This window comes from Amblyomma maculatum, chromosome 10, assembly GCF_055883805.1.
Source record: "Amblyomma maculatum isolate TAMU_Amacu chromosome 10, ASM5588380v1, whole genome shotgun sequence".
NCBI classification, from domain to species: Eukaryota; Metazoa; Arthropoda; class Arachnida; order Ixodida; family Ixodidae; genus Amblyomma; species Amblyomma maculatum.
Genome location: NC_139353.1, coordinates 54,354,397 through 54,407,817, shown reverse-complemented (window position 1 = coordinate 54,407,817; position 53,421 = coordinate 54,354,397). Strand labels below are relative to the sequence as shown.

Genomic DNA, 53,421 nt, shown 5'->3' with positions numbered 1-53,421 from the left:
GCTTCTTACAGATCCCAGGTGTCCCGAAATTGGATAACCATGGATGACGCGTAGAACAGATGAATAGATGCATTCAGGGACTACCAGAAGGAGCCGGAGGCCGGTGTCGGTGTATCATTCTTGTATAGAAGGCCGTCAGGTATGCAAAGCTGGCTGTACAATGTAGGATCCTGAGTAGCATTTCATATAGAATCGAAATTTCTATCGTTGTATTATATTTTAGGAAGACGCGAGTATGAGCAAATTTCGCAGATAAAGCTGCGATGTAATGGCTGAAGCTTCCGCGTCACATTTTGTTGTAGCAAGTGGTAACCTGGAAGCAGCGGCATCAGTGTGCCGCCAGCCACTCTTGTATGAAATGGTACAGTCGCATTCTTGCAAACGGAGCTCTTATGGTTACGACACCCAGACGAGTGAGGAAGGTTTAGTAACTAGCATATAGAATGATGATCAATTATGACTACAAAAGGCTGTCTGGAAAAGTAGCGAAGGAACAGCTGCACCGTGGAAATAACCTTGAAATACTCCTGCTTGGTAATGTCGCAATTGCGTTCTCTCGCTGAGAGGCTGACTAGAGTACGAAATCACTGTTAGGAGGAACGTCTGTTGTCGGAAATATTGAAAGACGAGTCGCATACAGTTGTCCACCGGAATGGGTATAGTTATGAAGAAAACGTGCCAGCGGGCAGGCGACGTCTGAAAAACAAGGGACGAAGCATCGAAAGTATGAGCTGGGCTCGAATAAGCTGGATCTCCTTAAATGTTTAAGGTTGTTGAAATGTCGAAACTGCTGCATTCTTGCGAGAAAGAGGCCGGAATAACATCGACGAGGAGACCAAGCATCAACTGCTGACGCTCATCAAAATGGCACTTCTTTAAATTGAAAATGAGGCCAGCTTGTCACAAGCAGTTCTGAAGCAGTTTAGACAGCGTCACTCGATATGGTTTTTGGCGAATTGTATGTGCATATCCGGTATCAGTGCGATGAGTGGTGCGTGAAACGGGAAATTGGCGTGAACCGGTGGTTTTGTAAAAGTCATAGAGGGAAAAATACTTCGACAAAAGGTATACCAAAGCATTACAACCTACTAAATTAGGTGTTAGTCATTGTGAAGAGTTTCACAGTCAATGGTGCGCCTGCAGAATTCCCCTGTGGTACATGATTGAGCAAGGTCAAAGATATTGGCACGGCACGGCTTCACTGGAACAGCCAAGCTTTGTTCCAGCTGATAAAAAAACTGTCTGCATGGAGCAATAATGGTGTACACTCGTGAGCAGCCTGGGTTACCGACAGGAAACAAATAGAGACCAGAAAAAGATTTATTGGCGCAGCTAGAATAGTTAGGCGTCACGGTAGCGTAATACACGTCATTCGCATGACGAGAATATGAAACCGAAACACACAGCATAGACATCGCATGCAAACGATATCGTTGCACATGCAATGCCAATCAATAGAAAGAAGCAAAACACAAAGATGAGCTTCCCCGAAAAGTTCCGGCGGAAGGCTGCCTTCAAGGCTGACTTCAACTGTATACAGCTGTCAACGATAATCCAACATGTCCGCTTAGAATCAATATAAAGAGTTATATCATGTGTGGAGAAGGACAAAACGGTGAGTTAGACCGAGAACACGGTTCCGAAAAGGCACACCTTGACACTACACAATACAAAAGGATAGGAGTCACCGTTCGCAGTATGAAAATTTGCATTTCTAACCCAACTAAACATAACTTAGCGTTCTAGGAAATTTTTAAACCAGAAACGCACAAACGGAAAGATTGCAGCCGCGTCCACTGACGCCATTCTTGAAATACCGGCTACAAACTAATTTTGTTTGTGAGCATAATGAGGAAGGAACATAATAAGGGAAATTGGAAAAAACGCGAATACTATCAGAGAGCCCAGCGGCAAAATGACTAGCGATCAAAGCAATCTAAGCAGCTGGGGGTCAACAACTTCCGCTCGCGTCTTAAGGCATGCGAATTGAAATGTGACAGCGCTGCGCCTTGGCGATCGTTTCAAGTTCTAAGCGCGTGCTGATTGATCTGCTCACCACATTCAGACTTACGAAGACTGCAGAGCCTCCAATACCAAAGCAAAGCGCAAGCTTATTACCCTGCTAGACTTCATGCCGGTGTATGGCACCTTCAACCTCGCCTAACCCACCCCTTTCCCCTCTAGGCCTCATGTCATCCTCATGAATAAAAGTTTATGAATGAATGAATGAATGAATGAATGAATGAATGAATGAATGAATGAATGAATGAATGAATGAATGAATGAATGAATGAATGAATGCGGTGCAACATGTTGCATTATTTGCGTTTTTGGAATGAACGCCCAGACGGCTGTTAGTGGTGCCTCATCATTTCGCAGCCGCTACGCGCGCAAATCTATTTCCGTGCTCACCCACAACCCGATCAAGCGGGTGTGTTTAAGACATACACGCCTCTCCGGCTGCGTTATTACTGACGGGACATATATAGTTTCGTACTGAAGTACATTCGCTCATGCCTCCCCGGTCATGGCCGCAAACTATCTCCTGAACGCTCTGGTGGAGAGTTGCTGCCGTTAACCTGACCACCTTAACCTTTCGACCGCGTCGGCACCGAATTGCACGGGTCACTTCCCTACGCTGCATCCGGAAATTGCTGGGGCTTCTTAGCAGTTGATCATAAAACAAGGTATGCAGACACCAGCGCCCTTTCATCTACCACAGCGTCACAAGTGGCTTCATTCATTTTGCAGCGATTCGAGCTTTGCCACGGAGCACTTCGAGAGCTGCTCAGTGACAGATGAGTTCTTTTTGGGTGACGTCAAAGCTCTCATCACCATGAGCAACACAATTATACAACAACCTCCGCCTATCAACCCCAAATTGTCTCGCTAAATTCTTAAACCCTACACTTGGCAACATGCTCTCGTGAGCAAAAGTGGTATACTGCACGCGCAGCGAGAAAACTGCCCGCCTGATTTTTCCGACAGAGAAGTGGTTATTTCTGAGATAGGCATAACGTACCCTCGTTGATATACTTCCCATCTTGTGCAAGCAATTTTGTGTGTCACATTTGTTTTTATACTGAAAAATATGCAATCGTTTAGGTTGGCTTGGAGTGTACCACTTTTTCTCACGGGTGTACGTCGCCAACAAAAACTCGAACTGAGACCTCGCCCTTCAGTATGTCATTTACGCTTACGATATAGCAACTCACTTTACAACTGGCTTTTCTCCTCTTTCCCCTTTACGGCCTTCATGCCTCTGCTACAATCGACACCATACACCCTTATCAACCTGACATATCCGACTACACTTTATCCTTCTTCTCACGCCGTCGAACATGCGGGCGCTCCTCAACAAATCGACCTCGCACTCACGACTAACACATCAATACTGCCTCAACTACCACCTGCAAACCAACTCGCGGCACCTTACTTCTCGTCGAGCACTCCTGTGTGGCTGTGGATACCCTCCAATACTCCTACACTATCGTCGAATTTTCTTTCCACATATAATGGCCTATGCCTTGTTTTGGAGTGAAACCATCCTGTACGTCTGGCACTCTTGTGTGGCTGTGGATACCCTCCAATACTCCTACACTGTCATCGAAGTTTTTCCCAAACATGATGGCCCATACCGTGTTTTGGAATGCAACCTCTTACGTCATCTGATGATCTCCGCCGGCGCGGACGCGAAACTGTTCACGATGAGCTCCTCAAGCTCTATTACAATCCTGCCATTTTTCTTACGTGGTAAGTCGCCAGGATGGCTGCTCTTCCTCCCGCGGGCAATTCTGAAGAGAAAAAGTGCATGTGGAACTTTAGTTGGTGATATCGCTATTGCTGCGCGCGTTTGACCTGACTGTCTACTAGCTGTGTTCGCCGTTGCTCTTCGGGTTTCAGTACCTTAGAGTAAACCACCGTCCTACATAGCAAATAAATGAAAAACTCAAGATATAAATGGAATAAAGAACAAGTAGCCGCGACTTCCGGCATTATAGAGCAGTTTCTATGGACGCTGGTGAAATTTCTTTTTTGGGCTCGCATTGCATTGCCGCTTATAGTTTGTTACGTCTTGCTTTGGAGAACACTGTCAACTGAACGCACATGAGGAAAATAATAAATCGTTGAAACAAAAACCTTCTCTCTTGGTGTCGCGAAGAGCCAATCAAGAATGAGGCGTGAGATATGCTATTTATTCAACAGAAAACGTGAAGTTAAGCGATGAAGTGGGCATTTGAACTTGGCCCTGTGCCTGTAGCGACGCTCGCTGACCCATTATCATTTCTCGTAGTAATTCTTGTACGTGGCGTAGGCGCAATGGAAGGAGTGTACGCCTCCCGTCATGAGGCCCACCACCTGCAAACAGCATTCGGTACGTCGATAAGGTGTATAGTACTAAGACTCTCAGGCACATTACAATAAATGTGGCCAACGGTGTAAAATACAGCAATTGTTGTTGTTTGCTCATTTTTGCACCTTGCAGAATGCAATAGACATGCAGAGTACTTGGTTCGACTCGTTCTATACATTTAAGGTGAGCTGATACACTTAAAAATGCCATCTGGCTAAATATATTTTTGAGTATTATCTGAAAGATGTCAAAATACATAGGATACAATGTTCTGAGCCCATTGCTTATCCACAAGCTGTTATTGGCGGTAACGGTGGCATATGGAACAACAGCGAATTCCTTACCGGAGGCCCGCCCACTTCTTTAGAATCTCGGACGATCATAATGCAGGTGAATATGTACATCATGGCAGCTGTCCCGTGGAAAAGGACGTACTGCAATGAAGAAAACAAGTGCATGAGAACAAAGGCGAAGAAATTAACACTCAGTTATTGTAAAACAATTATATGGATTATGTGCAAAAAAGCTTAGCCTGTACATTGCACCCCATTCTAGACAACTGCTTTCAATGGCCTCGCCCGCTGGCCATGAGATTCATAATAAAGGTGTGAGGTCTTTTAGACTGGCATGTTGCATTCATTAGCCCCACTCTGCTGTCAAGCCGGCATGGGACGCAAGCATTGTTGGTAATGCTACGAAGCGCCCCGTAAGAGTGAAGGAGTCGTATCTTTATTTATTGCCTGATGGTGCAGGCATTCTGATGTCACCCTCCCATAGGAGAGACCCGAATTGGCCGCTCTCTGCCAAACGTAACATCAGGCAATCCTATGGCCAATCTGCTCGCAGCCGTATCAGCTGTCAGCTGGCACCATGCCTACTAGCACCACACTCTTGTTTTTTGCTCACAATATCAAGGCCAGACACCGATGCCGGGTTTGCGGTGAACGAAGCTTTTAAGGCTATCATGTTAAAGTTCGCGAAATGAAAAGGCAGTGTTTAAGGCTCAAGGAGAAGCATGAGCGTACTCAATTTTTCCCAGCTCCTCATGTAAATAATCCCATGTGAACAACTTGATGGAGCGTGCGTGCGGGGTTATTATGTACCCCAATGACATCGACGGAAGAGACGCTTTGCCAGATAGGGGTGCTAACAACTTTATATAAACAAGAAGGAAGGGATGCTGCCCGCACGGCCAAAACGCAATTGCTAGCGAAGACCTATAATCATTCGCACACCACCGAAACGGCTGTCACTTGAGGCCTCTAAAATCAGGCACGGGTCACTCGCTGCATCAGCATAAGTCTATGGCATTTTCGGCCCAACCGATGACAATGCTGAACTTTGGCTAATTCACTACCAACTGGTTTGCAAATATCACCGCTTGGACCGGGCCATATTGTTCACCAACAAGCTATTTGGGCCAGAAGAATGCTACGCTTAGAGAAACAAGAGGAGGCCCTTTCCACGGGGGATAATTTCGTGGACAAGGTAAACTAAGTGGTTTTGGAGACTTCAGATTCTCGTAATGGACGGCGGGACAGACTCTTTCTCAAAGAGCTCAGTTGCCTAGGGAAATGGGCATGAAAGGCCAGGGACGTAGCCACACTGAATTTGCGCATGTCCGAAGGTGGCAAGGTTGGTCGTTTTAAACCCAGTTTGCTGAAGATGTTTAGCACTTTCTAGTCACCAGGAACAGCCTCTCTCATGCCGTGGCTGATATTCAGCCCTGTCGCATATAAGGAGTTAAAATGCGGATGAAGGCATCCAAATTGGGACGCATTTCAAATGTTCCAATATTCGCCAGATTTGACGCCACAATTCATGACGATCTTGAGCACTGGTGCGCAATGGTGTGATTGAAGAGCTGACCACGGCCTTTCAAGGTGACAGCGCATCACACATTTTCTTCGAATGCGCTAAAAAGCTAGCGCATGCTGAACCCTCGAACCTCGCGGCCCTGGGAGCCAAAACATCCGTGGCGCTCCCAGTGTTATATTTGCGTCTCTACACTGACCACCTACTTTTCACCACACCAGGACGTGCAATGTGAGCCTCTCTCCGGCTATCGACCACTGTTTGCCTCCTCCAACAATTATAGGCTCTTTCTGACTCCGGCTTGCTGAAACAGCGGCTGTCAGTGACACATCATGTGGGTTTGTCAAAGCCAGCGAGAGTGGGCCAGATAGTGTTAGCCCCGATCATAGCCGAGTTTCCGGGACAACGTTCTATGAATCATCTTCTCCATCTTGTCCTGACAGCTTTCGGAGTGTGTTTGCTTCTTCTAGTGAACGCTTCACACCATCACCCCCGCAAAGTGGCGATGATGTATATGAGCAACAAAGACGTCCCATCATTGAAGCTCTTGTTACGTCGGGAAGAACAAATTAGCAATGAGACCTAATTATTTTTCATTCAACAACTTTGCAATAATGTAAACGAGCTTGTAACCCACCGAAAAGCTGCATGGCTATCCTTATTTGTTTTAGTCTTTCGACCAGCAAGGAATTAGCTCCACAACCAAAGTCTTTGAAAAGTCCAGCAAATCTGCATCTATCTGTACAAGTTATCTTTGGCCAGAACAGTGATAAGTTTGAGATAATAGCTGTACCTTTGTTGATATATTGTCAGAAATGGTTCTTAAATATTACAAAGAATTTGACCAATTGAGAATAGTTGATACAATGTGGGCTACTAGGTGTTGGATCCTGTTATATCGCGTGCTCGCTAACCCTTAAGACCGGTCATATCAAGCTTTTAACTTTTCGCCAGAGATAATGTGTGGCAATGTCATGACCCTACATAATTTTTAAACTGAAACTGAAAATGGGGGTCTTTTAAAGTGCTGCGAAGATGGAAAGAAGTTATCTCGTAGTACCGTTTAAGAAAATTATTCGTAACAAGGTCGGCTGTTTGGCTTTTCTTATTTTTAGTTTCCTCAAAGGCAGAGTATGCCTTCGGCGGTTATGTAAACTCCTTCTAGGACAAGATGAAAACGAATCGGCATGAAAACTGTAGTTGGCTTAACGCATTTTTGTGAGTACTGCTCGAAAAATTATTCAGTTCAGTACCGATGTACATAAAGTTTGAATGAACTTCACCATTCAATTTAGCTGATCGATAGGATGGGTTCAAAAGCTATCAGGAGAATATTTTATGAAAGTAGCAAGCGTGACTTCACAGAACATGTGGCATAATTTTTGCACTTTAGCAAATACAGTAGCTCATCTCTAGGAGGAGACTTATTGACCTTTAATTTTGCCCTAATTGTTATAGGCTAATAAAGGTCGATAATATCCCATTCGGTCCGTGCATTTTGATGCATCGCTACTCTATGCACGCCATGACCACAATCAATCTATTCCAAAGGTATGGGAAGTCCCCTCGGTATCCGAAGTATGTAAAATTAAAATGCATCGTGTAAAACACTAGTTCCCGATCTGCAGACAAAAATTCATGATTTGTTTCAAAGACATCGGACGTTTGCTGCCAAGAACGCTTGCAGTTATGTCCACTGTCATATGCGGCATAGTTGAATGTTCATAGTGTGTACATTATTTGTTTTATAAAGGCGGTTAGCAACCTTTCCTCCTTTGCCCGTTTTCTCTTCACACTCTCGAGTACTGTACTGTCACTTTCCGCACAACCCGATGGTGTTCTGATGCAAAGCGCGTGCGAGGCTAATTCTGGGAACCGTCATAACATTTCTACTTTTAGGCATTCAATATGCCTGCTTTGGTGCCGGAGAACGATGTCTCAAAAGCTGTGTTAACAAGCAAAGAGCTCTTGCAACCGCCTTGGGCAGAAAAGGTGAAGAAAATAGGGTGGCAAATCGGCCTTCGAAGTAACAAAGCATGGCATTAATCTCAGTCCTAAAAACATTTATACACAACATTCCTTTTTATCTAGCCAGAAGGCATAGCTTGCAGTCTGTTCGGTCACAGGTTTGATGGAGACTGAAACTGAATTGTGTGCTAGTGTGTTTGTGCGCGCGAGTATAATATAGGAATTTTACTGCATCCTTTTTATACTTGAGAGAGTGAGTGCACAACTCGCTGTGCCGAAAAGCCAAAGCCGCCCCCCCCCCCCTCCCCGTTCCAGTTTCGGCTCCGGGTTTGTCGCATCTTTTTTTCAGACGTGTTCGAAATGGGGTAAAAAAATGGAGGCCTATAGATCAGATGATGTCCCTTCTCTTACTACGCGGTACACATGTTCACTGAGAAGTTGGCAGATACAGCTTTTTCATTTCCCCGGAATCCAGCATAAGCAACAAATATAAAGATTTGGCCAAATAAAAGGCAGTGTTCAAAAGTCTCAAGCTTCGCCTGCCCTGGAGAAAAGACTTAAGCGTCCTTCTAATTTATTTCGCTTCTTTATCCCTTTCATCAGTAGTACCATGTCTGGATCACTATCAGGCAAATATCTCCTACATTTGTTAAAAACCCCTCTCACCACATATTTTGACTGGCCAATGCTTGTGCTCGCCTCCCTACCATAATATGGGCGCAAGGACATGCAGGTGTTTTATTAGTCGAGCACTGCCGTTCGACAGGAGATATTACCACAAAGCGGCGGAGCTACGTGCCCCTTTTCTTTCTTTGTCCGATTGTTCTTCCTACCCAGAGATGTGGAGGTAAGCATGTACTTACGTAGAAGGTGCCCGTTAGGTAGTAGGCGGAGGTGGCGCTCAGGAAGCTTGAGAAAATCACTAAAAGGCCGTTGAAGGAATATGTGTACGCTGTGCCTCCCAGAAAGCGCTGCGAAGTGGTCTCGGGATTTCCCAGCATGAAGTACAGCATCCAGCCTCCACACTGCGGTGACAAGTGTTTTTGCTTGGAGCCATCAATTATTGCCAGATGAGCCTTCCCTTTATTATCCAATGAAACTTGCAAACGCAACTTAGTGTCAGTTTCTTTTACTCGATCCGCTTTGCACGTGTGGGGTATTCCTGACATATTCAGACTTTCTTCTACCACAATATATTCAACTCAAGGTAAAATATTTGCAAGGTTTCCTGGAAGTGTTTTAGTTGTAAATGCACACCTGCCATATGCACAGTATTCGTTGAGTACACTGTCCGTTATCGCCAGTGTCATTTTTCCAATATAGACTGGATTGGATTGCTAAACATCTGACTCAAATTTCATATTAGCAATAAGAAATTACCTGGCAGCTGAAATTATTGTTTGTACAGGCGGACACTCTGCAGAAGCATCGGCACATTATCTACGTGATGCGTCATGAACCAGAGGACCATCTATGCTACGAAATGGAAATCTGTTGTGTACATGCTCGGTGCAATGAGCCATACAGCAAATAAAGAGGAAGCTAATTATTTCTGTGCATTAGATAATTTGTGCAATCACAGCTCTTTATCGAGAAATCAGTATATACAAGCAATAAAGGTAGCTGAAACGGATTTAGAAATCAACTAATTTAAATGAGTCGAATCAGCAAAGACTGATGGTAAATCACGCCAAGTAGTATTGTGCAAGCATTTAAATTAACCACATTATCGTTATTTAAACAAAGCTGTTTAATCATTCACCGTTCTCCGCAGCCCATGGTGGGCAGTCGTCACGTTGATGATGATGTTATCTGCAGATGTGATGCATTTCAAAACCATAAACATATACTGAGTAGCCCCGCTACGGTGGTGCAGTGGTTAAGATTCGCGACTACTGTGCCTGAGTGTCCCGGTTTGAATCCAACTGTGAACGACTGCGTTTTGAAGGAGGCTAAACTAAGAGGCATCTGTATGCTGTGCAATGTCAGTGCACGTCAGATTCCGTGGTGGTCTGAATACACCATAGCCCTCGACTAGGGCACTTTGCTTTTCGAATTTAATTCCCGGCTTAAGCCCCGCCGAGGTGGTGCAGTGGTTACGGCGCTCGACTACTGTGCCCAAGGACGCGGGATCGAATCCCGGCCTCAGCGGCCGCTTTTCGATGGTGGCGAAAAGCAAGGTGCCCGTGTGCTGTGCGATGTCAGTGCACGTTAAAGAACCCCAGGCGGTCGAAATTTACGGAGTCCTCCACTACGGCGTCTCTCATAGCCTGAGTCGCTTTGGGACGTTAAACCCCACAAACCAAACCAAACCAAAATCATCTTCCCTTACGGCGCGGTCAGGTGTCCACAGACGAAGTGTGAGAGATACTGCTTCTTTTACGTTGCGTGAGCCAATGCTGACAAAGAAAACCGAAGCTAACGAAGGTAAATGCCGTGAGTCGCTGCTTGGTGGCATCGGGCGACTCAGGAGAGGAACAGGATGAGAGCAGGGTAAACTGGAAATGTCTCCGACAATGATGCCATCGTTATGGTTCTCCGCATTGCTTCGCTGCTGTGAGAAGAAGCCTAAGTTGTCGCGACAGTAATAATTATTAATGAGTAAACATTGTTTGGTTATGTAGACGGGTGTCGCGTGGGCATGACTCTCGGATTTATAAAAGATGAACTACTTGTATATCGGAAAAGAATGGTATCATCGCATAGAGTGTTAATGAGAGATTTGCAATTGGCAAAATTGTTAATGTGGGCTAATTAGGTAAGTAATTAGAGCCAATTCAATCAGTCAGACGTCGAAATAGGCGGAAGGGGCAATGTCGACGTCCAAAGGCGCTGACGTGGTACTTGACTTCCACTGATGTTGGCTTGACTTCCGGTGGCGAGAAATTTGAAATGTTTGAATGTGAACGAGCGGGAAGGGCGTGACTTGCACGCACAAATGGGTGGGAATGTGTGAGGTGAGGTAATAAACGAACTGCTGCTGCCCACGGTACATCGCATGCTCCTTGTCGAATACAGTCAGCACTGTTGAACGAGTCAGTGTTCACCGGTTATATTAATAATAATATTAATCATTATAATAATAATAATAATAATAATAATAATAATAATAATAATAATAATTGGTTGACAGGAAGGGAAAGGCGAAGTATCTGTCACACTTGTTTCTGCGGACATTGGTCCGCGCTGTAGGAGAGGAAGGTTGGAGTGAAAGTGAAAAGATAGAATGAGCAACCGAAGTGGAGGAATGGAGTAATTTCGACCACCTGGGGACCTTTAACCTGCGCTGACATCGCGCAGCACACGGATGTCTCTTCGTTTCGCCTCCATCGAAACGCAGCCGCCGCGGACGGGATCAAACCCGTGTACTCCACCGGCACAGTAGTCGGGCGTCTTACCACTGCACCACCCCTAAATTGTTTTTAAGAAAGGGAAGCCGCAGTATCTGTCACTCGCGGAATCTCGCTGATAAATCTCGAGGACAACACAGCACGCTCAGGCTTATGCATTTCTTCAGGGCAGATTTTGCAGTGATCTCGGAAGAGCTTATGCATGATGTCTAAAAAAGAGCAGCGCAAAACCACTTCGGGAGCTTAATCCTCAAGTTTCATACATTCTAATGCATGCATCTCTTAAAATGTTCTAAACGCTTTTTTTCAGCTTCGCTTTAAGGCCAGCTCCCTTATAAGTTTGCTTTGGTTATATGTGAGTACAGTGCAAAAAATTAGAGGGTCTCTTAGATGTCTCTTAAGAGGAGAATGGCGAAAGCCTACCCTTTCTATCCTATAATTTGCCTCGCATAGTTCTTATCGGGATTCGTTGCAGTGCTACATATAATTATAATTGGTTCACAGGAAAGGGAAGGCGGAGTATCTACCACACTTTCTCCGGCAAGTCTGTTTGGATGGTACACCATCGCTCCTGTCGCGTAGCCTTCCTTGGCGCGCTTTCAAGTGTGGTTGTTGTTGTTGTGGCTGTAAGAAGAAGGAAAAGAAAATGCACGGGCCTGGTATTGGCTCTGTAGCTGAGCCACCTCCGCTGCCTCGTGCAGACAGAAGAGAAAATAGAGAACAGAGAAAAGAAAGAGGGAGAGAAAGACGCGCACCGCAACAACGACCGTCGACCAGCATCACCGAAGCGGTGGCGGGTGCAATGACGGCCTACAACAGATCAAAATTCGGTGGCTGGCTAGCCCCCGCCGCGAGCGGCGTTGACCCACCGTTCCAACCCCGTAGGGCCAGGAACTGCCACAAGGACCTGCATTTGCAGACGGCAGGGACGCAACCCGCCTCGGCCAATCAGGACAACGCAAAAGCAGGAGAGACTTTGTCCACGACAGCATGAGCCATTAAAGGCTTTCGCCTTAATAAATCCATGTAATCAGGGTTGTTATTAGGGCGAAAACCATTAATGGCTCATGCTGTCGTAGACAAAGTGTGTCCCGCTTTTGCAGCGATCTGATTGGCCGAGGCGAGATGCGTCCCTTCCATCTGCAATGTTACACTTGAACGCGCGCCAAGGAGCGCCACGCGACAGGAGCGATTGTACCGTCCAAGTGTGATAGATACAACGTCATTCCTTTCCTTCACGGTGTACTTTCCTTTAAACCAATTATATTTGTATGTAGCGCTGCAACGAATGCCGACAAGAGGCTAACGATGGAAGGCAAATTATGGGATAGGAAAGGTAGGTTTTCGACATTCTCCTCTTAAGAGGCATCTAAGAGACCCTCTAATTTTTTCATTTCACAATTCTTTACCCCTGAAACGCTTCATTTACGTTTGTTTTGTAAGGTCTCAATAATATGTTAATGAACACCAGCAAGGAAAAGGGTGCAAAAGTCACGTCATTCAAAGCCAAAACATGGGCGAACGGTAAGGTCACCATATTCTCACGAAATATTACCAAGGTATAATTTGCCTTTATAAATTTTTCTTTTCTTGCTCTTTTATTGACTCAATTGGCCAACGATTTATTATTGCAAAAGCAGTACTACGCTCATGAACGGCCTTTCGCGTAGCGGCGGCCGGTAGTCCCGTTTGATCTTTAGAACGACCTCTGACGTCATACTAGGGTAAGAGACGGGCTACCAAGTCGAGTAGTCCCGTAGCGACGGCCGGTAGCCATGGCGCGCCACCCTCCTCCCGCTAGAGGCGCTGCGCGCTAGGCCTCTGACGTCATACCAGGAGCGAGAGACGGGCTAGCAAGTCGAGTCGTCGCATAGCGGCGGCCGGTAGCCACGTGTAAGCACGCGGCGCATTGCGTTCCTTCTGTTGGAGGCGCTGTGCTCGCTTTGACGTCACAATAAAGAGATAGGTGGCGGAGCCGTGTTTATATACTCGCGTTCACCGAAGTCAGTGGTAGAGGTGGTAATGGGTGGCTGTTCCTGGCCCTGCGGGGCTGGGACGGTAGATCAACGCCACTTGTGGTGGGGGCTAGTGAGCCGCCAAATTATCTGTTGTAGGCCGTCATTGCACCCGCCACCGCTAAGGTGGTGGACGACGGCTGTTGCGGCGCGCGTCTTTCTTTTCCCTTCTAGAAACTGATGCTAACACACAGATGATATTTGCCGAGTATGGCTCCCTTAGTGGCCTGGTCAGAGCAATATGATTTGAGTGACGACCTGTGCAAACAATGAAGATTCTGTCTACTCCCCTTTACCCCAGTTCATGGCCATGAGCCTTCCCACTTTTTTCTACTTTCTCCTGTCTGCACGAGGCAGCGGAGGTGGCTCAGCTACAGAGCCAGTAGCAGGCCCATGCATTTTCTTTTCCTTCTTCCTACAACCACAACAACAACAAGTTAGTCGCCATTCCTCGGCAAGAGAAGATGCGTCGCCTCGCTGCTGCTAGGCGAGATGAACAACATCTCGCTCGACGGCGTGCTCAAGATGCAGCTAGGCGGACGCGTTTATCTTCTCGTGAATCCTGCTCATCTGACGATAATCCAGACTGAAGCATGATGGATGCTTTGAACTGCGAAGCTGACTCTGTATCCACGTGTTCATTCGCCAGTGAAGAGCCACAAACCGTGCTAAGGCACTGCCAATATGTATTGCTTTCGCAACCTACCAGGCTTAACCAAAGCTAAGCCCAAGCCAATTTATTTTTGTTTTCAGCTTCACATAAGAAAGCAACTTCTTGACTCCACTGCTCTCGAGTTGAGACCACTGATTATCAGTGGAGGAGAGAGACTGCAGCAGTGTGTTCCTACGAGCCGTAGTAAGCCTTCTAGGTCTTCCAGAGGCATTGCTTTGTGCTTGGCATTATGTATAATCAAAGCACAAACCCCTACTGCGATGGCTTAGTGGTTAGAGGTTTGACCGCTGAACCCATCGAACGCGCGAGAGACCGCGGCAGCCTCTAGCGATGAAAGCGAAACCACCATAACATATGCTGTCCCTTATAACCATAGTAGATTTGGGTGTTAAACCTCCTACCTATATCAAATCAAATGAAATAGAAAAAGAGCGGAAACTCCAAGAAAGTCACCGGATCGGCGCCTTTCCCACGACTTTCTATTCAATGTGCTCAATGCTTTTTGCCGAGAGAGAGAGAATAAATTTTATTTATAAAAAGTAATTACGCGGGTTGTTCAGCCAGGTCCGGGACACCTTTGGCGAATATAGCCATCCAGACCTGACCGATCAGCTGGCGTTGAAGGGGGAGCTCTGTGTGAGCCAGCTTCGCCTCCCACTGCTCATGGCTAAGTTTCTGTAAACCGTACCGTATGATTTGCGTTGATCCGCGCAAAAAAAAAGTCAAGATTGACGCTGATGTACATGGTACAGGAGATAACTTGCAAATCGTTTTCCGAAAAAAAAAACGCATGTTCTCTCTGCATTTGTGCTTCTGTGTCGATTCGGCAATATGGGTTATAAAGCTAATTACAACTACTCCAAACCCAAACCGGGATTCTATGTGGTGAAATAATGTCAAGTCGACTTATCAACTTGGCCGCAGCCAGTAATTGTTCTTCCAAACAAACGCCATTTCAGAACTCACTCTATGCAAGTATAGGCTAAAATGGTTTCCTGCCTGCTGGCTGCAACTAAAGCACGCTAAGTGATGAAACAATAGGTTCTGCAGAGAAAGCCTTACCAGTTCAAGGAAATTGAAGAGACCATTGATTGTCCCGATGTAGTCGTCGAAGGATATCTGGAAGATGGGACGGCGCCTATCGAACACTCCGAATGCCTCTGCGACGTGATACATCCTTGAACAAGAGAGCGGTAGACCGGAGTGCAGGTAGAAGCTGATATGGTAGAGCTCGTCGTCCTAGCGAGGAACGGGAGGAGTAAAGGCTGTAAAAGAAATACGCTGCATTTTAAGGAACTCAAAGAGCGGGAAATTAGCGTGGAAGATGTGCGTATCTCGCAGGAGTCACAATGCGGGTTCTCCATCATTATCTTGGCCTTATACACCGCGCATGGGCTCAGTTCTCACTGCTGCCAGATTGATAATCCCACTTTGATACCAGGTTTCGCTGGTTGCGAAACGCAAAAGTCGCACCTGTGCAGCACAATGTCACTTCTCGTTATAAAATGATCTGTCCAGTCGGAATTATTATGCAGCCATATGCCCGCCGGCAACTTTATCCTTTTCCAGCTTTTACTCCCCCTTTCGTCCCTTTTGCTGACAGCATGACTGAGATGCCCGCAGAAAGTTAGGCAGTGGCTGGGCCTTTCTAAGTCCCACCAATGAACTCAAAATCAATCACTGCCGTGCTGTAACAAAAGAGCCGGTTGAATAGAATGTCAGGTTTGATGCTGTGCTAAGTCATTTAGCTCTTCCAAATATTTTGGTGCATAGTTGTTAAGAAAAAGTTTTCGCCATATTCTAACCTGTTTCATAATAATAATAGTTGGTTCGCAGGAAAGGAAAGGTGCACTATCTGCCACACTTGTTCTGCGGATTATAATAATAATAATAATTGGTTCATAGGAAGGGAAAGGCGCAGTATCTGTCACACTTGCTATGTGGACACCTGAACCGCGCCGTAAGGGAAGGGATGAAGGTGGGACTGAAAGTGGAAAGAGAGAAAGGGGAGCCGTAGTGGAGGGCTACGGAGTAATTTCGACCACCTGGGGATCTTTAACGTGCGCTGACATCGCACAGCACACGGACGCCTCTTCGTTTCGCCTCTATCGAAACGCAGCCGCCGAGGTCGGGTTCGTACCCGGGTAACTTGTTCTGCGGACACCTGAACAGCACCATAAGGAAAAAGAGGAAGGTGAGAGTGAAAGACAAAAGAGAGAAAGAGGCGCCAGAGTGGAGGGCTCCGGAGTAATTTCGACCACCTGGAGATCTTTAGCATGCACCTACATCGCACAGCACACGGGCGCCACTTTGTTTCGCCTCCATTAAACGCAGCCACCGGTGGTCGGGATCTAACCCGGGTACTTCGGCACGCACTGCACCCCCGCGGGTGGGCCCTAACCGGTTCCATACACTTTACGAATGCGGGTGAGGAGAGAAAATTAGCACTACTGTGGGCATCGTACAAAGCGGTGTTTGTAGAATGGCAAAGTGGGAGTCGTAGGACCGGCACTATTTTCACTCCTTTCTATTAGAACATGCAGCGAGGATTCAGAATGTTTTCCGCCACAGTCGTCTAATTAAATGAAATACCAAAGGTGTTCGTGAGTGCTTGTGTGAGTACGAGGCCTTTAGCAGCAATTTACTGAAGGCACATAGGACGACGCGCTTTCGGTGTCAGCCTTGTTGTGAGCAAAATTGTTACCACAAAATATGCACCTAATACCCAAATAACAAGTGTTAATTGTCCACCACGTGGTTTTAAGTATCGGCATGCCTGCTAATATAATTTGGTGCTCTTCGTCGTAGTTCATCATCGCCGTTGTTACGATGTGTTCGGCAAACGAGATGCACGACGATAAGCTGTGAGGGGGTTCTGCAGGCACTGTCGGATGCTAAGAAAAGCGTTGGTTATCGCTCTAACAGCTGCCATCGTAGTCGACAAAACGTTACATATGTATCGTTGAGGAACGCAGACAGGACATGGCAGGCCGTGAGCAAGGGAAACAACCAGACGCAGGTTTATTCATTAATCGCTTATGTACCGCAACTGGGAGAGGGTGTGCTTCCTGTACGTGGAACGCACCTTGTTGACGTCACTCGCTTTATCGACGTGTGGATCGTGCCACATCATCCCTTGTTTACTAAAGAAATCACACACATCACACTGTAGAAGAGACCGCAGGCTATGGCCCTTGTTCAAAGTTCCGGTTATAAGTCAACCTCTGTTGCGGCCCTCGATGACCTTCTTGGAGAAGGTGAAGGTTGATTATGCTGGGGGACGCTGACGGGAACGTTGTGTGTGGTATGTCTGTTTTCAGGAGTTGTCGGATGCTCTGCGTCATTGTAGCTGCATGGTGCTGAAGTGGAACTTTGATCACCTTCCTGGCTGGCATCGGAACCGATGTCCCAAGAGCTTCTTCGAAAAAACTCCTTTGTTTGCAGTAGGTGCTGTCGATTGCGACGTAGGATTGTTCCGTTTTTTGCAATGACTTCGTACGATCACGGATACCTTGAAAATTTAGAGACCTGTGCTTTAGTGGCCCATGCCCCTTTCTCGACGCTAACAATGTCTCCAGGGTTGAGCGTTGGAAGTTGTCGGCTAGAACGACCTGTCTGTCGACGCTTCTGCACATTGTGAACCGGGCGCTGCCGCAAATCAGGCAATGTTGTTCGTAATCTCCTCCCTTATAGCACTTCACCAGGTGATAGCCCGAATTCCAAATATATAGACCTATATGCAAGGAGACCCAGCCAAAATTCTTGGTTCAATGCACTAGTTTTCTTTAAAATTCGTTTAAATATTTCAATCCCCGTTTCTGCCAGACCATTGGATTGGGGGTAAGTCGGACTGGAAGTGATATGGATGAAATCGTAAATGCGGGCAGAAGATGAAAAATCGTGGCTAGCAAATTGTGGGCCATTGTCCGAGCAGAGGTCAGCTGGCATACCATACCTAACAAAAATCGCATTTGTTGCTTTAATAACGGCTTTTGAGGACGTGTCCTTGAGCAACTCAACTTCCGGAAAGTTATATAAAGCATCGTAGACGCACAGGTAGGCCCATCCACCATGCTGAAAGACGTCATTACCGACACGATACCATGGGTCTTCAGGCTTTGGGCGCAACATCAAGAGTTCTGGAGGCTCTCGGTAAGCATACATCTTGCATACAGAGCATGCTTGGGCGAAAGCTTCTATGTCCGAGTTGATCCCCGGCCAGAATACGAGGCGCCTTGCCCTTTGTTTGCATTTGGTGACGCCCAGTTGTCCTTGATGAATTCTTTCCAGCATTTCTGTTCTGAAACTGTTTGGAATTATCGCTTTGGACTCCTTTAACAAGACCCCCTTCACTTGGGAAAGCTCTCCTTCAAGTGACTTCTATCGGTCTGTAAGCGCTCTTTCTGCCTCCAAGTTCGTGAGTTCTTGCTTTAGTTCACCGTTGCGGTTAGTTTCCTTGGCTAACCTCCTCCAGGTACTGTCGGTGACGAGGGAAGAAACAACTCTTACTGCCTGTACTTTAATGTCGTTGTTTACGACGTTGATTGTGCTCGACCCGGTTGTTGCCCGCGACAGCATGTCAGCCAGAAAACGTTCTTTGCCTGGAATGAATTTCAATTGTACGTCATAGCGAAGGAAGCGCAGAAAGAACCGCTGTAACTTCAGGGGCATGTCCCCAATAGCCTTCTGCGATATAGCTATCAAAGGATGATGATCCGTTTCAGCAATCACCGCACGACTGTATACCAAGTGATCGAACTTTTCACAACCATGTACCACAGCCATTGCCTCCTTATTAATTTGCGAGTAACGCTGCTCAGGTTCCGTAAGGGCACGTGAAGCGTACGCAACCGGCTTCCGTGCGTTACCGTGGCCCTGCAACAGCGCGGCGCCGATTCCATTTTGTGACGCGTCAAAAGACACTTTAGTTGCTTTTGTCGGGTCGGACACGGCTAGTAGAGGCTCTTTACTTAGACTGTCGCAAGCTGCTTCCATTCTTGTGCGTGATTTCACGTCCAGTCAAAGAGAGCATTTTGCTTGATAAGACTTCTGAGAAGCGTTGTCCTCTGCGTTAATGACGGCATAAACTTGCTGAAGTAATTGACGACGACAAGCATCATTTGAACTGCCTGCTTGTCTTCGCAATTTCTCCATCAGTCCTAAGCGAACCCGATGGCTTCAATAAGTCCATTGCAATGAAAACATCTTCGATTTACCAAGGCAGGGCGTCGACTGTGATGCCACTTCTGACACCATGTATCGTCGAGGAACGCAGACAGGACATGGCAAGCCGTGAGCAATGGGAACAACCAGACGCAGGCTTATTCATCAATCGCTATATACCGCAACTGGGAGAGGGTGTGCTTCCTGTGCGTGCAACGAACATTGTTTACGTCACGCGCTTTTTCGACGCGTGGCTCGTGCCACGTTCGATACGATACAATATATACTAGGATAGGGTACAACTGGCCGCAGAAAAGGACATGGGATTCAACGATAAAAAACGTTCTTTCTTGGCACTGTATAAACATTGCGCCAATAAACAAAAATGGGCAACCCATGCTCCGTGGCACGTCCCTGATTGGCAGGTCACGCCTAATGACAGAGCAAAGTCAAGTTTTTCGGTATTTGCGAGCCGCTTGTATGTAGATTCCAGCCTGAAGTCATCGTATATTATGGCAACGTGGAATCCACAACGTCACAAACCTAGGAATGAGCTGAGAAGCACGCCATAATGCAGGGCTCCAACAGCAGAGATATGGCTCCGCGAAGTCACCGGGGGTCTTTGCATTTGAAATCCATCAAAACGCGACAGCCGCAGGCGTTATTCAGTAGCAAGACCTTGGGGCAGCAGCCTAACACTAAGGTTAACTTGTGGCAATGTTCCAGTGGGGCCATCCATGAGATGATATTCTGTGTACAAATGTAATTAGCCTCAGCCTAAGGGTACCGGCAGCCTAGAATCTACCTAGAGTATTTCTATACCCAGTACAGCTTAACCTCGCTATGAAAAGATCGCAAACAACTCGCGTTAATATGATTTAGCGGCGGCTCAACAGCCGCTGACTTTCTCCTGTATCGCCTTCTTGAGAACTGTGGGCCCATGTTCTACGCATTAAATTTGTAAGCAGACGCCACAACAGAAAGGATCCGGTGCTCACCTCAATACTGGACCTGGACCTTCCGGAGCAGATTACACGCAGCTCGCGGTGACCGACTTCTTCCTTCTCTTCCACACAGGATTATGCGGGCAGCACAAAGACAAATCGTATTAATCTTCAAGATTTGCTTCTTTATTCGTACCTTGTAGCCAGGCAATTGCATCTAGTGTTTCCTGCAGACATCTGTAGTTAGCACATTTTTGTTTATTAGGGCAAAAGGCTTACTAAGCTTTGTCGGCAAGATTCTGTGCACAGAACATGTGTGATTGATTGAGGATTATTGGAAGATGCTGCACTCTTAAAAGAAAGGGAGTTGGACGATGGGAATCACGACAGTTTGACTATTTTCTGCCATTTTGCGACTCCTATTGGTGTAAAAGGAGTCATATAAAGAACCAGTGACTGCAACAACTTCGCTGAGAGACTGCGACCTCCACCCCCCCCTCCCCCGCTAGGAGGTTATACAGCAACTGTTGAGTGGAAGTCAATGAGCTGGGGTGGACATTTTATGGAGGCAAGAGAGAGAGCAAAAACCTTATTCGTCAGCGATTTAGATTGTTTTTGCCTTGGGCTGCATTCAGCTGCTCCAGGTGGCCGGCAGTCAAAGTCTGTCAGCGACCTCTTGCGCTCTTGCCGAGGCCAGGGACTGGACGTCTGGGTCCTGGCTGGCGAGAACAGCGTCCCAGTTTTCCAGTGAGGGAGATGGTACTAGATCTTCCGGAAGCGGATCCTCCTCGGAGTCCCAGATTATATGCTCTAAGGTGGCAGACTCGCCGCAGAGTTGGCAGTACGGGTTTACTAAGTCTAAAAAGATTTTTGCATACATCCCCGGGTGCGGCTACGACCGCGTTTGCAGTCGCCGCCATGCGGTAGTCTGTTCTCTGTTGAGCGAAGCGTGCGGAGGAGGAAGGCTAGCCCTGAGCTCTTTTTAATACGTGGTAATGGCCTGGTACGTATCCAGTGACTCACCCCGTCGGGCACCCGCGTCTGAATAGCAACAAACCTAGACGCGAACACAGCCAGGATGTGACGGTATGACAACGGTTACACTATACAATTACTGTAATCGTAATCAATTTCTGCCCTCAATGAGTGTATTTACCTTTAGGTTGCGTTCAGAGACACCTCTCAACAACAATCGCTGTTTAACTCGCTTTTAACTGTTCTAACGGAATTACGCCGCGCCGATAAATAGGTTCACCTTATTCAACGTACCAAAGATGGCACGATGGATGCCACTGATGTATTAAGCTCTTACTGTGTGTATTTTAATCCAGAAAAGTATTTTATTAAAGTGCATTCCAGTTTCTGTACTGCGCTTTATGCTCGAACAAAATTTAAGGTTGAGTTTTATATTTTAGTGACGCGACTGCAAACTTTATTGCTGGAGTTTTTGGGGAACGGCAATACGCGTTGTCAAGTACAGTGCTGCTCGCCTGGGGCGTACGGGGCGGAGCCTTCCTGGCTATCCCTGTGTGAAGACAGTCGCTAGTAGCCAGTAGCTTTCGGTCTCCGTGCCAACATCGCTTTGCCTTGTACCATGGTTGTAAATAATGTAAAAATTCACCTTTCGTTCACTTCATCCCGTGGACCCGGAGGCTTGATAGCTTGATAACGGACAGAATCTGTCTCAACCTTCGTTATTACTTTTTACTGCAACTCTTCTAACTATACAATTATCTAACTGAGCCTTTCTTATTCACATTTTTATTAGCGCAGGTCGGTAGTTAGTGACACTACGCTTAATAAGAAGCCGTCAATAATACGATGCTACAAGTCAGTTTTTAAAACCAAACTACCCGTTATTTGACAAGTTTGAAAACCTGTGTTCGTTGCTTACGTGTTGTCACTAGTGACTATAACAACTATGGCACAAAACTTCAATCTGCCTGCTCCACTGTGGGGTATCGTTTATGCAATTCATTTCATTCCGTAGCTCATAAAAATAATCCCTATGAAGATGGTAATGACTGGGCTGTTCAATGGAGCAAGCTGCGAAGCAAACTATTTTGCATTACGTGGCGCCTTATCTCTGACAAACCGGACTGGGCGCCTCAGTCACTGCAAGACGTCACCAATGAACATTGCGTCTGCAACAAATTTCCTGCAAGCCTACACTTAGTCGCGATTTTTCCAGAAAAAAAGAAACAGCCGGAATAGCATTTATCACAGGACTTTTGGAAATTACTTTCCCGTAGTTTCAATGACTAACGTGGATTCACCTTGCTCCCGTCTTCAATCTCCTTATTTGCAATAACAACCGGACTTAGTGACTTAAAAACTAACTAGCGAGTTCACGATAATTAGCCTTATGATATGGCGTTCATCGCTTCAGAGAGTTCCTGAAATATCTCTTTTGAATTCATTACTTTAGAGATTTTCGAAACTGTACAAAAAATATTCTTACACGTCGGTTCATATACTATTTGTCTTCCCTCTTTGTCTGTGGCCGGTAGGCTGCTCCGTAACCCCAGACAGTAAAAAAGCTTGGCGGATAATAGCAGCTAAATGAAAGGCGTGCTAATTGTTGCACAACGTTTGGACCTGGAAGGGAGTCTGCATTCTCATCGCCATTGTTCACTGGCACAGGTAGTTACCGACCTACTTAATTCAGCCGGGACAGTTGCGGAAGCTTTTCACGCGGAATGGTTGACTACTCTCTTCATCAGCTTGGTCGGCATGTTTCATATATCCTTGACCGTGCCTAGACATCAGGAGCTTCTGCGCCGCCCTCTTATTCTTCTTCCCATGTGGGGTGCGAAGAGCTGTGGCGCTCGGTTCTTATGATGCTTCACTTCTACGCACATATAGTACTTCATTTTTACCGCTACAAGTCCCCACCAATATACAACATTGACACACAGCCTTCCAGTCCCGTGCCTTCCTTTTCTCAACGTGACTGCCCATAGGGCTCGCATCCTGGGACTTCGCCTTTCAAAATACCATGGACACCTTCGCGTCATACAGCGTTAGCAATGGCTATAAGTATCCTCCTTTACTACTTGGAGTGTCAGTTTTGAAAGAAATCACTGAAAGATCGGTAACTGCGCGTAACCTACGCCTTAAAAATGACCTCGACACCGTCGCGTCTTTTATATCTGTATCTGTTGTGCTTGAGGTTTTCAGACATCTATGGAGTAGTCTCATGTTTTCGCGTTGTCTACTTAAATTTAGCCATAAGCTTTTGCTTAATACTTTTTTCTAAGGACCACTCATTGGAAAAGAGACGTCACATGTCCTAATCCAAATCCAAAATCCACTCAGGCGCCTCGTCATGTCCACAAGCGTAATTCTATTCTCTCAACGATAGGGTCCCATAACTTATTTATCCTCACTGGTTGTCTCTCCGTGAGTTTACGGCGGTTGTTGCTTAGAGGTGCCTCTGAACGCAACCTAAAGGTAACGTACACTCACTGAAGGCAGGAAAAGATTACCATGAAGGTAATTGCATAATGTAACCTTTGCCATACTGTCACCTCCTGGCTCTATTCACGACTGGTTTAGCGGCTATTAAAAACTTAAAAAAAAAAAAAACATAACATGATGCAGGATAAAGGGAAACACACCAAATTAAAAAATGTGATCAATCTAGTTCAGTGCTGTGAATTTAAAAAACAAGTGCATTCAGAGGATTTGAAGAGATGTTTCGCTGCTGAGATATGCAGTGTTAGTCCAATGCGCCATAGAAGCGACGGGAACTGCAGGCTTTAAATGCGCTCTTAATCATTTTGACAATGCTTCTCCAGGTGACGCTGCTCAGAGCACCCTACCGTCGAGGCAAAAGAATCACGCTTCCCCGAAGAAGAAGCAGACATCGCTGAAGAGCGGGCAAGGAGGACATTTGCGAAGATGAATCTCACGAGCGCAAGTACTATACCTATTTATGCGTTTCTCTGGAAGTCATCACGCGTGCATTCATTACAGGAACGTCAAGAAGAGCACGTTTGCGAATTTTCCGGCCTCTTCTTTTCACCCCACAACGCAGTTAGCAAAACACGCGCAATACTCATCACAGATGTAAGCCATGCGAGCAGCTAATCACTATTCTTGAACTGCCTGCCGAAGAATAACTAGTATAGGGCCCTAAACACAAAAAGAGCGAGGCGACCGCGGCTGTGTTCTGCCTACTTACAATGACGACGATAAGGAATTAGGACTACATCCTGACTGGGAAAGCAGTGATGCTCCCTGTGCGATGCATGACTCAAGTCGTTTCTAATTCTCCCAAATATGTCCCTTGGACACGGGGGGGTTGCCTTTGTCACATCGAATTTCGCCTCAGATTTTGCGAGGTCTGGCGCAGGCTCCGTGCTACTATAAAGAATAAAATGCAAAAAATCGAAAGAGAAACACTGTTTACTCACGTTTTCAGCTTTGTAGCACATGCTATGTTTAGTTGTCGGAGAGAGTGACACCACGGACCGGCCCAGCTAAGTATTGTAAATGAACTGAGGTTTACAACTGTGTCGCAGAAACATTTTCGATCCTCACTGAATTCGACCTGCATTAAGGTTTCAAGAAAGGTTGAAGTATCTGTGCTACACGGGCGTTTTCAGTGACCGCAGAAGTCTCATTTGTGTTCGTTAGGTGGGGCCAAGTGTGATGTCTAGACTATAAGAAAGCTACCTTATTATGAACAAGCGCAATGCTCATTGCTCTACCATGCCGTTTGTACATTATGTTGTAACATATGGGGCATTATTGCATTCATTGTTTTATTCTCAGAGCTCGGTGATGAGGGTATCGATGCCCACTCTGGAATGTGCTCGAACACTAAAGCGCGCTTGATGATTCGGCTTCGAGTCTAGCAGGCTGGGGCTCAGTTGCAACTACTGCCGTGTCGTGTCGTGTGACACAGTTATTATTCAGGATTCACTCTGGGTCGCTGTTACGCGGGGCGTTAGCTTTGAAGCGTTGCTATGTGAGGTGACTGCGGAGAAACGTGCGACAGGAAAAAATACGAGTTGCTGTTGTGTGTATAAGCCCATTTTTAAAGGAAATGCGTAAGGTTGCATACCTGATACCAGGTAATTTCAAGTCACAATTCGGGCTTGAATAACACCCATGTGGCTTGGATGTTCCTCTTGACCGAGTAGTATAAGGGGAGTGATGAGGTACTTGATGTGACTAGAACGACGGATATTCTGGATTCTGTTGAGTGCTTGAGTTGATCGCACTCCGTCGTCTTGGCAATATTTCGGTAGCAGAAGCTTCCCCCTTCGATGTAACATGTGAATCAGGGTTGAAAATCAAAGGCGAGTCATGGTCAACGTTGTTACTTCGGTTTCTTTACCAGTTGCGATTAATTCAGAGGCAAACAAGCGGGCAAGTGTTCCTTATGTGCAGGTTAGCATGGCTGTATTGTTTCAGCTTTTAATGCAGAAGATTCAGATGAGGATCGCTCGGAAAGCATGATTTCAAGACACATGGTAGTGTTGGTAGGAATGTACGCAGCTTTCTACCAAGCTGAAGCTCAGGTGGGGACTTTCCTCCTGGAATTAGTGGGGAGCGATTGTTGAGGCGCTTAACTGTGAGCCCTTAGCGCCCTCGGTTGCCTTCGTCACAACTGACTTGATGGTGTGTATGGATCTTTCCGCTTGACCATTGCTACGGAAGTACAAAGGAGAAGATAGCTGGTGAATCATCTTCCAATCATGGAAGAATTTTGAGCTCGCCGCTGTCAAAAGGTGCTCCTTGATCTCTCACGACTCTCGTTGGCATGCCAAGCCAGAAAATTTTTTTTTTTTCAATGCCTTCGTCAGTGAACTTTCCACGGTCGTACTCAGATGTCGGACCTCTATATACTTGGAAATGTAACCGAAAATCAGCTGGTACGTCTTTTCATTCAGACGTAAGAAGTTAATGAAGAATCGCTGGAAAGTTAGATGAGCAAAAGTTGGGCCCTGGACAGGATGGTGTGGATTGTCAATTTGATATGTTGGACATAAGTGGCAGTCCTTGAAAAAGGTCTACTTATGCCGTTTTAATGTCGGCCAGCATACACTGTGGCTTGGCGAACTCTTGCGCACAAAAAAAAAATCCACATTTTGCTTTGTGGAGGGCAAAAAGCGCATTTTCTGCCCTACGGTTGTCATAAGCAAGCGCTGGCTATAATACAGGAAGCCTTCCGTTGGCTGAAGTTATTTGATGTATTAGGCTAATTCCAGAAGCGTCGGATCTCGCGATGTCTTTGTTTCTGGTTGATTGAAGCAGACTTGAAAACATAAGTTCAGGGTCATGATCTGCTGTTTCTATTATTGTTTGCTTGTCGCGAGCTGTTAGCAAGGCATCTGGAATTGCTAGTTGCAATCTTGAACCAAGTCAGGTTCACTGTGTAGTTTTATGCGGATTCATATGAAGTCGGGTTCACATTTTTTGCAGTAATCAACCTTGACTTCACGAGCTTGACTTTTACGCGTCGGCGTGTTGCTCAGCCCAATGCAGTGGATCACCGTCTTTAGTAGCTGAGAAAGAAGGATTGTGAGTTACGAAAAGCATGCAATAAATTTCGTCAATTGGAGAACCATCCCGAAATATCTCTGCAGTTTTGGCTTCTTTGATTAACGTGGCATAATTCTGTGGCTGTCACGATTGCTGAATCTAAGGACATAGACCAGCCAAATTAGGAACGGAAAAGGGATTGAGGTTAATTCGGGATTCAGCCTTAGCTGCTGTTGCATAGGTGGCTCTAGCTGTGAACCTTTTCTAGGTGAGGTGACTCCAGAGAGATGACGGGACAGGAAGAGATGAGTTGGCATTGCGCATATACATAATAGAATTGATGTCCCTCACTGTTTACTCTCTCTGCATGATGCACCTAACGGTTAGAGAAGCTATAAACGTGCAAACAAATGCGCGTAATTAGAGGATGGTAGACAGCTAGTTGATGATGACATCTACTGTAGCTCAGGACTCACCAAGTGCCGCCGTAAATGTCCTGCACAATCATTTGTCGAGAAGACACACTGACAAATTGAAGTCTCATTTGTTGATAGATTGCACAGCCCTGATCACCGAGGTTACTGCCTCATAAATCATGGTAATGCACCTCTATGGATTCCTTGCCTTGCATAACAATATTCCCTCAAAGGCCGCTTCAGGGGCGCTTACGGACGGCCTAATTACGGCTGATCGCTGGAGATTCTATGCCAATATTCAGTGCTGTAGTTAATGCCAATTTAACTGTGTTAGGCTTGAAGAAATTATGAGAATCCCCATAAGAATGTATTGCGTTTTTCGTTTTGTTTTACTTTTCCGCAAAGGCTTCAGTACAACATAACGCAATACGCGGTGCGCTAAAGGTGCACATCAGCATGATCATAAAGCAAGATGTGACATTTGCTTATTTTACGCAGATTTAAAATCCTAATTTTCTGCATTTTACAGCGTTGTATTTTTACAACATGATACAAGTTGTGTTAGTAGTCCTTAATATCCCATCAAGTTGTGTTCAACTGCCTGCTTTTTTAACAACTTCTAGTTTTCTCTTTACTGCAGGTTACGGAGCATCAGCGGTGAATTTCAAGAGAAGGCGTCCTATCCTGGAGATAAATTTTGATGACTATGTCAGCACAGTCAACGGGTTGTTGAACTTTTTGGAAATAGTGAGTATATATAACGTGACCGTGTGCCGACTCATAGCTGTTTTCATGTCCTTCCGGACGTCGTCGTAGGTGTAGGCGCTTGGTGCTGTTACGACCAAGCATCCGCAATTGCGCGCTCTATTGTTCGCCTGTGGGCATGGATAAGTTTTGTGAATATGTGGTGATGGTCCAATGGCTCTAAGTGAGCCTGTTTCCAGGAATCCTGTTTTGTAAGCATGTTTTGCTTTGTGGACAACCTGCAAATGCCAAATTGACCCTGTCAAGAGAACGTCTGGAAAAACACAAAGAAACGTCCCCCTGCGGGAAATAGCAGGAAGTGCTTTCTTTCTTTTGTTCACCCTTCCAGTCGAGAAGTACTATCCTCCAGTGATGAATGCCTCCTATCCAAAGGAGACGACAGAGTGACATGTCCGCTGACGTGCAGGACAAGAAAGGAGCATGACTCATACGGCCATTAAGTGATTTCCCGGGAATGCAGGAAAGATTTGCAATTGTCGAAAAGGGACAATGTTGGGAGCCCTATGCGGCGCCACGTGCACTCGGGTTTCTGAGAAGTAAAACCCCTTGTCAGAACCAGCCTGTGGTTTCTTTGCTGAAGAATAGAAATGTACCTCCTCTCCTCGCCGTTCCCAAGCTTTTCCCGCCAACAAGTGATCACGCCCAACGAATGAATGCCGGACCAGTCAGTGCTTCAGACCATCAGTGCAGTGATGTGTTCGATTGGATGCCGATACCTGAGGGGCGTGCCCTGGATTTGGTTGGTCAGCATCTTCAGAGAGGGGCTGGACATAGGGGGTTTTTAAGGACGCTGCAGAGCACGAAATGTCGCTCTGAGCCCTGGGTAAACGGCTCATCCAGTCGCTTCTCGCTATGAACTCTTAACGCTTGCCATTTTGCTGATGTACCCTTCTTTTCCATGTAAATATTGTAAATAAGTTTCTCAAAGTGCCATTAAACCTGCTTGTACATATTTCACCAACTTCGAAGATTCAATCCTACTTCAACCCCGAGTCTCTGCACGCTACCAAGTGAAGGCCGGGTCGACGTAGCCCCAGCGTCACGACAACTGGTGATCAGCGGTAGGATCTGAATCTACAAGCCCCAACACTGGTGACCAGCGTTGGGATCTGCATCTACAAGCTACAACATCTGGTGATTCGAGGTGGATCAGAATCTACAAGCCACAACATCTGGTGATCGGAGGTGGCATCTCAAGCAACAAGCAGGAGCAACAATCGGCCAACAAGAGAGCAGCTCGGAACATCGATCGCATGTGTGGGTGAGTGCTTGGCTTTTCTTCTGATGTGGACCAGGTTCTAGAACAGGGTTAGATTTTAGAACTGGTAAAAAGTGTTGAAACGCCTTTAGGTTTGGTAGTTTGCACTGTTGTTTTGGAAGTAGCCGACACTCGGAGCGATCATGGACCTACAAAAGCTGCAGAAACCGGAACTGTTGCAATTGTGTGAGGAACTGGGAATTGATACAAGTGGTTTGGCACGAAAACCTTTGATTATAAAGGCAATCACAGATTTGGGAGCCGATGATGAGGAGCTCAGTGAAGCATGGAACCTCATCGCCCAAAAAAAAAGAGGAAAGGGAGCGCGAACGTCAGAGGGAAAAAGAGGAAAGGGAGCGCGAACGTCAGAGGGAAAAAGAGGAAAGGGAGCGTGAACTTGAGAGGGAAAAAGAGGAAAGGGAGCACGAACGTGAGAAGCTTGAAAGAGAAGCAAAAAAGCTGGACCAAGAAATTGAGCTCCGGAAATTAGAACTAGAGTTGAGCAAGAGGTCGGGCGATTGTCCCCAGCTAGCGGTACCTCGTCTCAACAAGGAGGCAGATTTCAAGATGTCAAAGTACATGCAGCCATATGTGATATCAGGGGATATCGGTCTGTATCTGGCTAACTTTGAGCGAACCTGCGAAAAACTGTCCTTCCAGCGAGACACTTGGTCTCAGAGATTATTGACGGTTCTGCCCAGCGAGGCAGCGGAGGTTGTCGCGCGGCTAAGCAAGGAGGACGCGGACAACTACGAGAAGGTCAAAGCTTGCCTTCTGAGAAAGTATAGGCTTAGCGCCGAGGCGTTCAGACAACGTTTTCGGAACGCTACTAAGTCCAGGGACGAGAGTTACCCTGAATTCCTGTACAATTTAAGAGTAAATTTGGGCGAGTGGCTAAAGAGCACAGATTCCTACAGTGATAGGGACGCTGTAGTCGAGCGAATTCTTTTGGAGCAGTTTTATAACTGCCTCCCAGAAAAAGAAAGAAATTGGTTACAGGACAGAGGCGAAATTAAGTCGGCAACTGAAGCTGCCGAACTTATTGAGGAGTATGCTTCGCGCCGACAATTCAGCAACCCAGCAGTGGATAGGCCCCGCAATCCCAAGTTCAGTGTGAAAAACCGTCAGGAAAGGCACTTTGCTAGAGTTGGAAACGAAGAAATGAAGGTTTCTTCAGGCAAATTCCCTAGAAAGGACGGCAGTGAGAAAAGTGGGGAAGTGACCAACGTGCAGAACACAAAGAATAAGCTTGAGGCTAGGAAGCCGCTCACATGCTTTAGGTGTAATGAGCAGGGTCACATTGCCGTCAACTGCCGGAAAGAAAAGATTGCTTTCTCGTATGTCAGGGACTGCGATGAAAATATGCAGCTTTTAGAACCCTACCTGCATGACCTAGTAGTCAACGGGAAGCCTTGCAAGGTACTGCGCGATTCGGCCGCAACGATGGATGTTGTCCATCCGGCGTATGTATCGCCCTCCGACTATACAGGACAGTGTGCATGGATCCGACAGGTAGTTGAGGAACAGAGTGTGTGCTTGCCGATCGCGAACGTGGTCATCGAGGGCCCTTTCGGCGAATTAACAACCGAGGCTGCCGTTTCAGGAAAGCTTCCTAAGTGCTATCCGTATTTGTTCTCCAACAAATCGGACATGCTACTGCGAAAGAGGGGCATCCTGTTCGGAGACAGAGTTGTGCAAGCCTTAACACGTTCAAGGGCGCGAGAACTAGCTACACTGCTCATACCAGAAAATTCCACAGCGGAAGAAACGGCAGTTAAAACAGTGGTCGATGTGGAAAATAGCGGGCCAGAAAACTTTGAGAGCGAGGCATCTCAGATAAGTCAACATGAAAGTGAGCTTGATAAGACGCGGAATGAGGACGTTCTTGAGAGTAACCTCTTGCCGCCAGTGTCTAGTAATCTCACGAGACTTTTAAGTGGAACCCGAGAGGACTTAGCTATAGAGCAAGCCAATGATCCCAAGATACAGGAGATAAGGGAGCGCCACCGCGCCACTAAGACAGCAAACAATATTTCTTTCGAGATGAGAAAGGGAGTGCTGTATCGCTTATTCAAGGATAAGCGCGGAGTAGAGCGGGACCAATTAGTTGTTCCCCAAAAGTACCGCGGAGACTTACTGCGACTTTCCCATGGCAGCTCGTGGTCATGTCACCTTGGAATAAAGAAAACAAAGCAGAGGCTGTTGCAAGAATACTATTGGCCTGGATGTTTTAAGGACACGGAAAATTTTGTACGATCATGCGACACGTGCCAGCGGGTTGGAAAGGCGCAAGATAAGTGGAAAGCTCCGATGGTGTTAGTACCAATCATTACCGAGCCGTTTCACCGGTTAGTAATAGATGTAGTTGGGCCACTTCCTGTGACAGAGTCAGGGTACCGTTATATCCTCACTATGTTATGCCCAGCCACAAAGTTTCCAGAGGCTGTTCCGCTGCGCGAGGTGACGTCCGAGAGTGTAGTGGATTCGCTGCTGTCAGTGTTTGCACGAGTTGGATTCCCTTCCGAGGTCCAAAGTGATCAGGGTAGCGTTTTCACGAGTGTCCTCACCACCTCATTTCTCGAGCGATGCGGCATTAAGGTAGTGCATAGCTCGATCCATCATCCGCAGAGCAACAGCGTAGAAAGATGGCACTCTGTTCTCAAACGAGTCCTGAGGGGACTGTGCTATGAAAACAAGCGCGAATGGGATACCTGCCTGCCTGCAGCGCTTTTCGCTTTGCGGTCAGTGCCGCACGAATCCACTGGATTTAGCCCAGCCGAGTTGGTGTACGGAAGGTCACTGCGCTCACCTTTGCGAATGGTGCGCGAAGCCTGGGAGGGGCGCGGAGAAGACCCAACAGTAGTAGAATTCATTCTGAACCTCTTGAATCGCTTACATAACACTAAGGAACTCGTTGAGGCCAGCATGAAGTCAGCCCAGGCTCGTTCCAAGGTGTACTATGATAAGACAGCCCGTCAAAGGACGTTTTGTATCGGGGACCAGGTGATGTTGCTGAGAAGTTCAAGGCAGAATAAGCTCGAAGTACAGTGGGAAGGACCGGCTGAAGTCGTTGCAAAGCTTTCTAACACTAACTACGCAGTGAAAATTCCCGGTAGGCGTAAAGAAGTGCGCATTTATCATTGCAATCTTATGAAGCCTTATGTGCAGAGGGAAGCCGTGGTAAATCTAACGTTAAACCTTCCCGAGGAGATGGGGGACAACTTGATTTGCCTCAGCGGAAAGGGAAGCACCGCTCAGGAGCTTCTCAAAAAGACGGAGCAGAGAGGAGAACTAAAGAAATCCCAGCTGTCCGATCTGGGCGAGATAATAACAGAGTTTGAGGCCTGCTTCGTGGACAGGCCAGGCAGAACTGATTTGACTGAGCACGATATTGAGCTGACTTCAGACGTGCCAGTGCGATCAAGGTGCTACCGATTTTCTCCAAGGCAAAGAGAAATTCTGGATAGGGAAGTAACTCGCATGCTGGAATTAGGAGTAATAAAACCCTCGGAAAGCGATTATGCTTCGCCTATGATCTTAGTAGAAGCTCCAGGTAAAGACCCTAGGCCTGTGGTAGACTACCGAAAGCTAAATTCTCTCACCAGGGATCAAGTGTATCCTATTCCGAATATTGAGGAGAGAGTAGAACAGGTCAGTAGAGCGGCATATGTGACTACGCTGGACCTTACTCGAGGATACTGGCAAGTACCGCTCACTGAACGCGCCAGCAGATACGCGGCTTTCGTCACTCCGACGGGCAGCTACCAGCCAACAATGATGAGTTTCGGGCTCAAAAATGCTCCATTTTGTTTTTCCCGACTCATGGATAGGGTTTTAAATGGGTGTGAAACATTCGCGGTGCCTTATTTAGATGACATTGCGGTTTTTTCCGACTCATGGGCGGACCATATGGTACATCTAAGAGCTGTACTGAGCCTTTTGCGTCAAGCTGGACTAACCGTAAAGGCCGAGAAATGTTGCCTGGCAAGGGCGACCGTGGACTACTTGGGTCACAATGTAGGTCAAGGTTTCAGGAAACCCAGCGAGATTAAGATTTCTGCGGTAGCAGACTACCCGCGGCCGAGCACGAAGACGGAAATTCGGGCATTCTTAGGTCTGACGGGATACTACAATCACTACATCCCTAACTATTCAGCTTTGGCTAGCCCTCTGACCGACGCTCTCCGCAAGACAGAACCGACAAATGTAGTCTGGGACGAACAAAAGGAAGCCTCCTTCGTAAACCTGAAGGCTGTGCTGATTAGCCGTCCGGTATTGCGAGCTCCAGACTATGGCCGAGAATTCACGGTCCAGTGTGATGCCAGTGATCGCGGGTTAGGTGCTGTTCTCTGCCAGAGAGATGACGACGGTAATGAGCACCCCGTGCTCTACTTGAGCAGAAAGCTGAGTTCTAGAGAGAGGGCTTATTGCGCGTCAGAGAAAGAGTGCGCTTGCATTGTATGGGCCATTCAAAAATTGCAGTGCTATCTTGGAGGGGCCAAATTCACCGTAGAGACGGACCATTGTCCCCTGGCTTGGCTGCAAACTGCGACATCGAAGAACAGTCGCCTTCTTAGGTGGAGCTTGATTTTACAGCAGTACAATTTTGAAATAAGATACAAAAAGGGGAAGTTAAATGGGAATGCGGACGCGCTTAGCCGCTCTTTCTAAGCGGTCCGAGATGTTCCTCACCATGTATCCAAATTGATAATCAGGTTTTTTTTTTTCGTGCGCTTGTATATGTGTGACTATGTAAAGCAGCACGTTTGGTTTTCTAGGAATACGTGGGTCCTGAACGTCTTGAGAGTGGGCTTTTCTCGAACAACAATGGCAGTTTTCTTTTGACCTGGTCTCTTCAGACGGGAGCCGAGTGCTTGCTTCGACATGTGGTTGAGTTTCAGACAGCTCGAGCAATTTGGCCTACAACAATCAAGACAACGCGACAAGCAACAGCGAGCTTCAAGCGTTCACGTGCAGGCCATTAAGTCGTCTCTTCATGCAGCAGCTGGGACTGCTGCCCTCCGAGACTCTTCTGGCGGGGGAGGAGGCTGTTACGACCAAGCATCCGCAATTGCGCGCTCTATTGTTCGCCTGTGGGCATGGATAAGTTTTGTGAATATGTGGTGATGGTCCAATGGCTCTAAGTGAGCCTGTTTCCAGGAATCCTGTTTTGTAAGCATGTTTTGCTTTGTGGACAACCTGCAAATGCCAAATTGACCCTGTCAAGAGAACGTCTGGAAAAACACAAAGAAACGTCCCCCTGCGGGAAATAGCAGGAAGTGCTTTCTTTCTTTTGTTCACCCTTCCAGTCGAGAAGTACTATCCTCCAGTGATGAATGCCTCCTATCCAAAGGAGACGACAGAGTGACATGTCCGCTGACGTGCAGGACAAGAAAGGAGCATGACTCATACGGCCATTAAGTGATTTCCCGGGAATGCAGGAAAGATTTGCAATTGTCGAAAAGGGACAATGTTGGGAGCCCTATGCGGCGCCACGTGCACTCGGGTTTCTGAGAAGTAAAACCCCTTGTCAGAACCAGCCTGTGGTTTCTTTGCTGAAGAATAGAAATGTACCTCCTCTCCTCGCCGTTCCCAAGCTTTTCCCGCCAACAAGTGATCACGCCCAACGAATGAATGCCGGACCAGTCAGTGCTTCAGACCATCAGTGCAGTGATGTGTTCGATTGGATGCCGATACCTGAGGGGCGTGCCCTGGATTTGGTTGGTCAGCATCTTCAGAGAGGGGCTGGACATAGGGGGTTTTTAAGGACGCTGCAGAGCACGAAATGTCGCTCTGAGCCCTGGGTAAACGGCTCATCCAGTCGCTTCTCGCTATGAACTCTTAACGCTTGCCATTTTGCTGATGTACCCTTCTTTTCCATGTAAATATTGTAAATAAGTTTCTCAAAGTGCCATTAAACCTGCTTGTACATATTTCACCAACTTCGAAGATTCAATCCTACTTCAACCCCGAGTCTCTGCACGCTACCAAGTGAAGGCCGGGTCGACGTAGCCCCAGCGTCACGACAGTGCGCGTGGATAGATCTCGCTGGCTGGGAGTATAGCCACGCCGCGGCGTCAGACAAGAATGGTGTGTAATAATCGAAGTTTTTCCTCTTGTTTTTTTGCGATGATGGGCATTCATGGACAAAATCTTTCCTGATGCGGATTCGCGAAAAGCAATGTATATTTTCTTTGTCGTCCTAGCCATGCAGTCAACGGATCTTCTTTGAAATATGTAGAGAAGACATGCTCGGTTAGCTTTCTGCAACGTGCTCCGAACGATTTGTAGTAATAGTATGGGGTTATGTATTATTATATATCAATAAGGCAGAAAAAGATGTTTGCCAGAGTCGGTATCTGCTACCTGATATATGAAGCACCTCAATTGGCTGCGGCGGCATTAAGGGATAGTGAGGAAGCAGTAGAGGAAATCGCAGAGGTGAGCGACAGGAATAAAATACAAGGCAGGTAAAAATTTTAAAAAATAAAAAGAGGTAGATAGACATTACGGTATAGTAAAGTAGATGGCTTGAGGCCCTCTCGCAAATGTCTACAGAGCACTTGGCACATCGGGCGAGTCTCCACAATAGCTGTCACGGCCGCTTTGTACCAGTTGTGTAGTGGTATTTCTCCCTTACTTGAAAAGCGTTGCGGGTGACCGAGAGGGACGGTATGACAGGGGGAGAGCGCGGCAGCGAAACTGGTCCCGGTGGTTCAGGTAGTCGCATCCGAGAGAGGAATCTGGAAAATACAAAGGACGATCCACGCGTGCTCTGTCATTGTCACTGTTTACAACGCACATACGCGCCAAGCCCGCCTGTTCAGTGTATTCACACAGGATCACGTGTGTTCGCTCGTGGACGCGCCCACTGCCCGGCTGCCAGGGGAGCAGAGAAACGCTATCCGGGTTTACACCCTGCGCTCAGTAAGCTGCCAGCAACTCGCGGCGTGTTTCGGATAGAGCGGCGCACTGCAGTAGCCAATAGTTTATATCCCGCCATATACATCGCGCACGTTAGTAAATTCGTGTCACATCCGTCGTTTCCCAGGCCACACACATTCAATGCTTGCACGGCGGAACATTGCGCGCTGTATCCCTGTCATCGATCGGCTTCTGGCACTATCAGTTCGTTTTCCTTGTGTGATGAGTTGGTCGGGGTACTGCTGAGGGTAGTCGTCGATCACTGCGCGGACATCCTCATAAGTGATGGGCTCATCGTAGTATGTTCGCGATAACGTCGACGTCGTGCCCACGACAGCCCTCGACTTCGTGCTGAAGCACGACGACGTGGGCTGCGAAAACAGTGCACTATAAACATTAATTTAGTATTCCTCCTTCAAGCTCACCCTAAGGCTTGTTTTTCCACCAAAAGATCTCATGTAGACACGAATTGGATTATTCGTAGAAAATAAAAGAGAGAGGTGATATTTTAGCGTTCGACATGTGCGGAGGTTAGCGCGGTCTCCTTCGCGGAACTGAGTATACGCTGATATCAAAAAGCGCATGCGCAGTTCCGCGCCAGCTTTGGTAGTAACGAGCGGTATTGTAATGTTAAGCGTACAGGGGACAGTGGGTTGCTTTTACATAATTTATTATTGAGCTTTTTTTTTTTTTGAAAGGTAAGCATACCTGTCTGACATGTGTTCTGACCCAACCTCTCCTCAATTCTAGATGTAAATAATAAAAATATGAATGTTTTGGCTGAATAAAGCGGCACGAATCAGCCAGCCTCCTCGTCAAATGCGGGTCCGCAATCCGAGCTTTCTTCATCGGTTAATCTAGCGCACTTTTTCTTTTCAGGGCCATTGCCATTTTCAAACATTTTACACCACTTTTTTCTGTAATTAAGAAATTCGGTCTCTTTATGGTAGAAAATCCCTCCACGGTGAGGGGTCCAACAAGCCTGCATAGTTTTCAAATCGTTCACAATCGCCTCTACATATCTTAGCGAATTAATTGCCAGATCCATATGGGCAAAGTCGACACCAGTTGTCCACAGACGGATATCCCGCGACTCATGGCATTACGGCCCCCCGCCACCATCTGTTATTAATATTCCTGCGTTTTAAAAAATCAACCTATTGTCAGTGTTCATGTTCATCCAGAGCTGATGACAGCTAAGAACCATAAAGTGGTAATTTTTATACCAGTTGACTGAAGTCCACTAAGCCGATTTACACGGTATCTTCCGCGCGGCGCTTTGTGTTGTGCCGCTCTTGTAACTTTGCTGTCTTTTTTTTTATTTTTGCCGTTCTTGATTTAAACAGAAGTATAATAGATTTATGACATACGCTAGTAACTGCATCACGCCTGAGGGACCATGCCACCCGCTAGATTTTGATCACTTGTTCGGTTATTGAACATTTACAGAATTTACCAATTTTCTCTTCTCAGAAGTGTGTGTTGCACACCTGTCATGCTATTCGCAACAATTTGTCTCTCCTGGGTACAGTTCTCTCACAGTTTCAAGACTAACGGACATTGGGTAACGGAGAGAAGTGTCTCTTCTCCATGTTACGCCGGTGTCTGCTGGAACATTACTGTTCAAAATGCATTGGAATATGGCTGCTCAAATCTAACACATTCTAAAAAAACATAGGTTAGAGACGCTACTTATCGTATGAGTGATTATTTTGGAAATTCTGCACTCGAGAAATATTGCCCGTCAGCACAGGCTACTTGCAGGTCGTCGAATAATAATTCATGGACAATGCCGATGTCCGCGCTGAACTACAGGGTAACATGGGAAGTTCAGCCGAGGCTGCAGAGATACTCATAAATAAAAACAGGATATTTGGGTAAAAGACACCAAATAAATGCCTACAGCTACTAGTAATAGCGCGCAAAAATTCGACAGCAGCGCCGTCTCAGGACTTAAGAACAAAGCGGTGACGCTTTTGGAAGTGCAGTTCTAAAATTGAAAAGGATCTATAAACGATGGTATGTACCAAGGATATCCAGAAAGCCTTTAAGAGCTGCTGTAGAAAGACAGTAAAGGTGAGGGACCGAATGCTACACTTCGAGACTGGTAAGATGAGAGTGCATGGTACTTGACTGCGTATGGTACGGAATATGGTCTATCTCAAGTTGGGGAGTTTTTTTTACTTTACAAGCAGGTGATTGTAATGGTGGTTTGTGCATAGAATGAGCTGTTGTAGACTAGTCTTTACCGTGCGGGCAATCATCGCAGGTGGGTGGCTTCGGCGTGTACATGGTCACGGGCACGGACTACAGGGCCGCTAGCTCGACTCGTCTCCTGTCCGGGTCGGCATTCACCTTCGGCTTGAACGGCCTCTATATGATGCTGTCCAGCATGCTGAGTGCCACGTCAGCCCACTACCTGCCAGCACTCTTCTACGTCAGTGAGAAAGCAGTTTGCGCGATGCTGATGGGCACTGTATCCGGCCTGCTTTGGAGCACGGTTCTACATTCTTGCTGAGCTAGGAGTTTCTGTATGAAAATTTAGCATATCACACTGCTACAGTCTCATATAGTATTTTGGCCAGTTGTCTGTCCCTTTAAGAGAGAGAGAAACAAATAAGTTGCGTTATGCTGGTGCTTACCTACGCGGCTTACACTTGGATATTGACGAAAACAATTTATCTTAAACTGAAGTTCACAACCCTGCGAAGTATTTTATTTATTTTATTTTTTAGTATCTCGAAGGCCCACAAGGATGTTGCATGAGAGGGGTGGGCTAACAACAGGTGAACATAAAGAATTATTTGAATAGCGTACAGCTATTCGCTGTGAATCAGAACTCCAGCGGCACTGTTCCGGTCTTTGAACAAAGATTTCATTTGTGCAGATATAGGTGCTCGATTGAGATGAGCGGCTTCTGATGAGCGTTTTCGTGAGGTTAATTTCTTGTGGGTGACAGATCGAACAGACATATTGAAATTTCGGTTGTAATAAGGTTAAAATTTTAGCACTTTTACATTAGGTGGAGCAAGTCATAAGGTTTGTTTGATGTAACCTAAAGCACGGTTAGCTTCATTGCTGATGTTTGTGACATGAGTTGACCAAGAAAGATCTTCAGTAAATGAAATACCGAAGTATATGTGAGTTGGTTTTGTATTGGGGCGTTGCTTATGAAGAAAGATAAGATTAATGATTATGAACAGGAACTGAGCACTATGGGATTGAGAGAAAACATGAGCTAATGACATTATAGTCGAAATAAATTGGAGAAAATGAGGATGGACAACGTCAATGCGAAGGCAGGTAACCGATAGAGGCTAAGGGGGACAGAGTTTGAGGGGTGTTTGAGAGGTCTTAGCCGTGCAGAGGTAAACGTCGGGTGATGATAACTGCATAAGCATCTGACCTAAATTTCGGATTAAATGAAGTATTCTCAACCTGGGTCTTGTATACGGTGATAAAAAATCAGGAAATCAATCAATTTGGCATTCTCTTGTCTCAAAGAGTCGAGAACTAGGATTTTCGGAGTGTGGCGGTGCGGGGAAATTGCGCCCTTGAAACATAGAATTTAGTAGGCATCCCCGTAATAGGTGAATTTAGATTGTAACGATCTATAACATTCGCTGTGCATGTTGAACAAGGGTGGTTAGAGAACTAGATTTGTTCAATAAATTTAATAGTTTACTACAGTTTAACATTACCACTATACGTATTAGTCACTTTGGTAGTCAGTATCAAAGTCGCTTTTCAGGCAGAAAACTCCAATTCTTCAGTAGACAGACTTTATTTTGGGGCACACATATGGGTGATTAGGTAGGCGGGAACACGAATAAATTGCTGCTATATTTGTACTACTGGCCCATATGAACGCACTCGCATCCATTGGTATACCTATGCCAAGGCCATGGTGGCCTTGGACGACACATTTCGAACAGTGCTTTGATCCCTGCCCCATTATTTGGCCTGGCCTGAGCAGCATGAGAATTCGGAATGCCACGAACACCGCCGACGCCTATAAAAATTCCCTGATAGAGCCGCCGCTGGAAAAGATAAAATATCTAAGTATATTCGCAACCGTCTGTCGAGAGCCATTGCTGGCCCTCTATCCTGCACTTAATAAACTCTTATTTTTTCCAACAACTCACCTTTAACTGTAGTCACGGTAAGAAAGGGACCACATGGCTCTTGAGACTACGAAGGGAACATGGAGTGAGACGGCAGAATAACGTATTTGCCTGCCTCGGGTACCTGCAACCTAAACAAAAATAAACCTATGACAAAATAAAGAGGCAGTCACGTGTCCTCTATTGCACTCCCTATTAGAAGCTGAGTATGCACCGCACGCGGAAGTTTTTATCACGAAAAAGTGGAATACCTATTCTCGCCAACAGAAGTAGACCCTTACATCAAAACACGCGGAGCTCTCGCAGTAACTAAGATCATAACCGACGTTTAAATCTCCTATAATTGCGAACCTGAATATATTTAGTTTTCTAAGTACATGTATTCTGTGGTTTTACGTACTTCACAAGAATGTCGTTATACTCTGAATATGCCTCTTTTTCTGAACAGTTAGTATTCCTTATATATAGCGACAAAGGTCTGCCCTGGAGCTTGAAAACAATTTTCTGCTTATACGAATATCGCTATAGGGCAGTTACTCATTTTACTCCCTTAATGGTTAATACAAGCTTAGATGTATGTATGCTCAGGCGAAGGAGGCCACTCATTTTACCTAAATGCTTGTCAACGAGGAAAGCATGGTTTCAGCTCCGCCCCTTACTTTCTTTGGCTTGCTGCCTTCCATCAGGAGCAGAATGTAACGAAAGTCAATGTACCTCTTTTAAGTTTTGGTTTTTTTCATCAGCATTGCTTCCGGAACATTTTGCATACCCCATAGCCGTGTGCGCTGACTTTTAACCTCCTCAAGGTTCAACACGATTGTTGCAGTGTGCAGCGATGCAGAGCTCGAAATGTTTTCCTTCAAGCAATATGTTTCATTTTGGGAATTTCATACCTTCTCGTTTACTGTCGCTTACGGCTTCATTGTCAGTGACGCTTCCGCGTCTGCTTTGCCTGCGTGTGATGTTTTCCTATGCAGTACGTCCTCTTCCAAGGAACGGGCGCCGTCGCTTACATCTTGAGCTGCTTGCTTATCGTGCGAGCAACCCACGAGGTGTCGCTTGACTCGGTGAGTACTGCTGGTCTGTCCATTCACGCCACAAACGGGAGACATTTGCTTAAATGTATAAGAAAGTAGACAAGACCAAATAGACACTCAATGTACTAGCCTCCAACTTCGGCCACAGTGACAGCAACACCACTTTAAAATCAATTGGTTCAGGGAATGGTGCGCATGCCTCCTCTATTTTAGCTTGAATGCAAGGCTCTACATTAGTCCAATTTATTACAAAGTAGATACCAGCTCTAAAGTAATCACACATTCCCATTCATCTAGCACAACTGTACGGCTTCCTTGAAAGGAATACTTCACTACAATTTCTTTTCGGGAGTAGCTGGTATGTTTTAATAATAGGAAGACTTCCACCATCTCTTTTCCCCGGCGATGCGGGCAGGACGCTGCTTTTAGATTTAATGCGTAACAGCTAGTAGGCTTATGACTTTAAAAAAGCGCCCACACACAGTTTCTGTAGAGCCGCAGAGCGTGCCGTTTTGTCGTTAGAAGGTATTTACATAAAGTGTCTGATCTCAAAATTGCCAAAATTTTGAAATTCGAATGTGTCGAAAATGGCGAAAATGCCCTCCATACCGAATCTACTCCTCCAACACTGTCCATACCCTCTTCAGACGCAGCGTCCATATGTTTATGTACTCTGCGTTAACACTATTAAATACGTTATTACTATACTATTTTGATAACTCTTAATGCAGATACGCTAGCGTGAGCAAAATCTTGGTAAGATGCCGAGTGATGCATGAAAACGATCAGCATAAAATTTAAACAGCGCGAAGAAGGAGAATGAAGATAGGGGACACACACCACACGCACACAGTCCTTCGCTGTGTGTAATATTTCATCATAAACGACCAACTAGCCCACACCTCAAAGCTTGTAAGCATAAGTCTACTTTGTGGCGTGTATCGTGCCGTTCTTTATGAAAATTGGGCTATGACTTCGGGGAGATTAAGTTTTCGTCTGCGTAATTTTTTAAATGGGACATCACACCAAATATGGCATATAAACTGTTTATTGCATCTGATTCCTCATGTACAAAGAAAGTGAACTTCAAAGTTTCAGCTGCATTGGAGTTGCAGATATTTTAAAATTAGTATTTTTGCTGCTTTGTGAGGAGCTTCCTGATCTGGCAACCGGCGCAGCCGGTGACGACATAGGCCGATGCCGCGTCGTCTGCTGCATGTTCTGTGCATGAGCAGCGTCAACCGCGGTTGCGCGAAGCCTTGGTATTGTAGGCCAAACAGACATTACGCCGCTTACCGAGGCTACCGTAAACTGAGCTTTTCGTCGATCTCTGTTAGTGCTTTTAATCTAAGGAATAGCGGCATCGGTAGGCGGGATTCAGGTGCACGTCGGCGCCTGAGTACGAAAAGCGCATGAGTTGACCTGCTCAAACAGCGTACACATTGTACACTGAAACACGTCTCACAAACAAAGCATAAAATGCACAATGTATGTAGTGCCGTCCGACGGCGCTTTTGTACAATCTTCAGATACCACCCGAGAGCGCAGCAGTGTAGTGTATACTGGGCGCGGCCCACTACATCGATGCACCCAAAATCCCGGCCGTCGCGTCTTATCAGCATCGTTTACGATGCTAGTTGCCAGGCCCAAAGCCGCATCATGAAAGTAGGCGATAAGCTTACTAGGATTACAGCACCGGATAACACAAGCTTACAGCAACGGCGCTCGCGAGGGCGAAGGAGGGCGGCGCTCTGGCTATCTGCTTATCCCTAATGGTCGCTACGCCTAAATTACTTCTATCACATCGAAGCCACAGCGGACGGCACTTTGTAATATATCAGCAAGACGTTTTAGTAAATGAATTACTCGATCATGAAATTTCTTTATTCTCACCACAGTGCTTCGCAGTTAAGGAAATTATTTTCTGCGACGCCTTAGCAGCGGAGCTAGCGTGCTGGCACCTCACCGTCTGTGCGCAGCTCCCACCGTATGGGTCGGCATTCGCAAGAAGCATTCATTTTTGGAATTACTTTTTCGAGGGCTGATTATCATTGCGAGAAAAAGAAATTTTAGTGTGCTTTCCTGACTCTGGCGCAAGGGATTCGCCGTATCGCTGTCGCGTATGGCTTCCGCGGAAGGCACGGCCGGGGCGGCGGTGTTTACGGCGTTGGGGGCAGTGCTGCCATCGGAAGATGGAGGCGGTCGCACCGAACGTGGGTGCCTGGACAAGAGCTAAATCGCGGTTCACTACAATCCGTGTTCTGTTTTCGGAAACATGCTGAGTGCACTTATAGGGAGTCATGTTAGCAAGAGCGAACACAGTACATTGTATCGGCAGCTTATCAACGCCGGCCAGTGGCCGGCGGTGGTCGGTGTCGCTCTATGACGTCACCAAGCATTTCAACATGGCGATCGCTGCCGGTGAGAGGAGCTTCAAGGTGTCAATTTCAACCACTTATTTCGAAATGGGCGCACAAATTTCGGAAATAGAATAATAAGGTCCAATATTATCTGCCAGAATACAAAACTGGAATATATTGGATGACCATGGCATGACCCCTTAAGGTATTATTTCTTTGAAGTTTTGAATATGCACTATTTGGTAACACAATGACATATAGTGACAAATATGATCCGAAAGAAACAAAAGTACGAAATTGAATTTAGCTTGTAATCGTGATTTAGATATTTAAGGAAATTATAAGGTCACAGTATCCTAACTTGTGCTTGAAGTGAATAATGCGCTGGGCTTAGCTAGAATCAGCTGGATGACCAGCTGACTCTGGTGCAAGATGCATAGTTAATGATCATGTCTTCTTATTGTTTTTGTTCAGCCATAACAAAATACCAATTCAAACATCGTCTCGAGTGTTTTGCAGCCCTATCTTATGCTCTCGCTGTGCGAGAAAATCTAAACCATGTGGAAACCTGAAATCTAGCGGATATACGTAAAGCTAAAAGCCTCTGTAAACCCGAAAAAAAGAATATAAGCGACGGTTAAGCGTAGATAATCACTAACATGTATGCGGAAATACCATTTAGCACGCGTTTAGTTTTGCTTTTTCAAGTCTTCCCTTATTTTACCCTGCTGTTTATGCTTTCTTTTCACAGATATACTTGCAGAAGTATTATAGTTAGGACTCGTTCGCCAAGCTTTGCTACTTTTAGCTCTGATTGGCTGTGTCATGAGACGCCTAAATAAATATTTATGCGGTGTTTATTGCTTTTTAGATGCAGGTAGCCTGATTAAATGTCCTTAGGACAACTCTGGTAGGTGAGATAAAGGATGACATCTGACGATAGGGTGAAACACTGGAAGCTTTACGCGTGGAGAGTTCGGCTACCAAGGTACCGCAGGGCTGCCAGTTTTTCGCGCTGTAATATTGTTACGGGGATGTACTTAATGTAACAGCACCGCGAGATGGGCTGAACTCGACGCTGAGACTTCAGTAGCCGTGCAGTGTCCACTCTGTCAGAGCGTCGTCCTCTTTTTCAACGCTTTGTCGTGCCCGTGTTCCTCGGTCGTCGTCTTCGTCAGGGTCCCGCGTTTCCAGGTAACACTACCCCCCTCGGCAAAAGGCGACGTCCCGGTGCGTATTAGGCGTGCGATGTGGAGGGGGAGTAATATGGCTTTAGGCGGGCGACATGTACGATTTCGGAAGTGGGTGTAGCAGTCGGTGACTTTGGGTGGAGCGGTGAAATCTCATAGGTCACGTCGGTCACTGGGCGTAGTACACGGTAAGGACCTGTGTAGTGGGGCAGAAGTTTTTGACACAACCCCACACGACGCCACGGAAGCCAGAGCAACACCAGAGATCCGGGAGGATAGTGCACATCGCGGTGGTGAGCGTCGTAGCGGCGTCTTTGAGCTTCTTGAGAGATGGTGAGATTGTGACGAGCAATCTGGCGAGCAGCGTCGGCTCGGGCGATGGTATCGCGGGCATAGGTTGTGACGGGGCCAGCGGCGGAAAGCAAAGTGTCGAAAGGCAGTAAGGGGTCTCTTCCAAAGAGAAGATAGAATGGAGAGTACCCAGCAGTGTCATGACGCGAAGAGTTATATGCAAAGGTGACAAATGGCAGACTAATATCCCAGTCGCGATGACTGTCGGATACGTACATTGCGAGCATGTAGGTGAGTGTGCGGTTAAGACGCTCCGTAAGGCCGTTCGTCTGAGGGTGATACGCAGTGGTGAACTTGTGCCGAACGGAGCAAGAACGAAGTATTTCCTCAACAACTCGGGAAAGAAAACAGCGGCCACGGTCGGTAAGTAGTGGACGGGGGGCACCATGGTGTAGTATGACGTCGTACAAAAGGAAGTCAGCAACGTCTGTGGCGCAGCTGGTTGGAATGGCGCGAGTGATCACGTACCGCGTGGCATAATCGGTGGCCACAGCGATCCATTTGTTTCCTGACAAGGACTCGGGGAAGGGCCCTAGGAGGTCAAGGCCAACACGAGAAAATGGCTCAGTCGGGATAGCAATCGGCTGCAGGTGTCCAGGTGGTAGCATAGGGGGTTTCTTCCGGCGTTGACAGAGGTCGCAAGCGGCTACATAACGTTGGACAGAACGGTAGAGTCCAGGCCAGAAGAAACGCCGGCGCACGCGGTCGTATGTGCGTGAGAGGCCAAGATGACCAGCTGTAGGGGCGTCGTGCATTTGTTCGAGAACGGCAGAGCGTAGGTGTTGGGGAACGACCAGCAAGTGCTCAGCGCCATCAGGTCGCATGTTGCGGCGGTATAGCGTACTCCCATGGAGGAAGAACAGGGCGGGGGAGGAGTCACGGCTGTGTGTGCGGAGGCGGTCGATAAGAGAACTGAGGGTTGGGTCCAACCGCTGTTCGTCGGCTATGTGGGAAAAGTCCGATATAGAGAAGACACAGGGGTCCGACTCATGGTCAGTAGAGGAAGGGGGATCGACGGGATAACGGGACAGACAGTCTGCATCCTGGTGGAGCCGACCGGATTTGTATACAATGGAAAAGGTATACTCCTGCAAGCGCAGTGCCCAGCGGCCGAGGCGGCCAGCAGGATCCTTGAGGGAAGAGAGCCAACATAAGGCGTGGTGATCGGTAATTACAGTGAAGGGTCGGCCAAACAAGTAGGGTCTGAATTTTCCAACGGCCCAAACGAGAGCCAGGCACTCCCGTTCCGTAATAGAATAGTTCTGTTCTGCTGATGATAGGAGACGACTGGCGTAGGCAATAACGCAATGTTGGCCGTGTTGTCGCTGTGCAGGAATGACACCAATCCCGTGGCCACTGGCGTCGGTGCGAAGTTCCGTTGGGGCAGACGGGTTGAAATGGGCCAACACAGGAGGATTGGTGAGAATAGCGATGAGGGTGGAGAATGCGCTAGCCTGCTCTGGTCCCCATGAGAAAGGAACGCCTTTCTTCAGCAGATTGGTGAGAGGACGAGCAACGGCGGCAAAGTTCGGGACAAACCGGCGAAAATAAGAACACAGTCCTATAAAGCTGCGGACATCACGGGGTGAACGGGGACATGGAAACGCACTGACAGCGCGAACTTTGTCGGGATCGGGTTGCACTCCGGTGGCATTCACCAATGGCCAAGCACTTTAAGTTCGCGGCGACCAAAACTGCACTTCTTTGAGTTCAGTTGAAGTCCGGCACGGCGGAAAAGTGCCAAGATGGAAGAAAGGCGACGAAGATGGCTTTCTAACGAGGGCGAGAAGACAATCACGTCATCCAAGTAACATAGACAAGTCGTCCATTTGAAGCCGCGGAGTAAGGAGTCCATCATTCGTTCAAACGTAGCAGGGGCGTTGCAAAGTCCAAAAGGCATAACGTTAAATTGGTAAAGTCCATCGGGTGTGACAAAAGCTGTCTTCTCGCGGTCTTGTTCGTCAACAGAGATTTGCCAGTAGCCACTACGAAGGTCGATGGCGGAAAAGTAGCGGGCTCCATGTAAACAGTCCAAGGCATCGTCTATTCGCGGCAGCGGGTAAACATCTTTCCTTGTAATCTTGTTCAGATGCCGATAGTCGACACAAAAGCGCCAAGTATTGTCTTTCTTTCTAACGAGCACGACAGGAGATGCCCAGGGGCTGTTCGAAGGTTCGATGATATCGTTGCTCAACATCTTGTCGACCTCCTGCTGGATGACTTAGCGCTCAGAAAGGGACACACGATAAGGCCTCCGATGTACAGGCTTTGCATCGCCGGTGTCAATGCGGTGAGTCACAACTGATGTTTGGCCCAGAGAACCGGCAGCAAAGTCAAAAATGACGGAGAAGGATAACAAAAGGTTGTGCAGGTCCTGAGTGTGTTCGGGGCTGAGGTCAGAGGCAATCATGGCGGAAATAGGGTCAGTAATTGTGGTGGAGAGTACAGGTGTTGCAAGGACGCTTGAATGTGGGCCAGGAGTGAGTGCACAAATGGTGCAGTCTGTGAGAGGGGACAAGGTAGCAAGGGATATTCCTTCGGGGAGAACTTGGGGTGACAGACTGAAGTTCAGGATAGGAAGGTAGGTGCTGTTCTGTGTAACGCGCACGATGAGATGAGGAAGAACGACGTTGCGGTCAAGAAAGATCTCGGTGATAGGGCAAGCAAGATAGTCACCGTCAGGCACAGGCGGGAAAGGTGACAGAGGTAGGTAAACAGCAGAGTCAGGGGGCAGGCGAGCGAACTCAGTGGAGCGAAGGCGGGGTGCAGATGGAGGATGTTCTGAGCAGACAGGTAGGTCCAAACGAAGAAGGCCGCTGGAGCAGTCGATAAGGGCAGAGTGGGCCGTTAAAAAGTCAAGGCCGATGATCACATTGTGAGGGCACTGGTTGAGGACGGTGAACAAAACAGGGATGTGATGACGGTGACTCGGGCAGTGCACTGCCCAGTGACGGCAGCAGTACTTCCATCGGCAACACGAACGGTGGGCGAAGCGGCGGGAGTCTGTACTTTCTTGAGGCGGCGGCAAAACGATGAGCTCATGATCGAGACTTGGGCACCAGTGTCAATGAGGGCAGAGACGGGAACACCATCCACGAACAGGGAGAGGAGGTTACAGGGCGAAGAAATGGGCAGTAGAGGATTTCCAGGTCGGGGTACCAATGCAGCGTCACCTCCGGGAGCTGCATTGGCTAGTTTCCCGTGAAGCGGCCGCCAGAGGACGGCGAGGAACTGCGGCTAGGAAGAGGTGAACGGGAACGGCGGGCTGGCGGGGAAGGAGACCGACTGGACACAGGAGGAAGCGGAGTAGTATCGGTGCGGGGCGGCTCATAACGAGGCATGAAATGGGGGTGACCGTAATTGGAGTAGCGGTCAACGTAAGGAAAACGTCGAGGTGGTGATGTCCAGCGGCTGCGGCAGTGGCGAGCGATGTGGCCAATACGCGAGCACGTGAAACAGATCGGCCTGTCATCAGGGGTGCGCCACTCATCAGGATTGCGGTATCGGTAGCGTGGCGCGTAGGTGTTGCGGAGTGTAGTGGGGGCGACCATAGGAGGGACGGGGCTCGAACTGTGGTGTTCCACGGTGTGGCTACAGGGCACGCCCAAGTTGGCAACCTCTTGACGGACGACGGCTTGAATGAGGGATATCGTCGCTAGGTTGCTGTCCGAGGAGGGCGGGTTGGATGCAGCATGAGCGAGCGCTTCTAGTTCACGACGCACGATGCGTGTCACATTTTCAGTGTTGGACGGTTGCCTTAGGGTCGGCAGATCCTCGCACGTGGAGGTAGGGGCAGTGTTGGGGAGCCGATCGAAGCGATGTGCAATGCGTCTGTGTTTGGGCTGCTCGAAATGGCGACAAACCTGCAAAACTGAGTCAACCGTAGCACAGTCCCGACAGAGTAGAAGATTGAAGGCATCGTCGGCTATGCCTTTGAGGATGTGCCCCACCTTATCAGGTTCTGGCATGTCTTTATCAACTATTCGGCAGAGGGCCAGAACGTCTTGTATATACGTAATATAAGGTTCGGTAGATGTCTGGGCACGTTTGGCGAGGTCCCTCTTGGCGGCGAGTTGACGGCCAACCGGTTTTCCGAACAAGTCACGGAGTTTTTGCTTGCAAATATCCCAGGAGGGTATTTCTGCTTCATGCGTTTCGAACCAAACCCTTGCCGTGCCAGTAAGGTAGAAGATGACATTGGCCAGCATCAGCGTGGCGTCCCACCTGTTGTGCTGGCTAACACGCTCATAAAGCGAAAGCCAGTCCTCGACATCGACCTCATCTGTACCGCAGAATGGGCCAGGGTCACGGGGGTGGGCTACGACGACAGTTGGAATTGCGGAGGTAGATGGAGCCGCGTCGGTTGTCATCGTGACGGTTCCGAGGTGACGGCCACTGCGGAGATCCAGCGTCAGATTGTGTCGAACCCGCGACCTCCGCCAACATGTTACGGGGATGTACTTAATGTAACAGCACCGCGAGATGGGCTGAACTCGACGCTGAGACTTCAGTAGCCGTGCAGTGTCCACTCTGTCAGAGCGTCGTCCTCTTTTTCAACGCTTTGTCGTGCCCGTGTTCCTCGGTCGTCGTCTTCGTCAGGGTCCCGCGTTTCCAGGTAACAATACAATGAGGGTAGCACATATGGGCCCTCATGGCAATGTCATCATCATCATCATCATCAGCCTGAAGATACCCACTGCAGGGCGAAGGCCTCTCCCATATTTCTCCATTTAACCCGGTTCTGTGCTAGCTGCATCCACTTCACCCCTGCGAACTTCTTAACCTCATCCGCCCACCTAACTTTCTGCCGCCCCCTGCTACGCTTTCCTTCCCTTGGAATCCAGTTTGTTACCCTAAGCGACCATCGGTTATCCTCTCTTCGCACTACATGTCCTGCCCATGTCCATTTCTTCTTTTTAATTCCCACTAGAATGTCGGTAACTTGAGTTATTTCTCTCACCCACTCTGCACGCTTCCTATCTCTTAATGTAATCAATGTAATGTAATGTAAGGGCAATGCAATCGATTCCAAACGAGGCAAACGTAGTATAAGCGTCGGAAGAGACAAAAGCGAGCTTACGATATTAGGAAGTTTGCGGATAAGATGCTGTATGTAATTGGAGCAGGGCGGTATTAGTTGGAAACAGGTAAGAGTGACCATTTTCTATCAGTGCATGGGGCCGAAAATGACAGTGATGATGACGCTGATTGTTACAGTAAAGTTCACTGTGTCTTTGGTATCTTTACGCAGCTGATCGGCCTGTCCACTGGCGGCATCCACGCCTTCCACTTCGCCTACTCCTACTACAAGCTTTACGTCGAGACCAAGGAGAAGAGCTGGTTCGAGAAACTCTCGGTTTCCGGTTAGATCGAGCCCTCGTGCACAAAACTCGTTTAATAAAGTCTTGGTTGCCTGGATCTGTGCTACGATGAATCTGTGCCGTCCAGTGTACGAGCACTCTATTTGCGTTCGGGAAGGTTTGAGTTTAGGGCTTGATTGTACCGTGTTAACACGGATAAGCGGGCTACCCGCAAAACGTTTCGAGGAGACGCTGTTTACGCAATTTATGCCCTTCTATTGCCCCTCAAATACATAGAGAAAGAAATGCAAAATCTTCGTGAGCTGCAGTAGTTGCGCAACCATAATACTTAAGCAAACTGAAAAGCTTCAGGTGTGCTTCGAGTTTCTATTTTGTTCTCCGAAAGTCGGAGCGAATAAATGTTCCTTTGTGCCACTCCAGTGGAAGCCCGAATTCAATTCTTCCGTGCTGTATAGTACTCGCCACTGCGCATCCGTGGCAGGGCTAATGAAGGTTCTAATTAGAGCTTAAAATGAGCATCACACATATTTAATGTGATGTAACAATTACGCGCATATGCTTCTGGAAGATGCAGGTGACATGGCCAGGCACTAATTGGTCGGCGGGCTGGATGACGTCACGAGACCACATGGCATGGTGTAGTTGATAACATCTGCAGACAAGGGTCAATATGTTGAAATGGGAAGGTGAGGTGGTAATTGAACAGACCTGCATCCGTATTTAATTGAACTGTTTTCGAATAGAATTCAACTGTTTCCGAATTGCATTGAACAGCATGTATTCGCGAACTGATAGCCACCTAGCACGGACTATCTGCATTCTGCCTTTTCTGACGATATAAATGTGTAGCAATCCGCTTGTACAGACCGAGACCCTTAGAATCCCGAGGCACGCACGCAACCCTAGGCCACGCAAGCAAGGTACTATGGCTTGATAGTGCGGAGCTTTGTATACATGTATTTTGGGTAATCTTTCTCATATTATGTCAGCTTTTAACTGTATGCTGATGAGTACACGCGGTTAATGAAAACAAATTAAGGCAATAATGATTAGGCCAGCAGCCAATTGCATGTGTACAAACAAGCATCTGCAAAGAGCCGGCAGATGTATGCCATTAGCGCCATCGCGTCATAACCTTAAAGGCGTAAATTAAGGGCTGAAACCTCGTATGCTCTCCCATAATGCTTTTAAAACCGAAATATAAGTTTTTTTACCTGATTTCCAGAACAAAACCTTTCCCAAGAAGAGTAAGACAGAGAAAATGACATCAAAACTGCCAGCAGTTGGGCTTCCTGGCATCAGGCCTGAGCTAATAGGCGACGGCAATGGAGAGGCGGCAAGTGAGGAGTCCGGAATAATTTGGGCTAAAGCACAGTTCTTATCCCGCTCGTTATGTGTGCCTATTCTCTTCTCCGTGTCCTTTCTTTTGACATGTTTGCACGCTATGAATCTTCACGTAATATGAGAACAGTACACAAACATTGCTAAACTACTCGTTATAGCTCTGACACCGGCTAGAGACTGTTACATGCAGCATCGCGTCATTAACGTGTCCGTGCGGCCTATTACAAGCCGTCTCATTCTCCTGCCAAAATAAAAGTAAAGAACAGTTTGGTGAAATATTGCAATTTTTGTGAATCAAATGCCTTAGTAAAAGTTAGCCACGCCTACAGTAATTTAGACCGCCTTTTATTCATCGATACTGCAGTGGTTACAGCGAGTGTTGTGCTTTACACGAGAACAAGCTTTCCAACTTTTGCTTCTTGGGCTATGTCGTAACGTATAAAGTATCAGAAAAAAAGGTCATAACGTGCAACGTAATACTGTACACTACAATTTTATTTTCTAGAAAACGGATGGTTTCTTGCGCTAAACGTTACACAAAAGCTTTACGACGCCCAAGAGATCAAATAATTAGCAGCAGCCTAATACAAGCAGTGTAACTTTCGCTAGTAATCAATATAAAGACAAGAGCGTGACAGTAAATGTGCCACTTTAAATAATAAATTGTTTCAAATAATGCAACCAGCAATCAAACAAACCTTTATAGAGCAATGAAAATTGTATCAGATGCAAGAAGGAAGGAAATACGTAGGTCATAGGTTCACAATAAGGGAACGTAATTGCTTTTGTTCATTCTCTCTGTATATCCATATTTGGTAAGGGATGTTTGCAGGTGATGGGCTAGTGACTCCATGGTATATGTATATACATATATATATATATATATATATATATATATATATATATATATATATATATATATATATATATATATATATATATATATATGTGTGTGTGTGTGTGTGTGTGTGTGTGTGTGTGTGTGTGTGTGTGTGTGTGTGTGTGTGTGTGTGTGTGTGTGTGTGTGTGTGTGTGTGTGTGTGTGTGTGTGTGTGTGTATGTATGTATGTACGTATGTGTATATACCATGGAGTCACTAACCCATCACCTGCAAACATCCCTTACATATATATATGGTAAGGGATGTTTGCAGGTGATGGTATGGTATAATAAAGATGTATTTATATATATATATATATATATATATATATATATATATATATATATATATATATATATATATATATATATATATATATATATATATATATATATATATATATATATTTATATTCATATATATATATATATATATATATATATATATATATATATATATATATATATATATATATATATATACATTTGTATATTTACATTTAAATACATCTTTAATATACCATAGCTTGTATATTACTAGCGGAATGCCCGCCACATTTGCCAACTGATCGTAATTACATCAAAATATAGTATTCATTTTGTGCATTAGTTTCTAGCAACCGTAATAATAGGCTTCTTTTTCTTCATTAGAAGCTCTCTTGCCGTGTCCCTGCC

General features: G+C 46.7%; 2 protein-coding genes across 2 annotated transcripts; one reads left to right on the top strand and one right to left on the bottom strand.

The window, feature by feature from the left end:
• Positions 1 to 4,281: 4,281 nt before the first annotated feature.
• LOC146176488 (uncharacterized) lies at positions 4,282 to 15,351 on the bottom strand. The gene is made up of 4 exons (XM_084580975.1): positions 15,238 to 15,351; positions 9,001 to 9,162; positions 4,699 to 4,788; positions 4,282 to 4,359 (listed from the first exon to the last, which is right to left on the bottom strand). Exons 1-4 carry the CDS (start codon positions 15,349 to 15,351, stop codon positions 4,282 to 4,284), a joined length of 444 nt encoding a protein of 147 aa, XP_084437101.1.
• A 2,927-nt stretch (positions 15,352 to 18,278) lies between these two features.
• LOC146176487 (uncharacterized) lies at positions 18,279 to 50,570 on the top strand. The gene is made up of 5 exons (XM_084581307.1): positions 18,279 to 18,327; positions 27,834 to 27,940; positions 38,410 to 38,577; positions 41,242 to 41,331; positions 50,454 to 50,570. Exons 1-5 carry the CDS (start codon positions 18,279 to 18,281, stop codon positions 50,568 to 50,570), a joined length of 531 nt encoding a protein of 176 aa, XP_084437433.1.
• Positions 50,571 to 53,421: the final 2,851 nt, after the last annotated feature.

Excerpts from the sequence above, each read along its gene's own strand:
- LOC146176487 (XM_084581307.1), top strand. The coding sequence starts at position 18,279 with ATGGGTCTTCAGGCTTTGGGCGCAACATCAAGAGTTCTGGAGGCTCTC. Across the intron at positions 18,328-27,833 it reads AAGAGTTCTGGAGGCTCTCG|GTTACGGAGCATCAGCGGTG; the intron begins GTAAGCATACAT and ends TCTTTACTGCAG. Across the intron at positions 27,941-38,409 it reads TGTTGAACTTTTTGGAAATA|GTGGGTGGCTTCGGCGTGTA; the intron begins GTGAGTATATAT and ends CAATCATCGCAG.
- LOC146176488 (XM_084580975.1), bottom strand. The coding sequence starts at position 15,351 with ATGTATCACGTCGCAGAGGCATTCGGAGTGTTCGATAGGCGCCGTCCC. Across the intron at positions 4,789-9,000 it reads ACCTAACGGGCACCTTCTAC|TACGTCCTTTTCCACGGGAC; the intron begins GTAAGTACATGC and ends TCTTCATTGCAG. Across the intron at positions 4,360-4,698 it reads AAGAAGTGGGCGGGCCTCCG|GTGGTGGGCCTCATGACGGG; the intron begins GTAAGGAATTCG and ends TGCTGTTTGCAG.